Source organism: Anastrepha obliqua, chromosome 3, assembly GCF_027943255.1.
Source record: "Anastrepha obliqua isolate idAnaObli1 chromosome 3, idAnaObli1_1.0, whole genome shotgun sequence".
Lineage (NCBI taxonomy): Eukaryota > Metazoa > Arthropoda > Insecta > Diptera > Tephritidae > Anastrepha > Anastrepha obliqua.
In genome coordinates, this window is record NC_072894.1 from 69,875,874 (window position 1) to 69,946,797 (window position 70,924).

Consider the following 70,924-nt stretch of genomic DNA (forward strand, 5'->3'; position numbering starts at 1 on the left):
AATAATGTTCCCAAGAAAATAATAAATACGATACGAGAAAATAAAAAATAAATAAATTAAATGAATTAAAAATGGACAGTGGCTTACCAACTTAATAAAACTCGTTCAAAATTTGTACACGCAATTCTCAAAACCGACATACCCTATGATCTGAAAGTACCGGGAATATTTAAATAAAACAAAACAGAGTTATATTTCAGGCAAATTTATTTAATCTTCTTCAAAATATGACCCGTCTGAAGCAACACACATGTGCCAAGGTTTAACCCAGTCCCCATGTACCCCTGGTAGGTCGCCGAAGGAATGGTCTTCAGCTCCTTCGTCGCATTCTCTTTGATCTCCTCTATTGAATAAAATCTCCTTCCACGAAGTGGTAACTTCAATTTGGGAAACAAAAAGTAGCAGCACGGGGCCATATCAGGTGAATACGGTGCTTGCACGATGGTATTTACTTGGTGTTTGATCAAATAATCCAGCCCGATTTGGGCTCGGTGCGATGGCGCGTTATCATCATGCAAAATCCTGGAATAGTTTGCCCACGTTTCCGGCCGGCCAGGCAGACACTAATGACCCGATGGCGCTAAAAAGTGACATATGTGTGTCTTACAGTCCTACCAACATAAGAAAAAAAATATGGACCGGTTCTGAGTAGTTCGTTTAAATTAAACATTCCCGGTACTTTCTGATTATAGGACAATAATGTTAAGATAGGAAAAAACCAAGTCCACTTTTTATACCTATGCTCCGTCCGTCCGTCTGATATTAGAAGCTTTAACTTTCATTATCGAAGAGTTTGTGGGATTTAAAAATTAGCAACCAGACCCAAATTAAATTTTACTTAAAGAATGTGGATATAAATAGCTCGGTCCGAACCACATTTAGCACTTCATTACTTGATTGTCATAAAATTAAAATTTTTGCCATAGCAAACAATTTGATAATTCTGTTGTTTGCAAATTTAAGTTTTTACTTCTGTCGGCAGTTCTCATTTTTTGTGCACATACCAGCATAAGTGCAGTGCTTATTTCACCAATCAACGAGACAGACAATGGCAAGAATGGAACAAAAGAGAAACGACACTGCAAGGGCAATCATAATAAAGAAAAAGCACGCACTTATTCCAAGCCTGACATGTTCATCTACAAAAGTTCGAGTTCAACTTTAACCAAAAGCGAGAAAGGTACATGAAGCAACTGTTGAAAGCACACACAAATACTCACCCACATATTTACCTGAATATGTATGTATGTATGTACGAACGTATATGTGTCGTATTAATCTGTCGCATCAAATCCCGCTCAACCATATCTTCTTTAACTATCTGCGCAATCTAAAGCTGAACGCGCGCCACCCGCCTACTGGCTGCCGAATGTTGTTGCATATCTACTTATTTCTCCAGGTAGGATTCTTGAACGAGTGTCCGATTGAATGGCCATATCGTGTTCGTTGGACGTGCCCTTCAGACTTGTTTAGCACGCGCTACATATACTACATACTTATATACATACGTACATATATGTATGTATGCATTGCTTATTCCAATTTAGCTGTACTCAAAAAGTCACCAGCTGCTCTGCTTGCGGACGAGATTTAAATGTTTGGCCAATCCTCTTGTATATGCTTTTATATAATATATTTTGCTCTTATTATAAGTTATTTTTTTAGTATATTAAATTTTTATTTTTAGACATTTTATTCATCGTCGATCCTTTGAATGTATACCTTTTCAATGAGTTTCGAATTTATTTTATTGTTTTCTTTCGGCATTGTTCTTATTCCAGTTTTATATGGACATGCGTATGTACATATATCCTACGAATGTCTGACTAGCTGCTCCACATACTACACTATAGTCCACAACAAAAATACTTGAATATTTATTGAAGCACTAACTGTGAGGGCAAGCGACATCATGAACCCACTCACGTGTTGTTGGACTTTCCGCAATGTCAATCATACCGACTTCCACAGCCACGCGTCAGCCGTCGAAATATCTACTATACAAGTGATCTTATGGGAGTTTCAGTGCTGCCAGAGTGTATTTTTTGCACAGGTACTATATGTACATATAACTGGTGTTTTTAAGAGCTTGAGAATTTAAAATGATAATAAAAAAAGAAATATAATTTTTTTCATATTCTTGTAGTTAATTTCATGGCATTTTTTTAAATTTGATATCCGGCATTTGTCCGCCAGGGGTATGAGTTACGTTATCTTCTCCATCAGTCCAATTTTTACTGCTTTTTCCAATAAATTTGAATAATAACTCAATCAGGAAAAATTCGACGCATTTGACTTCAATTCTTGCTCGAGCTGTAGTTTATAGGCACGTAAGCCCAGAATCTTACGTAAAAAGTTCCACAAAGGCCAACAAATTGAAAACTGTTGTAACGTCACTAATTTATCGATTATCACACAACCAATTTTTCCGCCGTATCTCATCTCTAATATTAATACCAATCTCTCTTCCCTTTTTATATTTGTACGCTTAACAAACCACATTGAAATTCGGCAACCTAATTTGAAATAAAGAAATATCACTACATCGCGATATTTACCGAATAAAAAGTATATATGTAAGTGTTTTCTTTATATTATTGGCAGAGGTCACTTGATCCAACAAAAACTATTCCGAATCCACATTGCAGCGATTCTGCAACACTTCGCGTTACAGCAGCAGTACTCACTTCGGTACGCACATTTCTTTATCTTGTTGATGGTTTTGAATCGAGAAGAGTAAAATTAGTGTGAAAACGATCAATAACTGCACGAATTGCCGATTATGTTGACCGTAAAGTGAACGGAGTTCTCTATGAACTTTGCGCTTAAATTTATTTTTATCAAAGTAATTTCTACAATTTGGAAGCGTTGTTCTGGCGTGAAGCGATTCATGATGGCTTGTCAAACCTTTTTTTTTTTTTTGTCGGGACAACTAGCAGGTGTAGCACTCAGACATTAATGTCCACTTGGATTCCCTTTTCATTTTCTTTAAATCTACCCGATCTCCGAAGAAATCTGAGTAGATCTTGTGGTGCCAAGGAGCCAAGGTGGTCGCTTCTCAACACATCAGTGCCAAAGACCTCAAACCTGATTCGAGCAAATTCGGATGCCGTCTCATCCTCCTGTCCACAAGCTGGGCAGGGTACACTGTCTGAGATGCCAACCCTTTCCATGTGCTTCGCCCACAGAAAGTGGCCCGCCATCAGTCCAACCAGCTGTCTGCACTCCCCTCTGCGTAATGACACAGCAAGGTTTGCGACAGTCGATCGAACATGACAGGTAACATCAGTTTAGTCCATCTGCAGCCTCTCTCAGTCTGCCAAGCTCGCTTGTGGGTTATAGTAACCGATTTGCTAACCGTGACTTTGATGGCCCCAGAAGGCCTCCCTTCTAAAGAGTTAAAGAGTCAGAGGCCTCGTTTCCCGCGATACCCACGTGCCCCGGGACCCATGTTAGAATCAGGCTGTTATGCCTACCGACATAGTTCAGCCTAGATTTACAGGACTCAACTACTCCTGATGTGGTTGGTCATGAGCGGAGCATGGCTATCGCTGCAGACACATATAGATCTGTCTCTCCACCGGTTCTCCACAACAAAGTTCATCGCTTCGTGAACCGCATACACCTCCGTTTGAAACACAGATGTATGCATTCCAAGAGCAAAGTGCAGTTTTGTCCTGCTATATTCCACGTACACCCCAGAGCCGGAGCCGTGCTCGGTCCTGGAGCCATCCGTAAAAATGCGAAAACAGTGTTTGCCGGGCTCATTTTCAGAGTTTGACCACCACTGAGCCTCTGGCAGCACTACACTGTATCTCTTTTCAAGTACGACTCTTAATGGCACGGAGTCAAGAGGCATGGAGAGAATCGTTGGATCGAAGTCCATGCCTTCTATGTTTTCCAATGCCGGACAGGGGCCGTACCAGTTCCCATTGTGTTTCAGCCTGCAGATGGCGTTCAAGGCCTCTTCTTGGATGAAAGCATCAAGTGGTGGCAAACCAATCAGAGCATCTAATGCCGGGCCTGAAAGAGTCGGAAAAGCTCCGGAGCAACAGATGGCCACAGTGCGTTGTAGTCTCGATAAGGTCCTCCTGTCAAACCTTACTGAAAAGAAATGTCAAAACAGTTTGCCATTTTCAGCACTCAAACCATAGTTATCAATATCGATAGGTCCCATGCAGCTACAAAAGCACCCTATATATGAGTACATTTACTTACTCCAAGCCTAAAAGAAACAGTTAATTCAAAAACACCAGACAATGGAGTTGTGTTTGTTTTTGTTACAACTCAATTTGTTTAAAAGTTTGAATTATTCTATTCCAAAACAGTAAACTTTTATAGGTCTGGGTTCATATAAAATGATCTCGAGAACACACCGTCTCCTTCCAAGCAATTAGACTCATCATGTTATAATACTCTCGATATAATTACAATAAAAACCCCAACTAAAATTGTACATTGATCTCTAATCCTCCTCAACCTTCGCTATAACTATGGTCCTGGTATTTTCGCTCATTTAACATTTGTGTAGAATAAGTGCTTAAAGCACGGATTTAAGAACGAAATTTGCAGAAGTAAAAATGATAACCCTAAGAGTCGAAAATCTTGGAGCCTGCCAGGTGAACCAGGTCCATCGACAGCGAAAAAAAAGTTCATGCTTTAAGTGTTATGTTGTGCATCTGGTGAGATCAGAAGGGTGTCATCTAATATGAACTCCTTAAACCATCTGAAACCATCACTGGCGCTAATGCGTTTGAATCGAGCTCTCAAAGAAAAGCGGTCGGAATGGGACGGTAGACATGACAAACTGATTTTGCTGCACAACAACGCCAGGCCACATGTTGCTAAATCGGTTCACACTAGAATATTGCGGAGGGACTGAATTGAGGTTAATAGTTAACGGCTACGTCTGAGACAAACGATAACATTTGCAATGGCGATAGCTACAATATTACGATCGCAAACAGCACCGGAAACGTCTTGTCACAATTTCAATCGCTGACACTTGAAGTGTTAACGGTGATTGTGTGTATAATGATTATTACGATAGTATTAAATGCAAGTAACGAGAACCGATAAATACAAAACCTGAATCATGTTGACGGCAGTGCTGGAGAAACCTTTGTACGCGATAAGCCAATTCGAAGTAAACATTTTTTATGATATAATTTTTAACACAAATATTTATAAATAAAAATATATATTGTATATGTCTATACGTGGTGTGTTCAAAAAGTATCGCGAATTTTGAATTTCCGCAAGTTACGTACATATATTCGAATTTCGATTTTTTTGTGGCGATATGTTGGTGCTCATGTCTCTCACTCAAGCCAACGACTTCGACCATTTTGAATGCTCAGTAAATTCAAAACGAAGGATCAAAGAACCTGTATCAAATTTTATGTGAAAAACGAAATTAACTGCGCGGATGCATTCAGAATATTGACAGTGTTATACGGAGAAGCTACTTTGGACCAAAGACACGTTTATCGGTGGTACAAAATGTTCTCTGAAGGCCGAGAAGATGTGAATGACGAAAAGCGTGCCGGACGCCCGAGCACTTCAACAGCAGACGAAAAAATTGATGAAGTGAAGAAAATGGTATTGCTCAATCGTCGAATCACCGTTGGAGAAGTTGCTGAGGGCCTAGACATATCGATTGGCTCGTGCCATTCGATCTTTTCAATGATTTGGGCATGAGACAGGTCGCCGCAAAATTCGTACCAAGACTGCTCAATGTCGACCAAAAGCAGCATCGCATGAACATTGCTAATGAGATGCGGGACTCTCTCCACGACGGCCCAAATTTGCTCCAGAGGGTCATAACTGTGACTTTGTTCCCGAAACTGAAGAGGCCCATGAAAGGACGACACTACGCTACGATTGACGAGATAAAGACGGCATCGAAGGAGGAGCTGAACAAGATAAAAAAATGAGTTTTGGAAGTGCTTCGAAGATTAAAAAGAAAACGTTGGCACAAGTGCATAATGTCTTATGGGGATTACTTTGAAGGGGACAAAATAGATATTAATGAATAAATAAATAATTAAAAAAAAAAAACACAAAATTCGCGATACTTTTTGAACGCACCTCGTATATATATATATATATATATAAATACATATATATATAAATAATAATTCGCGCTTACACCCTTTTTGTGACGTGCGTCTTGATGCTGTTCCACAAATGAAGAGACCTACAGTTTTAAGCCGACTCCGAACGTTAAAATTTTTATATTAGGAGGTTTTTCATTCATTTCATTTTGGTTTTTCACGGAGATTCGAACCTATGTTCTCCTCTGTCTCTGTAGTCAGGCCCCAACCCATTCGGCTATGGCGCTCGCCGTGAATAAAAAAAGTATTTAGTACACACCCACATACTTATCTAATATATTTTTATATAAAAATAAAATTATTTGTTTACTTACTAATGTATAGGTAAATAAAACAGCAACGTCTAAAGCGAGTGCCAATTATAATATAATTTTTTTATACTGCCCACACATTTAAAGAGTGCTTCAGCAGCTTCAGCACAATGCAATTTGCAAAGCCCATATCTAAAATATTAGCACATTTTACAGTTTGTCAAAGCTTTTGATATAACGGTGGGCTACCAAACACCTGCGGTTTATTGTTGATGATCAGAACTCTTGATTCAGAGTCGCTAGAAGAAGATGCATTATTATATCGTAAATGCCTGAAATACTAGAAAACAAGTATATTATTAAAACGGTCCCCGTTGTCAAACTTAATCTAGGAACAACGAGTCACAACCGGTTTAACCATTTCAATATTTCACGAATCGATTTCATGGAAATTTTGCCTTAAGAATTCCGATTACTAGGAGAAAAGTATCAGAGAAAGAGATAGGAAAGAAAAGAGACTCTGTCTCTAAATTTTCCAGATTCTTTAGCAAATCTAAAAATATCCTCCAGTTTGAGAAAACGAATATTACTCATTCTCATGTCATCGGAACCCACAATTTTTAGACTCGTTCTAGCAAACGCATGACACTCACGGATGCTCAGAGTTATCCGATTTTTCTAAGCAAGACAGGCAAATCAGGTTCTCAATGGTTTCAATGGTGGTCATATGCTCCATGAGATGTGTCCTGTAATAATATCAACCATCAACCAACGTCTTTCCTTCCAAGTTATAGAAGAAAGTCCGACAGTTTTCTGTTCGGACTTGTCACGAAATACTTTGCAGTTCTGTAGTGTTCTTGACCTCTTCCAAAACTCGCCATCGGTTTTCTCTCGTCATTCAATCACCTCTTGTCTTCTTTTGATCACAAAAGTTTGTTTATTACCCGTGTTTTGGGAGACCACATCAGATGAGACCTCTGGGGTTGCATTTGCTGCTTCTCCTTACAATGTTCTGTGAACTTGCATCACATCCCACTATTAGCCCCAGGTTATTGGATTCTACATATTTGACTACTTCTAAGCTCCCTTGAAAGAGGTGGCTGTAAAGAGTAGTAGGGTAGGTAGGCCGTAACTATGATACCTTCGACACTGTTCCCACTCTTCCAGTATTTTATTTTTGCAACAACGATATCTCTGGAGCAAAGCTGTTTTAACATCGTATGTTCGATCAAAATTCAATAACTAAAATAATTTAAGCATGAAATAAAATCATTTAAAATTTAAAATAAACTGATTTTAGAAATCACGTACGAGGTCTGTTCAAAAAATAAGGCGAATTTTCAAATTTCGCGGGCTACGTACATTTGGGCAAAATTCAGCAATTTTGGAACGAGCTTCGCTGCCACACGCTTCATGCCCAAAATTTCCGGAAAAATTGCATGGCATTAGCCAACCGATAGCCGACATCCTCAGCAACTTCTCTAATTGTGATTCGACGATTCTCCATAACAATTTTCTTCACTTTCTCAACATTTTCATCGCATGTTGATGGGCTGGAGCGTCCAGAGCGAGCGTCGTCATTCACATCTTGTCGATCTTCTGTGAAAAGCTTGTACCACTTTTAAACTTAGAGTACTCTCACCGTATGCTACTGTCAACACTTCAAGTGTTACTGGGCCTATAATTCCATCTTTTACACAAAATTTGATGCAACTTCTTTGGTCCATTTTTTTTCAATAGCAGAAAATCGCCGAATACGCAAATCACTTGTCTTATTTATGCCACTCGCAAACAAACTAAGTATGCTAAATTGCTAAAACCGTGAACGCATCGTCGATACGAGTGTACCAACATAAAGAAAAATAATAATCGAAAGTCGAATGTGCGTAGTCCGCGAAATTTAAATATTCATCTAATTTTTTGAACCGACCACGTATGTATTTATGCTTTTCTGTTTGAAAAAATCAATTATGTATGTGTATTTTTAAATTTAAAATACAACCTCTTTATACCTTTTATTACCATTTATTACTGTTTAGTACGATTTTTCCGGGTTTCTGATACATTACTAAATGTAAGCCATTTAAGTAAATTAAAATAAGTTCCTTGGAAATTTAAAAGTGTTATTGTAATAAAATTTTATAAAACACAAATTTTTACATCTTTCAATTCGATATTTCAAATTTTTCGGTATCCCGGGATTGGCAACCCTAGTGTTTACATGTACGCTGAAATTCACTACAAAAAAGGGCTTAATAAATAGTCTCCAGTAGCTTCATAAGCCTTTTGTCCGTCATGTTGTAAGCCACTCTTTTGCTAGATGTACACATGTATGGCCGCCGTGGTCGAATGAGTTGGTGCGTGACTACCATTCGGAATTCAGAGGGAACGTAGGTTCGAATCTCGGTGAAACATCAAAATGAAGAAAAAGTTGTTTCTAAAAGCGGCCACACCTCAGCAAGCAATATCAAGCCTCCGAGTGTATTTCTGCCATAAAAAAATTCAGCATAAAAACTGTCTGCCGTTCAGAGTAGGCTTGAAATTATAGGTCCCTCCATTTGAACAACAACATATATATATATAACTAGCAAACCCGGCCCCCTTCGCTGGGCACACTAAAATAGAATAGATATGGTTTAGAACAGAAAATATATGGTTTTCATATTATTTATTTCTTTATTCTTTATTCAAGCGCTTTGGCATAAACAATATTTTTTGTTTTTCTATTTGTTTTTGAGTAAAAATATAAATTGAAAATCAGGAAAAAAGAAGAGTGTTTTTAAATTTCAAATCAACGCATATGAATAAACAATCGTCTTTTTTCCTGATCATCCATGAATTTTTCGTTTCAATTTATATGTTTTATTAAGCATTGGAGCTTTTTTAACCATTATCCTTTTATATTTTTCAATAAAAAAAACGAAAAAAAATTGTTTTTTCCACGAACACATAATTTCATTCGGATTTCACATTAAATTCTCAAATTTCGTAAGAAATTATTCACTGTTCCAAAATCCACTCCAAAAAAATTCACAAACAATTTTTACATGTTGCACTTACGTTTTTTCCTTATGGCATCCAAATCAGAAAGAAATATTGACAGATTGTAACTCACACTGTCAATTTGACAGTTCAGTTCCGCCCCAAGCGTTAAAAAAGTAAGCGACATTATGGCTGGTTCAAAAGAACGCTGTACCCGTTGCCACTGCTCCGAATTACAACCAAACTTTACGAAACCCATTTTCAATACTTACTTAACAATGTGCATAAGTTTGGTTTAATTCGGTTCAAAGACACGGCGGGTCCACGTTTTGGCATATATTTCGAGACCCTAGTCATCAATAGGTATGAAAATTACCCCGTATTAAAGCACTTATCAACAGCTTTCATTTGATACCCATATTGTACATACACAACCAAAGGTTACCCGGGTCCACGTTTTGACCTATATCTCGAGACCCCAGTCACGTAGCGGCATGAAAAATACTCTGTACTAAAGCATTCACCAACAGCTTCAATTTGATATCCATATTGTACAAACACATTCTAGGCTCCACGTTTTGGTCTCTATCTCGAGACCCTAGTCACGGAGCGGATGGAAATACTCTGAACTAAAGCATTCACCAACAGCTTCCATTTGATACCCATATTGCACATTCACATCCGAAGGTTACCCGGGTCCACGTTTTGACCTATATCTCGAGACCCTATCTACCAATAGGTATCCAAACTATACGGAAACCATCTTCAATACCTCCTTAACAATGTGTGTAAGTTTGGTTTAATTCGGTGCAGACACGGCCGGTTAGCGAACACACACAAAAAGTTGACTTTATTTTATATATAAGATTTTTTCAGTTTGTGTCCGAAAAATCCAAATATCTTACGGAACCCTATTTTTTTCCAAAATAAATTGTAATCCATGTTACTCTTGGATAATGTAGTTTTCGAATGTTGAAAGAATTTTTAAAATCGGTCCAGTAGTTTTTGAGCCTATTCGTTACAAACAAAATTTTCCTCTTTATAATATTAGTATAGATATATATAATTGGCGCGTACACTCGTTTTGGGTGTTTGACCGAGCTCCTCCTCCTATTTGTGTCGTGCGTCTTAATGTTGTTGTTCAAAAAATATACATATATAAACAATATGTATATTAGGCCGAGTCGATTTGTGGGGAGGCAAAAAAATCGCCCATTGCTCTGTGAAAATCATATTCTATTGATCAAAATAAGAAACTTTGCCGAAGGAACCTTACCTCTACAACGAATTCTGAGGTCCCCCAATTTGGGTCGAACTTTTTAGTTTCTTTTCTCATGTAAAGGCCAAAAATGGTGATATTTTGAAATGATTGTATGGGGAACCCCCCAGGGGAGTTCCAGGGGGTGTGCCACTGGCGTGGGTGGATCAGCCGTCCAAAGTTAGTGGGGGTCGGTCATGCATTTGGACTCGATTGGAGCACTCTAAATGGGTCAAAGTGGGATTTTTCATTCGACCCATCAGAATTCGTTTTAGAGGTACGGTTCCTTCGGCAAAGTTTCTTATTTTGAATAGAATACGATTTTCACAGAGCAATGAGCGATTTTTAAATCGACCCGCCCTAATGTATATATATATTATATATATGTTGGGATATAGGTATGTAGCTTTATGCACTTATGATATGTTCAAATATATATAAATATAGGCAAGAAATGTATGTATGCATGTGTATGTACTTATTCTCTTTTTCTTACTCAAAGTGTCGTTCCTGTTTTTGTTATTATTGCAGATGCCATTGCTGTCATTGAAGTGCCAGCGAGTCGGTGGTTGCCGCGCCACCGCATGCGTGTTGCAAGAGCTTTCATCGTCGTCGCACAAATCCAATTGTACACGTTTCATTTCCGCTTCAAGTGGTCGTCTTCCTTAAAGAGGCTGAAAAACAGCCCAGCTCAAACTGCAATGCGCACAGTTATTCCATTGATATTATGAGTTCGTATATTTTGTTGTTGTTACGGCTGCCAATGGTTACAATTGTGAATTTGCTTTCCTTACAGCGTTGGTTAGTAGATTTTTCGGATTCTGACATTGAATGGGTAAGTTTGTTCTAAACCGGTTTCAGTTAAATTATTACGTACTATACAAGCTCAGCAAGCATACGAATGCATATGAATGCATATGTAGTTACTTACATATTTATCATTGTGTATTTAGCTGTAAATAACGTGACTCTAGACTAGCCTTTAACTAGTCCGTTTGAGGACAGTAGCAGTCGTTTCTACAAGAGTCGATTCTACGTTGCCGGAATTTATATCTGGCCAGGGAATGTCACTTCCGCGTAGCACCGGTGATACCATACGCAACTTATTTTTGTAAATATAAGTTTTTATATATAAAAAAGCGTATTAAAGCCGTAATTGGAAAATACAAATTTTGCAGGTAAATGCAGTCTTGGCTAGACTATATGGAGTATGAATATGGGGTGCACACATATTTTGTACAAAAATCAAACAAATTTTTTTTTCTAGATTCCTTCAAAAAATATAACGTATGTTCAATAGTACTAAAAAGATCTTGGTGCTCTCTCAAGACTAAACTCAAGATGAATTTTTGAAACAATTATTTACTCACTTTTTCACCAAATAAACACGCACATTATTTAAATGTATTTTTAACTCACACAAACAATATCATTATTTTGAAAAGGCTGTAATCAATTGATGCTTCAAATATGTACGCGTTTCATTAAACTCGATCATATACGCCAAATTTGTTTCCTCGCCTGCATCCAAGCGATGGTCGTACAACTCCTCGCCAAATATAGCATTCCAGTCTACAATAAAACCATGGAAAGCAAGACTTTTGTAACATAAAGAAGACATATACATATACTATACAGTATTTCCCGGTAATAAGCACTAGAAAAACTGTAAGAAAATTTCACCTCTTTATAAAATATATACACAAAAAATCACGATATAAGCATCCCATTATAGCACCAAAAAACTAGTCACTTTCTTCCTAAAGCACTAAAAATTAATTTTCCACTTATCTCCACAAATAAATGTGGGCAGCACTATTTCGACCTTGCTAATATTGAGCTTTCAGTCGAATATTACAGGCTTTTTTTTTAACTACTAACTAACGAATTCGTATATACAATAGTTTAAATATGTAGAACCCCATAAATGAACCAAAATTCAGTGTAAATTGGTAGCACATACATATGTACATATTTATTTTATATATGAAATCTCGATGTGTTCTTTATTTGAACGAAAATGTATGTATGTAATAGAAGTGGTTGTTGTTGTTGTATCAGCAAAAACATTTCCCATACATGTACGGGGAGTGTTGCCGAAGCGACAGTCCTTGGCCGAATATATAGTAAATCCGAGTCGTTCCGGTAACGTAGAACTGCAGTCGGTGGAACGACAGTAAAAGTAGTCGTTCATTACATCGGTAATGCTTATAGCGAGAATTTGAATATATCCACAGTCATTACATAAGCATCGACTCTCGTGAATTTTATTCGGTGCTTATATCCCGGAAATACTGCACATACATGCATATATATTTATATGTTTGTCAGATTTTAGTGTAATTTATAAATATGGATACTAGCGATACGAAATATACAGGTACATACTGCATTAGTATAAATCAATATGCTAAGTTGATTTAAGTTATTTTATCAAAAGTCCAAAATATAACCTAAACTCACCTCTACTAAAATTTTGTGAGTGAAAGCGCACCCAAAGCGTATATCGATAAGATGTTGTCCGCATTGAGTAGCCCATCACTTTGATGTTCAAAAGTTTTGGTTTGTCGCTATTGGGATGCTTCGATGGTTCAATACCTGGACGCGGATATTGACTTAACGCCACATACTCGTCACCTAAGCCGATGCCTCGCAGCAGTGGATATAAACTTTTGCCTTCACCACATGTCAATTGCTCACTGGACGGCGTATTACAACGTGGTAGTGATGGTAAATGAGCTAGATCCACCAATGTTGGAAAAATATCCAATAGTTCCACAATCGTATGCATTCGCTGAAATGTCTGCAGTGGGAATTCCGGACTCTGTATGATGAGTGGTACACGCAGCGCCACTTCAAAATTACTGTACTTAGCCCATTCGGCATGTTCGCCTAGTGACCAGCCATGATCACTGGTCACTAGCATGATAGTGTTACGTCTATCCACATGAGCGACAAATTTTCCAAACAGGTCATCTACGTACGCAACAGATGCATAGTAAGCTTGACGTATCTGCGAGCGCTGCACTGCTGAAATCGGGCCATAAGGAAATGAAATATTTTGGTATTTAAAGTCATCACGCGAACGCACATCAATGTACGGATTCCAAGCGACATTTGGCATATCCACTGGCTTATGAGTGTCTGTGGTATAGTTATTGAAATCCTCGACTCGAAATCGCTCAATAAACTGTTGTGGAAAGCGGAAATTTATGTGCGGTTTGTGAAAACCAAGAGCTAGAAAAAAAGGCCTTCGACGCTTGTAAGTATTAATGAAGCGTATGGCCTCAGCGGTGGATTCAATATCGGGCAACGTCTTCAGTGGTTGGGTTTGCAGATGAACGGGACATATAAGATTTTTGCGCAACACACCACTATTATCCGGGCATACTGGCGAATTCATATATTTCTCACTCGGTGGCCGAAAAGTCGGCTGCGACCAGCTGTAGGGATAATCGTCAGTATTATTCGAGGAGATTCCAGAATGGAACACTTTTCCAATGCCATAAGTATAGTAGTTGTGAGCTTTGAAATACTGCGGTAATGTGGTAAAGTTGCCAGCAAATTCACGCCAATAGTTGTAAAAGTCATAAAGGTGCAAAGTATCCGGACGACGGCCAGTGAGCATCGAATTGCGACTAGGAGCACATAGAGATTGCTGAAAAACAATTTCAAGAACATACGCATTTTGCACGTGTATTGAAATATTTACTTTTTTTATATTTTATATTAAACACACATAAATATGTACATATTTACATACCTGGCTATAGGCTCGTGTAAAATGGTAACTCTCATTCATAAAAGCATTCAAATGAGGTGTTTTTGCCAAATAATCACCGTAACCACCCAACACTGGCCGCAGGTCATCAAAGATCACAAGCACAACATTGCGACGCGATACGTTTCGTGCCGCATGCACTGTGAGTAAGAAGAATAAGTGCAGCAGCAATAGCAAAATAGGGGTCATCTTGAAAATGTAACATAGATTTCTCGACGCAAATAAAACGATTCACATAACAATTGGCTATGGCATTTATTCACATCGGACTTTACTCGTTGAGTCTCTCTCGAAAATAAACAACAAAATTGCAAAACTGTAGATCCGCCATTCGACGTTTTACTAAAAATGAGTTCCAAACAAATAATTATATGTACATATGTACATACGTATATATATTATAAAAATGAATCGAAATAACAAATATGTGTGCGTAACTACATTAGTGGACTTTAGTTGAATGCTGTGAGAATACAATAGCTCTTCAACTCATACATATATTTTCTTTACATTTACTCATAAGAAATTGAAAGTTTTGTCAATTGTTCCTTAATTTAGGCGGAAGTATGATTTTTAAGTAGCTATATTAATGCATGTAGGCATATGGGCTTATGTATGCACCAGCAGACATTAGTGTACGTATGTTATATACATTGTTATATGCGTAAAAATAAGTAAATCAATCTTTTTATAAATTGTTTATTGTCATTTTCCCCCACACCAATGTGCATGCATTATGTGTTAATGCATTTTCACAAAGTAACTGTCATATTTTAAGCATTTTGCGTACAAGTTTGGCAGCACTGACTTGACATTCAATGCTTTTCCGGCGCTTTGCTCTCATACTGTTCGTTTTGCGTACCATGTCTCTGCATTCTTTGTTTTTATCCGCACTTTCTATATGTTTATTCACACACATTTCTTTATTCTACTTTTATTCAGCATGTCGGCACAAATGCTAAAACCTGGAGTTTTTAAACACATTACTTGTCGAAATAATATTTACCCAAAAAGTACAGTGAAACGCTTTAGCGTGCCAAGTGAATTCGTCGATTGGTCAACAGAATATAGCAAATATATACCTCCGAATTATACTGCGCCACATATCAACGGGCAACCTTGGGCTGATCCGGACATCGGTTGTGAAAATTTTCAGCCGAAGTGGAATGAACTAGATGGCGCTGTAAATCGAGTGTCGCTTAACGGAATTTATAAAATTGAAAATGAATATCCGATAAATTCCTTTGGACGTACTGGCTTGCGGGGCCGCGGATTACTGGGGCGCTGGGGGCCAAATCATGCCGCCGATCCAGTGGTGACACGTTGGCAGCGGGATGCTGATGGAAATAAAATCTGGAATAGTGAAACAAAAAAGTACTTTTTCTTGGAGTATACTTATACAATTATAAGTCTTTTCAAAAAATATTTTTTACAGAAGCATTTTACAAATGGTGGCCATACAACGTCATGATAATAATATGTGGGCTATACCAGGTGGCATGGTTGATCCTGGCGAAAAGGTTAGTGCAACACTTAAGCGAGAATTCATGGAAGAGGCTTTGGATAGTTTTGGTGACTTTGACAAAATTCTTCGTTAGTAAACTTGTGCTTATTATATTTATGCTATTTTTGATTGCAGATAATCAGAAAATGATTGAAGAGTTTTTCGCAAAAGGCGTAGAAATCTATACAGGATATGTAGACGATTACCGAAATACAGATAACGCCTGGATTGAGACAGTGGCGTATAATTTCCATGACGATAACGGAACTGCGGTGGGACAATTAAAGCTCTCTGCTGGCGATGATGCTGCCAACGTAAAGTGGCTAAGCATAGATAGTAGCATTAAACTGCATGCAAATCATAATGATATAATTGAAGCAGTTGTAACTAAGTTGAACGCTCATTGGTAGCTCGGTACATACCTTGCATAGTGCCTGCGGTCATCTCAGGCCACGAATAGATTCGCTGCCGAAAATTCAAGGCGAATTCATAGGAGGTAACTTCGATAGAGCTACAAAAACACTTGCATGTATTTTATTTTAGCGATTTGATAGTTGAATTGCCCAAATTTCAATGTAATTGAACAATTAATTAAGCAAAGAAACAGGGCTCTTTGACATTCAAGTCCGCAAATCACAAGAAATTAGCTGCTTTAGTTTATATTATTAAATATATAATTAATTTATTGTTATTTCACCTGCCAATGAAACTTGGGACCCACTTACAGAGTAAGAAGTCACAAAAATTCCTCAATTTTGCGCAATTTCACAGTCAAGTTTTCGGGCTATTGATCACAGTTGCCAACCTCATGATTTAAACACTAGATTAAGGGTGTGTTTTTTTTTTTTTTTGGAAATTAAAACGGCAAACAATTAATAACCGTGTGTCTGTAGACCCATTACTCAAAATAAAAAACTGACCAAAAAGAGAAAATTGCCGGTTTTACTATTATAATAAACCAGATGATGTAAATTATACCATCGCTAACAAACGCTTCTATCGAAATCCGAAATAATATTCAAAATAAATTTCATGACCGCAAGTTGAAAATTATGATTAAGTAGGTTTTGGAATTAATGTATACACTTTAATGTATAGAAGCTAATTTTTTTACAGTTATGAATGAATAAACAGTGTGTTACTGAATTATATGATTTATATTTACTTTTTTTAACTAAACTAAATGTCAGGTTGGTGTAGGGTGCGCATACTGCAGATTAAATCATCGAGCAATTGCTTTTGCAGGGTCGCACTCATATTAACTATATAAATAAATATTTAATTCATATATGACATTCCTTGGCATATTGATGTCGAACGATTTGGAACATATTTGGAAAATTTCGCGTCTGAAAGTCGATCGACAAAATATTTCCCAGAAGTTTTATTGCAATTACTTAAAAAAAGAAGAAGAGTTACAAATATATTAAGAAATTATTGGCAATATAAAGCGATACATTAGTATCGGTATTGTTGGGTTTTCCAAAAAAATTTCTCCGATTTTATGGAATCTGCTTTGGTGAAAGAGGTTTTCTTATCCACGGAGGATAGCTAAAATAAATTTTATTTTTAGGCCATCAGAAAATTATTTCTTTGTCGAGGTCAAATCTTAAATAAGATATGTATATATCTGAGAAAATATTAAAATAATAACCGAGAATCAACGCAAAATTTGCCATCTTTTGCAAAATTGAAAAGAAGACATATCAGCTGGAAATGTTTACACATTTTTTTGTTGTCTACAAAATTACCAAAAACATATTTTATAACTTCTCGTTTTTTTGTTATTATAAATATTACATTTTATCGTACCTGACTATAATCAACAAATTTCCATCTGGCACACGAGACAAAAGTGCACAAAAGACCAGGTTACACAATAATTAATTTGTTTTCAAAAGGTGCAGTCATATGCTCTCAGATCATTTGTTTTCCCGATGGATAACATTTGCCAGCACAAAACGAAGGTCTCTCTTAGATCGAACTGTTACTTTACTCTCTCAATTTTTGAGTAATGGAATTTTTTCACGTTAACGAACGCCTGCTAGCAAAAATTAGGAATAATTACTACAAATTTTTGTATTGTCGAACACGAGTAATGAAATAATCGCTTGCAACCAACGACATAGCCACAATTTTATGATATTTTTGACAAGTCGTACGTGTGAACGATTTGTATATATGTACATACATGGTAACAGGTTTGTTCCAATTTAATACAAATCAGCTGTTCGTAAAATACAAGTCTTTTTTATTTTACATTGTTTTTACATGCGAGTCCAATTGCTGCAAAATATTTTTACAACATTTCGCCACGCACGTTATCCCATGGCAGTATTTACTCAAGTTATAAATCCATTGACAGGCTGTAATGAATGGGCTGTACATGACAATGACTATGATTACCAAATGGAGTTAACATGTACCGGCTTTGGTGATATGTTGCACGATCGTGAACGCAATCAAAAATACTATGGAGCTCTGCGAAAAGCCATAGCGCGGATGCATGCAGACGGACACGAAGTGCACGTTTTGGATATTGGCACTGGGACAGGCATATTATCAATGATGGCTTTAACTGCCGGTGCTGACACGGTTACCGCGTGTGAAGCATTTATGCCCATGGCGAATTGTGCGCAGCGCATATTTGCGGCAAACGGATTTAGTGACAAGGTACGACTTGTGAAGAAACGCTCAACTGAGATGCGTATTGGAAAGGACATGCCGCAAAGGGCAAACCTATTAGTCGCCGAATTGTTGGATACGGAGTTAATAGGCGAGGGAGCAATTGGTATATACAACCACGCGCATGATGAACTGCTAACGGATGACGTAGTTTGTATACCTGCAAAGGCAACATGCTATGCACAAGTAGTCCAATCGACACTTGCCTCTCAATGGAATACTATGAAAATTGTTGCTGATTTAGATGGCAACATACTGCTAAAACCACCCAAAGACGTACTAGATTGTAAGGGAGAAGCGGCGGTGCATGATGTACAACTTTCTCAACTAAGCTTAGACCACTTCCGTCCACTCACAAAACCATTAGAAATATTTGAATTTAATTTCAATCAAAAGATAAGGAGACATACACAAAGGCAGCAGTTGTTAGAAGTGAATGCATTGCAACCAGGGTCAACCGATATCGTGTTCTATTGGTGGAATATACAAATGTGTTCTAAATATGAGGACACATTAAGTTGTGCTCCATATTGGGCACATCCCGATTACAAGGAAGAAACAGATGTTATTCCTTGGCGAGATCATTGGATGCAGGCGATATACTACATCCCAAAACCATTACATATATCTAGAAGTGATGACAAATTTGTGCTTAATTGTAACCATGACGAATACTCCCTTTGGTTTGATGTGCATACCACACTGACGTCAGGGAAGAAAGAGGTACCACGCCACGCGTGTACGTGCAATTTTCACCTTGCCTATTCCCATTCACGTATTGGTCAACTAAATCAGTCTGTACGCAACAAAAGGTATCTAAACTATTTAGAACAGAACTTAACCAAAAACTCGAAAGTTCTTTGCATTGGGGATAGTTGTATTTTGGGGTTGGCTATAGCAAAAATGGGAGTCTCTTCCGTAGTACTATGCGAAAAGAACTCTTTTTCTAGACGATTCATGAATTCCGTTGCACAAAGCAACAACTTAGAAAACGTGGAGTTTGTCGAAAATTTAAATAATCTCGAGGAAATCAAATTGCCACATCTAACCCATATATTTGCCGAACCATACTTTCTATCCGCTATCTTGCCATGGGACAATTTTCTGTTTGGTCAACTTTTGCAAAAAATCATGGACAAACTGTCGCCAACAGTGCAAATATCCCCACATTCCGCTAAAATATTTGCAGTTCCTGTGCAATTCACCGACCTGCATAAAATACGTACACCAGTGAATCAATGTGAAGGATTCGACTTGAGCATATTCGACGAAATGATTAAGGTTCGTATAAACTTTTATTACAAATATTTTAAAAACGAAAATTATTTACAGAAAGCGAGATCAACATTACCTGATAGCAAAGTTGAAGCGCACCCGCTTTGGGAATATCCTTGCAAAGCATTAGCTACACCTCAAGAAGTTTTACATATTAACTTTCGAGATTTTAACAATGAATACTCCACAAACGGACTCATCACAATAGAAAGGTAGATTTCATATTAACAATCATACACCTTGGAAGTTCATATTTATACACAATATTGTTTATTTAGTGACGCCTCTTGCAATGGCATCGCGCTTTGGGTTGATTGGGATATCGATGGTGTTGGTAGTCCAAAGTCGTTTGTAAGCACTGGACCTGTAGAATCAATTGTACCAGGGAACTTTATTAAATGGGATATGTTTGTTCGACAAGGTGTGCACTTATTTGACGAGAGTTATCCAGTGTTTAATCGAAAGAGCAGCGTACGGTGGACATTACTTTATAAACCGAAATCAAGTAAATTTGAATTGGATTTTAATGTGAATAACCTCCCAACGAGTTAATCGAGCAACAGTTTCACCTCATCAAACCAACCGTGCAGGATAGAGTAAGTTTAGTTGTAAATTTAAATGCTCTTATTCAAATTGTATAAGTATTTTTATTTCATTTGCACAATTAAATTTACATACATATGTATATAACATATACATATGTACAATAAAAATTATATGTATGGTACTTATGTATTCAAACCAATAATCAGATAAAACTGTGAAAACACAAAGAACAATTAATTTTTTGGTATTTCCTGTTCCATTTGCGTCAGCACAATGTTACGGTCAGTCTGAGCACTCGGTGATGCCTGCTTTTGACCAAATTCGCCACCTTTCAAACGTTGGCGTAAATCTAAAGCGCGAATATCGGTCATTAAAGAATGCTGTTTGTTCTCCAGATCAACATCGATTTTCTGTGCATGTTCTTCCAATAGGTTATAATTTGCTTTAGCCTCATCGATTTTATCCATTAAGCGACGTCGTATAGTTTGAAGCTTTTGCACCTCCAAGCAAAGTTGCTCATGAGCCTCATCTAGACACAGTTCCATACCAGAACGTTGTGCACGGTTCTCCAAACGCGTTTCGGCTAGTTTCAGTCCATCAGTTTTATCTCTTAACGCTTGCTCCAAAGTTTTGATATCACACACAGCTCTCTCCATTTCTTCTTTCATCTGAAGAGGGTATTGAAAAGAGTAAAAAGAGTATTGAAATTGTATTGACTTACTTTCATTTGCTGCCATTGAAGCTCGTTACGGGCACGTTGCGTCTCGAATATACGCTTGCGTATGGTGTGTTCTGCTCGTTCCTGTTGTGTAATCAACATGTTGCGTGCCTTCTCACGGCAAACGAACAAGGACTCTCTTATAGCGTATGTGTCAGCCAATTCGTTTTCGGCCATTTGCTTTATATTTTTTGTATGCTCTAGCCACCCTTGGTAAGTGCAACAACTAGAAAATATTCCAAAAAAAAATTGACTTATTCACTTCCTCTGTTTAAGGTCATAGTGAATTATATGAACATATTGCGTTTTTAAGGATTTGAAAAGCAAAACGAAAAATCCGTTATTGCAAATGCATTAAGTTTGGAGAAACTAATTATCACAAATTATTATAAACATAAGGTATGTAATAATGAACTGTGTTCTACCTATAGATAGAAATTTCCCCTTACTTTTTTGGATTGCGCAAAGGATCAGGTTTATAGGTGATATTTGAGGCAAATTTATTCAAATCCAGCTGTGCTACGTCCAATTCTTCGGCTTCAGCTTTATTTCCAACCTCTAAGCCGAGTTTGAATTTTACCTCATCTAATCTTCTCAGCTTTTCCCAAGCTTTCTGACATTGATCGGCAAGAAGATGTTGATTGTTCTCGATCACAGCCAACTCATTCTTGATTTCGGTATCAGCATCGTCATAGGTCAATTCAGAGCCTAATCGACAGTCCCGCATTGTTAGACATTCAGCAACAACACTAATAGGAGTTTGCATTGCCTCTAGCTCGCGTTCCGTGGATGCCTTCTCTTCCTCCAGCATTTTTATTTCGCGCACAATGCGTTCCAATGTTCTAGCAATTGTTTCACGCCAACGCGCCAGCTCTGCGATACTGAAATAATATGATACATACATACATATGATAAAAAATAAAAATTTTCAGGTATCCCTACGCTTATATACAAATGTACGTACCGATCGGCCAACGCCTCGTTAGTTTCGTAATTGGTCCAGTCGCCCGCGATGCGTGTCTCATTTCGCAGAGTGCGTGAACTATGTCGAATGTTGAAAGCATCACTCCGTCTTGCGTCAGCCACATTTCGAAGCTGATTAACACGAGCATTCCAATCAGACAATGCCAAATGCTGTAGCGGTTTCTCCAATGTTATGACGGTATGATGAGCCATATTTAAATGTATTGTACAATATTAAAATATTTTTTTATTGATATAAAAAAATTATTTTGGTACTATTTATTTATATGAAATAACTCGTTATTTGTTAAAACTTCAATTTAGATATCTGAAAAACTCGAAAAAATCGTTCTAAAACTGCTTATGATATATTCGAGATGTGTCGAAACATTAATGTGAAGAATTACTTCGATTCAATTGTGTTGTATAGAAAGCAAATGGGTTGCTACAGGAATGCGGAAAAGAAAACAACAAAAACAGTATAAGTATGTATAGAATTCTCTCAGAGCAATTTTCCACCTAAAGCGCTTGTTTGTTTAGCAAACTTTGTTTTTTTTTATTGGTATCCTGTGGAAACCTATGAATAGGGGGTAGTTCCAAAGCGGTTGTCGGTTGTCGTAGCAGCACTAATTTGTTGTCCAGAACAAATTTTGTGTTCTACTTTAAACAATTTAAACAAATCCAACACAGACCACCCACATGTATGTACATGAAAGAAAGTGCCTTTCTTCTAGCCGTACCAAGCCCAAATATCTGTCCTCCCGACAGTGCGTCCTACGTTACCGGAACGACCCGGATTTACTATATATCGGGCCAAGGACTGTCACTCCGGCAGCACCTCCGCACATGTATGGGGAATGTTTTGCTGCTACAACAACAACAACATCATCTGTTCTTTTTCGATTTGGCTTGGCATTCGAGAAGCAGGTGTGGAAGATTCGAAATGACAAGAGTCAGTGGATTATATGTCGAGCGTAGCTATCTACAGTGATCTATAGAGATAGATAGATAGATACTTTATGAGGTTTGCACTTCGACCTCATTAGGAAGAGCTGCGTCTGGAGGATTTTTACGTGGCGCGTCCTAAACTCAGCACACCACCAGATATCCTGGGTTGTTTCGCCTTCTCACAAACGAATGTTAGGAACCTAGCCAGAACCGTCGTTCTGTGCAGAAGAGTCGTTCTGGCAACGGTGAATGGTGATCAGAGGCTTTCCTCACTTGGGTGGACTTCTACACATGGAACCATCCTCCAAGGGCAAGGGCCTATCCGAGCCGTTTGATACAAAACGAGGTTTCCGAGAGGGTGACTCGCTGCTGTGTGACTTATTTAACTTGATGCTGGAAAAGATCATGCATATGAGCCGCAGAACTTAATCGGTCAGGAAAAATATTTTATAAGAGCGTACAATTGTTGGCGTATGCCGATATAATTGGCAACATCGACCTTAACAATCGCGCTGATAGTTCTGCTTTTTCCAAAGTGGGTAAAACAGCAAAGCGAATGGGTCTGGTGGTGAACGAGGACAAAACGAAGTACCTCCTGTCATCAAACAAACAGTCGACGCACTCTCGTATCGGTACTTACGTCACTGTTGACAGTTGTGATTTTGAAGTTGTGAGGGACGTCATTTATCTAGGAACCAACATTAACACCGATAATAATGCCAGCATTGAAATCCAACGAAGGATCTCACCTGCCAACAAGTGCTACTTTGGGCTAAGTAGGCAATTGAGTAGTAAAGTTCTTCCTCTACAAACAAAACTACCGCTAGAGGGTTTTCGTGCCAATCAAGCATAAGAAGGGCCTTATAAGATGATTAAATCTCTTTTGGTTATATCCTTCCAATAACATAGGATTCTCCTTCTAAACGCTTGCACTCTAAGAGGGTCTTAATTGCTTTAAGAAGGGTTCCATCAGACTTCTTTTTCCAATTAATTTAGTCGTCCAGGATAAGGACAAAGTACATGGGACATGGGATTAGAGTTAATAGGCAGAAAATAAGGCTCCGATTTTTGATTCTATGCCCAACTTCCATATTCTGAGATTCTTTGTCTGCATATGGTGATTTTCACACCGATAAACTTATGTACAGGGTGCGCCATCTCGAGCTTCGGTATGGAAATATTGAATAACTTTGCTATCCATTGTCAGAAGGACTTGAGAAAAAATAATTTGGAAACGTCAATTCAGTACAATTTTAACGATGAATAACTTTACACCTAAAGAACGCGCGGAAATTGTGACCATGTATTTGGAAAATGGTCGTTCAATTGTGCTTGCTCAACGTGCATACCGTCGAAAATACCGCGGTCGTAAAGTGCCTTCTGATAACACCATACGCAATCTGACTAAAAATTTTGAAGAATCGGGGTCTGTAGCAAATCATCAACGTGTTTCAGTTCGTAAAAGACGCTCCAATGAAATTGTTGAAACTGTCAAGCAGAGTGTTTTGAAAAGCTTTTTGAAGCTAAAGTTCCCTGGCCGGTTGATGTCGAAAGGTGGCGATGTTGAGTGTTCTCCAAGATCGCCGGATTTGACGCAGCCGGATTTTTTTTTTGTGGGGCTATTTAAAAAGTAGAGTATACGCCAACAAGCCCTCTACATTGGAAGCGCTCAGGACCAACATTAGATCTGAAATAGAGGCAATATCACCCGAAATACTAGCAAAAGTAATGGAAAATTCGAAAAAAAGTGCACAATATTGTGTGGCTCGTAAAGGTGGTCATTTGTTGGATGTTGTGTTCTAAGTGCAGTTGAAACAGATTGTAAAGGACGAAATCAAATAAAAAAACACCAACAAACATTCAATTTTGCTAGTTGCTAAAGTTATTCAATGTTTCCATACCGAAGCTCGAGATGGCGCACACTGTACATATCGTCCCCTTAGTATAACAATAGCCTATGTGCTCATACGCTATTATTTTTTTTATTGAATTTTTGGATTCTCCATCGTCGATTTTATATGTGGTCAAAATTTTGTCAAATTCTAGTTCCACAAAGTGGGTCAAAACGTCAGTCAAAAAATAATAACTATTTACAGACATAACGAGATTTGAGTGACAGCTACTTTCGACAAAAAGTTTGAAATTCATTTTCTCAAAACATCAAAAAATTTATAGGCTATTTTAATACTAAGGGGACGATATGTATGTTTTCAAGCGAAAGCGTCCCTTTGCTTTTCATTCTAGTTAAAATAAAATTTAAACTAGTAAATCAGATAATTTTGTATTTACAGAAGGAATTTATTTGTTTGTTTGTTAACAGTAATAGTAGCGCCGCCAGTGTCGGGTATATCACCTGTCATCTTCGTCTAGTTCATCTAGGGGTAGGCCCAGGAAACATGCTGTTTCCACGGGATGGGTCCAGAGGGAGAGGGGTGTTAGATGAGTCGGTTTTAGGGGGCATGTGAAAAGGTTGTTAGTGTCGCGCGGGGTGCCTTCACATGCCGGACATATGTTTGGTATGTCGGGGTCGATTCTGGATAGGTAGGAGTTTAACCTGCTACAATATCCTGAACGTAATTGTGCTTTTACAGAAGGAATAAATTCCTTATTCCTTTACAGAAGGAATAAATATGTCTCGTTGTTTTATTAATATAAATTGAAGAAAAAGTATGCCACTACAAATTGAGAAGTCTAATAACAGGTTCACATATAACTAGATCATCTACTTTTTTGTGCTTAACTCCCAATCCGTAATTAAAAAGCGAGATTACCCATACAAAATTTCTGTCTCGAAATCCGATCCTTTTTTCCATACAACCCTTGCTATCGACAATTATTATTACGAATGTAAGGAGAAAGGTCAAAGTAAAAACTAAATAACATGAACGTCGCCAAAGGTGAGAGGTTTGTAGACATAATTCTAATAACATTTTTATTAGATATTAATTATGCATTCATATATGTTATGTTATTGTTATTTATAAAATGTATTACGTCGTTTGCGGTTTCCTCATATTGCTTCTCTTTGAATTTTCTTCATACCTTTAATAAGAATTATGCAAATCAGCAATACTAAGATATTCCATTAATTTCTATGAAGAAAAGGCTTTCACAATAGTGTTAACAGCTGACTGTCTAATCTGCAATATGTGAACAGTAATGTAATTTTTGGGGATTTATTGGTAATCACTGCATATATGAACGTACTTTAAAATACTTGAATTTCCCGATAGGAGTAACTACGAGTAAATACTCGATACCTTATTAAAGTACTGAGTACTTTTCGTACTCGTGACCTTCATGCAAGTACTCAGGTGGATATCAAAAATTTAATATGCGGCACTTCGTTTTCATTGATTTGTTTAATTTAAATCTCACAAACAACAATATTACCAAGCCATTCTCTGAATTTTCCCAAACATGTGATCTCGCCTCCTTTTGTTTATTTTGTCGATTGTTTCGTATTGGAAAGGTACCTGACATCAGAGTTGTCAAAATCACTTAAAATAAAGTAACTGTATTGGGAAGACACTACTTCCCGTACTCAATTTGTCTTGGGTTCAAGTTATAATCCGTTCTGATCATTTTGTTTTTCGCTACTAGTTTGGCAGCATAGCCTTTTGTAATTTGTAGCACTTACCAGTGAATATGAAATCATATGAAGTAAATTAGAAAAGCTCCTATTTCAAATATATTTTTGAAACTTTTTGCAAAAAAATGTATAACTTTGATAATTGATTAGTTCTTGAAAGCGTGTATTATTTACAGTTTTTTCATCTGTATCAATAATCGTCTGAATCTTGTTTTGAGCATGTATGTGTGTGCCATCCATGTTCCCTTTATTTCAGCCAGATATTATGTGCGGCACCCACGTACATAGAAATGGCACCACTTTTTGACTGTCAACCAATTGATTACATAAACATTGGGAACTGGGCAACTCTTATTGTTGAGAAGTGCAGCAAAATTTTGAACAAAATGTAGAGAAAATATCCGGCACGCCATAAATTTTTCTAATATATTGAACTTTTTCGAAACTAGCAATGTTACGTTAATTGATATGTCGAATGAAACAGCGCCGGTTGCACCTTGGCAACTTTGTTCAGTCATTGCTCATGCAATTGTTATTGTCGTGCATCTATGCAAGACGCCTGTAAGTGTGAAAGAAACAACTAATTAGAAAAACTACACACCCGGAATTATTGCCGCAGGTGAAGCACAAGAGAAAACGAATAAGCCAAATCGGTGAGTGGTGCCACTTAACGCGACATTGCTGGAAACATTCGACGACGACAAGAAGAAAAAAGTTAACGGCGAGCAAAAAGGCAAAGAGCGAAGAAGGTGGAACAAAAATATCAAAAGTCCACAATGGCGAGCACCGGTGTTGGTAAGAAAATTTCTCGTGAAAAATTAGAAAAAATCGCGTATTATTGTGCATTAAAAGTATTTTAAAGTGGCTTGTGTAAATTTTGATTTCATTTTACTGTGCGAGAGGAAGGTTTTGTTGGAACCTTTGTAAAACATGTGACGTACCATAGCGAGCTGCGGATGCTTTGCTAGTTTTTTTTTTTGGCTGGATTTTTGATTTTTCACATTTCCACTCGCTGACAGCAATGAGAAATATAAAATGTGAAGCTTTTAAAATCCGTAGCATACTGCTGATTGCGGAATATAAATTGGTTTTGGTCTTGTAATAAATGAAAGTGCTCACATATTTTGTGGGTATATATTTGCGATGACCATACCAGCGTGTACAGACAAAAAATTCTAAGGGTTGGGGAGGGGGTTAAAAATCAAGAAACCAATAATTATTATGCTTTAAGTTGGTCGATAAATGGACCGATGTCAATTGGCAGGGCGCAATTTTAAGGCAAGAAATTTAACAAATCAGGCATGAAACTTGAATAGGTACTTTCATCAATTCCATAATCTCAATGACTTGACATTTTCACTACACTTTTTGTGGTTTTTATTCTTTGCTTAGTTCATCCAGCCTTTGGTTCCGGTTGATGTGCCAATTTTTCTTATGTTGCTTTTATTATTCCACCACTATACTCGTGCCGCACACTTAAGGTCTTATTTAATTAGATTAGAAATTGAAGTGTTTCCATAAAAAAATGCAGTTTTATAGCGCGCAACGTTAAACATAGGTCCATGCTTCGGTTCATCCGTCCGCGAACAGGGAGTTATAGCAGCCGCGATTCAAACACCACTGGCTATGAATTTTTGTAAATACATTTTGTTATTTATGCCTCCACCAAAATGTATAATATGCGTAAATGAACCAAACCTTCCGGTAATCTGGTTCTTATTAGTTGTAACTAATATTCAAATGTTTTGAAACATTCTTTAAACTATTTAAATCTTTTTTTATTATGTGTGCATATATGTGCATCAAAGTAAGTCTCACGTTCAGCCTGATGCTCCCATTACTCCCCCCAACCAATGTTTTCTAGTACTAATGACTCATTGACAGTTGCGTGAATATAACACCTTGTTAATGCATTTATCAAATTCCCAGATTAGAAGAAGATAATCTAAAGAGAATAAAGATGAATACTTTCGTAGAATTGGGAAGGACGTTTTTTTATATTATTTGTTTATATTAAAATATTTTTTTTTTCTTATTTGAATTCCCGTTAAGAAGTTTCGACATCAGAAATTTTATGGTGTACAAGAGATAAAGGATCTAAAGTGGATGTTACAATACAAAATACTCCGAAAGAAACTTTAGCTTTGCCGTAACGTTTGACTAGAAGAAGGACATTTTCTTAGGAACGAAAATGATCAATAATAAAAAAGTTAGATCCCTAATATGTATAATATATGTAAAAAAATAAATAATTGGCGCGTACATTTCTGTTAGGTGTTTCGCCTAGCTCTTCCTATTTGTTGTGTGCGTCCTGATGTTGTTCCACAAATGCAGTGACCTACAGTTTTAAGCCGACTCAGAATGGCAAATGGTGGTTTTTCGTGGCAGAAATACTGTCGGAGGCTAGCCATTGCCTGCCGAGGGGCGACCGCTTTTAGAAAAAACTTATTCTTTTAGTTGTTCATGCACAGATATTCGAACCTACGTACTCCTGAATGGTAGTCACTCACCAACCGACTCACCTACGGCAGCCCCATGATTGAAGACATGTACCTGTCTGTTTAATATATTAGTACACACATCGTTTTAAAGAATACTCTGCATGCTAATTTCCCTATAAACGGTGAGTTTAAAAATAGGTGAAGTAAAATTTCTTATACATTTGCAGTGGTTCCGCGAAATTTTCGCTTGCTGGAAGAGTTGGATCAAGGTCAAAAAGGTGTTGGTGATGGGACGATTTCCTGGGGTCTCGAAAACGACGATGACATGACTCTAACACACTGGATCGGCATGATAATAGGCCCTCCCAGAGTAAGTATACATATAAGCATTCCACACATTGCGAATACGATTGACCCTTTTGCATCTTTCCAACAGACCCCCTATGAAAATAGAATGTATTCACTGAAAATTGAATGCGGCGATAGATATCCTGATGAACCGCCCGCAATACGGTTTCTGACAAGGATTAATATAAACTGCATTAATCAGAGCAACGGTGTGGTAAGTGTGTGTGTGCTCATGGCTATATTCAAAATCTATGTGCGGAGTTAAGCTTTCTAATTTAATGTCTTGCTTGGTAAATATACTAGGTTGATCACAGATTAGTGCCCATGCTATCCAGATGGAATCGGGAATACACTATAAAGTCAATGCTTCAAGAAATACGTAGAATCATGACATGCAAAGAGAATCTTAAATTGGCGCAACCACCAGAAGGCAGCGTTTTTTAGTTGATCACCTCAATTGTCGTTACTGGCAATTCAGCAACAGTTGCCGTTGCTGCTGCTGTTGTCCTGCAGTTGCTGTCATCAAAGTTGCCGAAAAACGAAGTCATAAATCTTCAACGTAAACGTCGTCGTCGTTGTATAAGTCGCCACCACTTGAACGTCTTCTCCTATGAGAACGTGTTATTATTATTATCATGCTTTTAAATTTAATTAATCAAGTTAAATCGCAAAAAGGAAACATCAAAGAAATAAAGTAACAAAAATAGTAATAATAAGTGGAAGAAATTTAAACAAATAATAAGTAACTAAGAAGGGAATATATGATAAACTTAATCACACAATCAAGTGAAATTTAGGCGAACACTTGAAGATTAAGAAGAGAACTACAGTAGTGACGAAATATGTGAAACAAACAAACATAGTATCTTACGAATTCATTAACACCATATACACTAGTATCACACGCCTATAATACACACACGGCCGAAGGAAGGAAAAATTGCATAACGATTAGAATTATAAATGCATAAAATATTTATTAATTAATGAAATATTAACTTCAACAATAGATACAAAAGAAAAGCGAAATATGTTCTATGTGCTGCTAAGTAATTATGCAACGCCAATGAAACGAAATAAAGTAGTAAACGATGTTAACATTCAGCCGATTGAAAGCGTGCATTTATATGAAGCTTCAAATATTGAACACAAAAGATATAAGCACCAAACAGCAAAACAACATCTATAGTGCAACACACACAGCAGGCAATTTTCCGATGGAGCGGCACAGCTGCTGCATTTAAAATTGTTTATTTTTTTGTTCTGTTCTTAAAAGCAAAATTTGTTGCTCGTTATAGATATTAATGTTCAAAAAATATCTTAATTCGCTCACTCAAGTTAAATCGATCGTGTTTTTCGCTTTTATTTGTAATTCTTTGGCATTCGAATTTTTTCGAAAAACATCAAACTCAGTAGAAATCCGAACTTGAATGAAGTATAAAGTGACTGTACAGAATGGTGCATTCACATTTGGCTTCTAATAAGGAAATTCCCATTTTCTTTAAGATTCTTTTCCTTAATTACTATAAAAAAATAAACTTAAAACATAAATAAATGCATTAAAAACCAAAATCTAAAAATAATTTCTACAATTGTGTGTTAATGTTTACATACGATTAATTGGCTGGCGGAGCTTTTGATATTCAACACTTTGGTGTTTACTAGAAGTAGGTAAACTTAACACCACTCAATGAATGTTTGACGTAATAAGGTTTTAGTATTGTGCATGACGTTCATGAACTATGCGCTACTTTGCAATAAAATACGTACATAACTGTTATTTTGCATGTACATACTAAACAGATTTAGAAAGCCTTTCACGAAGTATTGAAAAGAATTAGTGATGTATGGATCTACAAGATTATTAGCACACACAGCTAAAATTGCTTTGCCGATGCCTTAGCTGTAGCTTTTATATCTGTGGAAGCAAGAAAATGGGCCTACGCGACCTTTTATAATTGCATAGCTCTGGCGCACAATCCCTTGACTTAAATTCTAGAGGTTCATCGACGCGATAATATTAAATGGTGGGTGAAATAAGGAAACGACAGATAACGTGTTATAATGTCGTCGGAATGATTCGGGCAAGGAATGTCTGCGGAGCAGCACTCATCAAAAGTGGGAACTATGAATCGTAAGAGTCTTCGCTTTCCTTATTCGAGTCATACATTGCCGCGAAGAAGTGGATTGAAATCCGGTCGAGCAGTCATTTCAGCAGTATTCCCCAAAGATGTTTGGGTAATGTTTTACACTGTTACATTAAAAATTAGCGTTTTAATTCCGCCCACGGATAAAGTTACACCTAAGTTCTACACCGGAACTATAGGAATTTATGATGTTGATAAGCAATAATAAGCCTTTAATTAAATTGTCATCAATCGGAGCGATAATATCTAGAAAATTGGAAAGTTTTTCGAGCCGATACAGAACAATTATTAGGAAGAAACACCGAATATTTTGTCGTATCTTTAGCATTTTATTTGTAGATTTATTTGTTTATTTTAATCATTACGTTAAATGTAATCTTTAGTTTAAATTGTAACAATTTTTCTTAGATCTTTGGGAGTTTTGATTGCTGCCAATAATTTCTCCCCGCAGTGAAGTTTGCGCTTTTTTTTAGCCGACGGCGATGGTTGTGTGGTTATGTATAATTTGTATACATAATCTTGCTGTTTTAATGCTTTATATTGTTTTTTTTTGGGATCGCGTTTACTTTTCCTTTGGTGTAAAAACGATCTTTCTAGATTTCAAAGTAGACCACTTGTGTCTCTTGATGTAATATGTAATTATACCCAAAAAGGCAAGGATACCAAAGGCCTTAATTGTAAGCATCTTGCGGTCATCATGTTCTGGCTCTGAAGTCCATTTAAGGAAGGTAGCTACGTCCTTAGCTAATTGACTCGTTGTTGGTGGGGTACCATCAGAGTATTCAATAACCTTTATAATGAAAACAATTCGATAAAAGCAATGAACCAGTTCATGTTTAAACTATTTATCCTTATACCTCATTGTACAAGACTTGAGCCATGGAAATAGCACCGCCAGGGAAGTACGGGTTAAAGTACTGTCCTTCGCGCAGCACCACACCGGCTGGTGCATCATAGTAACCAGTAAGCAACGAAAATACATAATCTTCACCGCCTTTACGTGCTGATACAATGTAGCTCAAATCTGGTGGATAAGCACCGTTATTAGCAGCCCGAGCAGCCTCTTCGTTCGGATATGGTGAGGGGAAATAATCAGAAAGTTTGCCCGGGCGTTCATAGTAGTTTCCGGTATCGTCGGGACCATCTTTTACCTATATTTATTAGAAAAAATAAAGTTCTAAAATATATTTATTACTAGAAAATAAACCAAAATATTTTACCATTATTTGTTCAGCTTCTGCCTTAGCTTCTGCTTCGGTATGGGAAACACCAACCAAATTACGATAAGCTATGTAATGCATCGAGTGGCAGGCAGAGCAAACCTGCTTGTACACTTCGTAGCCGCGGCGGATACTGAAATATGTTTTGAGCATCAGTTTTTATGTTTAGGTATATACATACATACATTGGAATCTGTCTTACCTTTGATGGTCCAGTGAAGAGAGAATACCCTTATGGCTCCATGGCATAGCTGGTGGATGCACTTCTGTACCAGATGCTTCAACCGAGCTCTCCAAGGCAAATAGCAGAGCTCCCAAGCCGCCGGTGATAGCACCAACCGATGCTATGAGCTATATTATCAATAAAATACAATAATGGATTAGACAGAAGCTTACGTAATTCACAATTTAACATTATAGATTGTTCATTCGAATTTATGTTTTTGCAAAACTAGTGCACCACCACCCACTTCACCCTACAGAACATTGAGGTTATGTAGACTTTGGCATTATGACATACAGCAGGAATAAACATTTGATTAGTACAATATTACACACAAAGTGTAGGGAGACAAGATTCTCATGTAAAACATCATTCATACAGTAAAATGACGGAGCCATTAAAAAATCAGTTAACCAAACCTTCTTCTGTCCATTCGTCCATGCCTTGGTAGTCGACAGCTGTTTGGCCTGAAAATAAACAAAAAGTGTGATTAAAATCTCGAAAATTAGAATATTATGTTTTATAAAGCTTTAATAAACACATTCTATCGAAGAAACATGTGAAATAATACACTTTATAAAGCACTTTAATATTGCCACAGAATTGCCTGGTTATGTAAGCAACGCAAGAAAAACTTTCCAGCCATGAACTTAGTGATTTAAACTCCCGATAACAATCACAACAAACACAATTTTCCTACATTGAACAGAGAGTCAACGTTGCCTAATAAATTTTAAGTTATATTTTAAAATTTCTACAAAAGAAATAATTTTTTTTCACGCATTGCAAAACTTGACATCTCAGAAAACCAATGTTTTTTATACGGCATTTCTTACGAAATTTTGTGATTGTTTAAATCAGACTGTTAAATGGATTATGTACCTGTTGAAGACCAACTGAAGCTGAAGTTCCCAATAATTTAGAGCCACAAATTCTTCTTAAATTCGCCGCCATCGTGGCTAGTGGAGGTACAATAAGACTTTTTGAAGGATGAAAGAAAATTCGAAACTGGCCAATTGACAGAGACGCATACATACACACACAACTCATATGTGCACATCAATTTTATTCTTCGTTTGACAATTCAGCTTTCTAGTTATCACTTTTGACATTTCCACTCGTACTAATTCCATTTGAATATGTCCGCCATTAGAGGTACCTAAATCTAAATTAAGGTTAGACTAACGATACAGAATATACAGGCGTACCTGCCGAAAACTGCGACTTCATTTGTAGAGGATTTAACAATTTAGTGACGCCAAAACAGTAAATAAACAAATAATACAAATAAAGGTATGCAAGGGCAGTTTCCACTCACTTTCGCTTAGTCTGCCAATTCTTTTTGTTTATTTATTTTCTGTACTGACAGCACTAGGGAATCCATGATTTTGTTTTCTACTATTCTTGGTTTAGGTGCAATAAAATATTTTTCACAAATAAAATCAAGATATGAGCATATTTTTTATTACCCGATTCCAAATACTCATATGTTATTTTGACATATCTCAGAGGAATGAAATGAAAACGTTGGGAAATGTTGCAAATTTATTGTTGAAGTTTTTGTTGTGTAGCTCAAACGTTTATTGAAAACAAATCAAAAACGTCTTTTCTGACGAAACACATTTTCACTCTCACTCCTTTGACTCAATTATCCATCCATCCATATTAAACTCCACTTCCTCCTGGATGGCTGCTTCATTAATAAAAATATAACGATAATATATACAATTACATCGACATCAGATAACGATATACATTTTCACATTTCTCCAACACAACTGCAACGTCACGCCTCTCTGGTAAGCCCAATCTTGTTGTAATTGTTTTAGCAGTTCAGGCGCAGTGTAGTCAGCGATTGTCATCGTCTATAATATAATGGTAGGCCCAGGAAACGTGCTGTTTTGACAGATTGAGTCCATAGAGAGAGAGGTGTTAGGTGAGTGGGCTTGAGAGGGCCTGTGAATAGGTGGTTAGTATAGTCCGATATATCTTCACAAGTCGGACATATATTGCGAATGTCGAGGCCGATTCTGGGTAGGTACGAGTTTAAGTTGCTACAATATCCAGACCGTAATTGAGCGAAAGTTACGCGACAGCTGAAGCTCTTCGTCTGCAATGGGTGATGGTTGGACTCTGATCATGCACCGAACGTCGGGAGCTCAGGAAGGTGGTGAGAGTCACCCGATTAATGTTGTTTAATGTCTGTACTGATCTATCCAGTAATTGCAGATGTGTTTCGTTCTGGATCTTGTCGGCGTAGTTGAAGAGCCTCATCTCTTCTTACTCACTTAGGAGGTGGCTCAAACTCTGGCAAATGTCTACAGGGGTGATTCCTGTGGTAACACCCAATCAGAAATTGCTTGTTGAGCATTTTGCTGTAGCCTTTGACTGGGAGATCGGAAGCCTCGTTGTGGAGGTGTTGTACAGAAGACATCAGGAGCCTTCTCATGGTTGTTCTGCTAACAGTGGAGGAATGCTAGAGATTATTTGCAAGAAAAAAGTGAGAAAGGCTGGGAAGATAGAGTTCACTTTAGAACACAAGTCACACATATTATTACCAGATCTTGCTAATACCAGAGAAGAAGTTGCAAATCTTCAGGTGCTCCACCACCCAACATAGGCGGACCAAATGTTGGGTAACCAGTTGCCAAATCTCCAAATTGACATCGCTTATTCGGGGATCAACGGAATTGGCCTGGCGTAGGTAGTCACGCTCCTTTACTAGAACGGCTGCTTCGCAGAATGCGAAACGCGCACATCGGTAGGGTGAGGAAGACGGCTAAGGCGTCGATAATGAGTTAATGGTCTGATGCCAAGGATAGCATAATCGCCCTGTTAGTTCAGGCGAGCTGCTGCAATTACTCACTATCCTGGTGGGGGCGTTGTCTTTAAAGTGCTGATTGTCGAAGCGTCTATCTACTCCGCCAAAGGCTGTCCCCTACGGTCGTTTGGCAGGCTGGAATACTAGCGCTCGTGGTGTATGTTGAAGTTATTTCATTTTATTCTGACCTCGTACGGTACAGGCCGAAAAAAAACAGCTGGTCTACTGATATGACATTTAATAGATTCGCTGACTTAAAACCTAAATATTATCATCATTTTTAAATTAAAATTTTGTAAAAATATATTTGACTTCTAAGTTATTTAAATGAAAACACAAAACCAAATCAAACGAACTCACTGGTTTGCAAACGTCAGAAATGTGAGAAGTATCTTTCAATGTCTATCTAGCGACGTCGAATTTAAATTTTCCTCCCAAAAAGTAAAAGTGAGATTATACAATAAAAATTTCCCGACGAATAATTAGAAAATGGAACACCAAGCTAGTACGGATGTCACAAGAAACTTTTTACTGAAATTTAAATTAAAATTACCAAATTAAAATTTCATTACAAACAATGATTAGGGAGATAGCCACTTCGATTTTATTGATCTTCACTGAAAATACATTGCCGACACAAGCACAATTGCTATGGATAATTGCTTGTAGAGGCATAGGATAAAGAAACTTTGAAAGCACTGTCATTAAAATGTGAGCTTGAGTTGACTAATAAACATACATATTTACATATTTTGTTTTTAAAGCAGATTTCTATTGAAAGCTTGTTAATACGTGAAAAACTGTTCATGAGGAACGGTAATATCTATCTTTATATTTAAACAAAACTACTGGTATAATATGAGAATATTAATAATAAGCTCATCCTATCCGCAGTCATTATTGTAAAACACTGCACTATCGAAATATAAAATTTGGAGCGAGACCCATTCACCCATTACGTAGATACTTGTGAAATTTGTTTTTATGCTGTTTGCATTTATGTGTGTACGCACTTATCTTATTTCGTAAGTATAGTATATACAAGAAAAGTGGCTGATTCATTTTGTGGTAATGTTTATTTTATATGACAGGTTAAACCAGAGAACATTGATTATTACATACAATCAACGTTCTCTGGTTAAACTACAACTCTCTTTGGAATGCTCATTGTAGGGATGTATTTTACAAACTGTCACTAATTATATACAGGGCGCTTACATGCATTAATTTCTTGTTTAAGTGATTAGATAATGGATATGAAATATTTCCTGCTTTTTTACATGTATAAGTATTTGCGTATGAATTGAAACGCGTGAAAATTAGAAACTTGGTAGCACTAATTTTGTACGCAATTATTTCATAAAGGCACATAAAACTGTGCGCTTATTCATTCATACATTTTTTAATGAATTTATTCATGTCAATTTTGTCCCTTTGTTATGAATATTAACTTTGTCCTTTTGTTATGAATTATCCTAGGAAAAGAGATTAAAATATTACGAAAAGGTTTTATTCCTTCATTACATCTATCAAATTTCTAATCTTATTAATAGTTCGTTAGCCGAATTACAATTCGTGCTTTTCCAATTAAGGTGAAATTGCCAGATGAGTAAAATACAAAGCACTTTAAACAGTAGATAGCAGCTGTAAGGTTGCAATTTTGATATTGCTCCATTTACTTGGTAAATTTAAAATTTTTATTGAAGTTACACTGAACTATCAATTTATAGATTTAGCTTTATAAGGATGAAAAGTAAAAACAAAGTATATTACTATTGTTTTTTTTGCTCTACTGTTGCTAACTGCGTAATGTGCCGTGGAATAATGCAGTTAACCAATAAAACTTAACGTTTCGGGTATTCCCCCTAACGCACATGGATATCACGAACTATAATTTAAAATACAGGGTCCGGCGCTCAAAGTGCAACCAATTAAAAATGCCATAAATTTTGTATGGAAAATTACTAATATTCCATTCAAAGTAAAAAATGCGAAATTAAGAATCAATTTACTTTTGCTCGATATGACCACCTTTTGCCTTGACTGTGGCCTTTAGACGGTACAGACACGAATCGCAAGCTGCCCGAATGTGGCGCTTCAAGACTGGTGACTCTTTTAATTCGGACCTTGCTCTCCAAAATGGGCCAAAGAGAATAATCCACCGGACGTTATGAAGTTCGGAACGTTGTTTTTTAGCTATTCATGGTCCACTCGAGCTGTGTGAGATGGAGCCGAGTCCTGTTGAAACGTCCATGGTCTGCCACCGAAATATTTGTCCGTCCATGGCTTTAAAGCAACCTCCAGAATACTTTCCCGCTAATATTTCGCTTTTACCTTGACACCAGGCTCGTTGAAACGGATTGGGTACCACCCATTTGCGGTTACAGTAGTCCAAACCATTATCTATGGCGGGCGCTGCCTGCTGGTGGACAATCGATGACTCAAATTCTCGTAGTAATGGTCGGTCAAATAAACTCGGTCGTTTTGGGAGTTTATGAATTCCTCAATTTGAAAACTTGTTTCGTCAGAAAATACAGTTTTCGGAAATTGACCGCTTTCGGCTAAGCGAAGCAACTCCCTCGCTCTCTCAAGTCTGACTCGTTGCTGCTTTGGTGTGAGATCATGCGCCTTTTGGACCTTGTAAGGCTTGACTTTGAGATAAATTTTCAGTATACGGTCAGATATTTTCAGTTCTTTCGCCATTTGATTGCCACTTCGTCGAGGATTTCGATCAAGTCGCTTCTTCACTTTTTGAACCATTTCACGTGACGTTGCAGACTTTTGATGACCCCCTCCACGACGTTTGCTACCAGAATCATTGTAACGAGTAATGGTGTGATAAACAAATAATTTATTTATTTTAAGATGCTCAAGCTCACGAACAATTGCTGGTTGTGATTTTCCAGCCAAATAAAATGCAATCACACTATTACGTTTGAAATAGATTACTGATTTTCTTTTTTCGCATTTATTCTCGGCAAAATGCTTCCGCGCGCTTGTAAAAAATACGTTGGACTTTTATTTAGTCAACTAACTGACAGCTGATGCCTGTGCACCAGCTGCGCGAGCGGTCTGAAGTTAGTTACACTTAGAGTGCCGAGCCCTGTAAGTTAGCTGTTCTAGCAGTGGATTGGAGAACTTTTAACAGGGTGTACAGGGTAACAGGATATCAAAAATTAATGTTCTACCATGGATTGTAAATTTGTATTAAAAAAGTTAAAATTTATCTAGAATAAAAGAATCTGTAGTTTTGCAATCTGTATAGCAACCCTCAATCGTTGTCTACTACTAATTTGCTGGAAGAACATTATAACTAAGAAATTAAAAATTCAAGAAAAATGGTTTAAAGTTTTCGATTTCCTATGTCTCGCTAAGTAAAAGTAAATACACATTTTCACGAGCGGCAGCTGGCCTGATCTGACAACTGCTAATGCTGGTTTGATTAATGGACCATTTGCCCATTATTTTTTCGATTGAAACACCTGTCGATTTAATTTACGCGAATCATCGCTCCTATGTACATTAATTTTAATAAATCTGATTGCGTTGTCGCGAAATTCTCTGAAGACATCTTCGCCGCTCTTCCCGTTCTAACTGATGTACGCATAGGCGAACGCGGAAGGAAGGCTCCGGGGTATACGTGCAAATTTTCCAGCTGAAGTAGCTCTTCTAGCAAACGAGCATGACTATTAGGCCGATCCCGGAGACCAACCTGAAGATTCGGCAACTGGTTATCCAACATAAGCGGACTAAAGGGGTTGAGCATTTGAGGATACTCAACTTCACCTCTGGTGTGAGCGGACTTCGACCCACCGTAAGGCTGTTGTCGAAACCGACGAAGCACCATGATAGGGTGGCAATATTTGGTCGTCGTCCTACTAAACGGTTGCATAAACTGCCAAACAACCGTGCACCGTTTACTTTTTCCAGCGATGAAGTACACGTATTTATCGGGAAAGGGAAAGCTTCCAAAGCCATGGGCCCCGGCGGAACTAACATGCTGATGCTGAAAAATTTTCTCACAAATACATCACAAGGGTCTTCAGTTTGTCCTTTACCATTCTCATAATTCCTGTCAAGTGGAAAGCAGGTACAGTGATCACACTATCGGAACCTGGGAAGCCCGCCACGGGGAGTCCTATCGCCCGATAACTCTCAGTTCCTCAATAGTGCAGACACTTGAGACCTTCCTACTTCCGCACTTCACATCAGCATGGCTTCATCATCGCCATAAACTCGAAGGTTAATCATGGGCTTAACCAAAACCTTCAGTGCGAGAGCACCGTCATAGTAGTGTTGGACCTATTGAAAGCTTTCGTTACAGTCAGCTATTCTACGCTACAAGGTTATATTGAACAGAAGAGGTGGTCCGCGAACTAACTGTGTGGTCGGCAATCATCTGTTATTTTTCGAGATCACAACTCAAAATATAGGAAGATTGAACAAGGAGTGCTGCAGGATGCTGTCCTTTCATCTTTGCTTTTCATCTTCCATATTTCGAAGCTTCTTCAACCATCAGAGCGAGTTTCATTGTTCTCCTAAGTTGACGATTGCGCGATGATAGCGCCCGGCATTGACATAGATGGCTTGTGTCCCATACTGAACTATTGATTATCTCTCCAGCCTTACTCGTTTTTCACTGCGAGGAATATTCATCTTTCTCCCACTTATTCCACGGCGACCACGCTCTAGCCGATCGTAAGCAGCACCCAAATTTTGGGGATCGACGTTCCTAACTTTGTACAAAATACACAAAAATTTAACAACTTTCAAAAAACAACTAATTTTTAAATCAGAATCCCAGAAAGTAATGTAGTTTTATAGCCCAATCAATTTTAGTACAATAAAATGTATGTTTGAAGCGTCTGAAATGTAGCGTTGAATTTTGACAATTTTTTTTTGCATACGATGTTGACAATCTTCTTTCATATAAAATACTTCCAAATATGCGCATTATAGCCTTTTGTTATACAACGAACTAAATTTTAATAAAAAATTCTTGAAAAATATACCCAAATAGTGCGAATATTGTAAAAAGATAAAGTGACTTAATTATGTGAGCACAAGTGTATATTAATGCTTTTTAGCTTTACTTTAGAAAATATGTGAATGCTTGCATGGAATTTAACAAAATTAAACGTAATTTACCATATCGTTGTAGAATTCAAATGGATTTTTTCTCATGTATAATTTCAGACTCAACCGATATGGAAAAGAACGACACAGAAGATTCGTTTGAACTAATGCTAGAGAGCCTGAATGAAATTTCTCAGTTACTCGATAAAAAGCCACTCTCTCAGGCGCATCTTCTGTATCTGGCCGTGCATGTCATTGCACTACACACTGGATTCATACCGGAGAATTTATTTATGAATAACTTGAAAAGTTTATTTCCTGTGGATTCATGGTCAACATTTCACAAGAAGAATGTAAAGATATGTTGCTGTCAACAGCCCACTTATAAATACGATTCACCACATGAAACATATTTCACTGAAAATTTCATCACAAGTGTTAAATTAGACCAAGATGATATGAGTAATTTGAAGACTGTGCTATCTGCAATAGTAACGGGTGACTTTATGTTGATCACACTAACACCACATCCTTCGACACAATTGTTGGGTCGCAGCAGCTGTCTATCCATTGGGCGTTACGTAATATCACATTCAGAAAATCGGCATTCAATAGAAAAATGCTATCAGAAGTTAGATCAACTGCGTTTGCAATTGCGCAATGAAGTACTCATGCCGATGCGTAATAGTCAGCTGACTTTGATAGATGCTTTTCCGCAGCCGAGCTTTTTGGGAATTCCACGAGAGCTTCGATTTCGGATATACAAGTATTTACTCCCAGTTGAACGCGTCAAGCTTGGGCAAGTAAATAAATCCATATCCGAGGAAATATTTATATTTACATCGACAATTATATCGAAGCTTTCTTAATGCTTATACTGTACATACATTCATATGTAATAACAAAAGCTATTGAAAATAAAAACAATACAAATTAATATCTTTGACTTTGAAAATTTACAATAACAAAAATTTTTACTAGTTTTATAATCAGGTGATCTCAGTTGCGGAAATTTTTTTACGACCAGCTAGAGGGTTTTTATTTATGACTCTGTACAATGACCACCACTAAACTTTGCCTAGGTTTTCGCGTTCTATTTGCTGTAAAAAGTTATCTGCTCTTTGAACATATTGACTATCCGCTATGTTATGTGTCAGTAGAAACTATTAAGATTAATTTCCCGTTTTATTTTTGTACACTTTTTCATACTGAGAGCTGTGATGGAACTCTTTAGTACTTCTCAACCAAGTCCATAAAAATCAGGTGCGTCAGCATTGACCGTAATCATATTGTTCACCATTTTGCCCCACACGTCTGACCTTTTCGCTTTCTCGACTTCCATGTCGAGACGGCATCTTACGACCAGCTTTAGGAAATCTTTGTTCAATTTGTCGCTGAAAAATTCAAAGGAAACAATGCAATATGCGTTAGTACCTGTATGTAGGTAGGTGAAAGAAAGGGTTTTCCAATAAGAGGTGTTATTTTGATATTCAAAGAAAAATCGTCGCCTTTCTGTGTTAACCTCGTAACTTCATTTTTTTCGAAATTGAGATTTTTAGTGAAAAACACTCTTCAATTCAAAAGCCTCGTATCTACTATAAGTATCGTTTCAAATAAGTTATAACTTTTCACAGAAGTTAAGTAACTCTAAAAATTATTCGATTTACTGAAAATTATGATTTTGTAGATACTGTTTTAACACAGAAAGGGGACGAAATATAATACTATTTTTAAATATAAATAATTGGATGTTTATTTCATTATAAAGAGGAAGGTATGCCGTTAATAGTGGAAAATAACATCAGGCAAATGACCACCACGAACACGCTTACAGGACAATATCCTTTTCATGAAATATTCAATAACCGAATTGCAAAGTGGCTGCCCCATGTCCTCGATAGCCTCACGAATTGAGGTCTTGAATTGACCCTGGGCTGTTGGCGTAGACCTTCTCTTTCACGTGTCCCCAAAGAAAAAAGTCCCAAGGTGTTAAATCACAAGATCTCGGTGGCCAATTGTGATCACCTCTTCGAGAGATAACACGGTCCGGAAACATTTCTCGTAAAAAATCAATGGTTTCGTTGCTGGTGTGGCACGTAGCACCGTCTTGTTGAAAATAAACGTTGTCCAGATCAATACCATCCAATTCCGGCCATACAAAATCGTTAATCATCTCTCGATGGCGATAGATAACACCTGTTATTGGAAAACCCTTTATTATGTGACCTCCAATAGGTAGACATCTACAGTCACCCAGTGCTGAATGTAATAGAGAATATTGATGGGATTTAGGTTGGCGCACTGGCCCAGGCTGTCGAAGAAAGGAGAACCCAGTGACCTTAATCGTCTAGCTGTTAGTACCTGTATTTGAGTACAATAAATTATAATCGTTTAAAAATAAAATAAAATAAATTTAAATATACAAATTTTGTTCATGCCGGTTTTTCACAGTCTTGCGCGCTCGAAACATCAAAAGCCGAGTGGCTGAAGCGCTTGACATTTGCACAAATTGCCACATTTTTACATGGAATATACCATTCACAACATTTCCGCATTGATTGAGGTTTTAACAAGTCTAAATATTGGTTCAATTGCGAAGTTTCTCGGCAATTGTATATTTCATTCTTGTCGAGATGTTTTTTTTGCCAAAATCCGGATCTCCCTTTTTACAACTTTGCTGGAATTTGGTTAATATTTGTTAATAATTTGGATACGTTCGGCAAGTGTATGGCACCCTACGGAATATTTTGAAATCTGGATATCGTTAATAACTTTGCCAGCAGCGGGAACATAACAAAAAAAGAAAAATAAAAACCTGATCACCGTTTTGTTATGGATTTTGTAGTCTCCTTCTTCTAGTATTCAGATGTCGAGTCAGCGATTTGTTTTTTTTTTTTTTGTACAGAGGAGCTAGAAAAATAGATTTCCTTAGCTGCAATAAGCAGGGATTTCGATGCTTATTCTAAAGCAGACCAAAAGAGTAAAGGGTTTGCGTTCCCACGACAGTCGGTTTTACGTAACCGGAACGAACCGGATTTATATCCGGCCAAGGACTGTCACTTCAGCAGCATTCCTTGTATATGCACGGGAATGTTTAAGCTGCTACAACAACAAAAACATTAGAGGGTTTGGTAAGACAGAAGCTATCAATATTTCAAGGAGTAGTGAGTCCAAAGAGGATATTGCGATGACTTATGATTTTTGAAAGCATCACCGAGGGCTCGTTCTTGGGCAAGAAAAGCCGAAAGAGGATCTTAAACTAGCAAAGGAATTTTTTAGAATGAATCTGTGGGAATTTTAGAATGAATCCGATATACGAGGGCGGTTTAATAAGTACCCGTGTTTGATGATAGTCGGTGTTAGCATCTTGCCAGTGCTGCCATATATTATATCAAAATGACGGATTGATAAGTTAGTTTGGATTTGGCAGCTATTCGAGTAAGACATGTTTCGTGATTTTCCCTAAGATGGAAAAAGGGCAGCATCGTTCGGTAATTGGCTTTTTAATGAATTTGAATGAACCGAGGGAATCATTCAAAAAGTGCTCGAAAGTGCGCGAAGTAACAGAGGCCTTAGGTGTGTTGACCGGAACGGCAATTAATATTTTACATGATAAGTTGGCGATGAAAAAATTGTCGGTTCGATGGATGCCGCGATTGCTCACAAGCTACAACAAGCGAATGAGGCTATTAACTTCGAAGCAGTGTTTGGCGCAATTTAAGCGAGATCCGACAGAATTTTTGCGTCAACTTGTCATCGTTGATGAAACCTAGATTCATCATTACAGACCAGAGACTAAGCAACATTCAAAACAATGGATTTCACCCGATGAATCTGCTCCAAAGAAAGCGAAGACAGTCCCATCGGCTGGAAAAGTATGGCGACTATTTTTTGGGATGGGAACCACGTCATCCCTATTGATCTTTTAGAAAAAGGAAGAACAATCTGGACAATGCTATATTAAGTTATTGGACCGCTTTCATAAAGAATTTAAGGAGACACGGTCGCATTCGGCGTAAAAGAAGGGTTTTTAAAGGCGTAGTTTCTACTTCACAAATATCAAAAAATTACAGCTTTAAAAATGACATCTACCGAAATGGCGGAATATTCAAATTAACACCTCTTATTATAAAAACCCTTTATAACGCTGACAAATTGCCAAATTGCATAAATTGCTGCCGCACCCTCCGTATTCACCCAATATGGCTCCCTGCCACATTTTCTTGTTCCTTAACATGAAGAAATGGCTCGCGGGAAAAAATTTAATTCAAACGAGGATGCCATCGCCAAGACAGAGGCGTATTTCGGAGAGTTCGACAAGTCCTATTTTGTGGAGGGGTTAAAAAATGGCCGGAGCGTTGGGAGAAGTGTATCTTTCTAAATAAAAAATTAAAAAAAAAAAATGGTTTTCTAACACGGGTACTTATTGAACCTCCCTCGGAAGTGCTTATGCAGCATCGCTACATTTTTTCAATACTTTCAACGAGTACAGGTATCGAGTACATAACATACATGGCGGTATCGGTACGTCTTCCTATAAGTACACTTGCTTTATTTCCAATTGGACTTTGGGAACTTCCGTGTGCCAAAAAACGGAATGTTGCTGCCAGTTAAAGTACCGGAGGAATGTTCCATAGGCACATTCGGTGGACAGTTAGGACGGAAGCTTCTTTATTAAGGTGAGCTACGAATTAGGTGAAAACAAGGATTAAAAAATATATATACGTTGAGTCCGGCACCTCCGGGATTGCATTGGTACCTTAATATTTTTCGTTTTATCTTTTTGGAAATTACCTCCTCCATTGATTTGCATATGATTTAGCAGAACCGCATTATTTTCGTTATGACAAACTGTTATGTAATAGCATTGCTTTTCAAAGGATTTCATTCGAAAGTATTCAAATGGTTTGATACCGTCATGGAATGGCCAAAAGACAAGCGTTCTGCTCTTCAGCACATGTCGCTCAATTCTTTGCGCCTAAAGTATGCAAATTATTGTAACAAATTACGAAAGTTCGCAAACCGACTAGCAACAAAAACAGATCGAATGAGATACATATATATATATATATATATATATATATATATATATATAATTGGTGCGTACACCCTTTCTGGGTGTTTGGCCAAGCTCTTCCTCCTATTTGTGGTGTGCGTCTTGTTGTTGTACCACAAATGGAGGGACCTACAGTTTCATACCGACTCCGAAAGGCAGGTATGTTTTTATGAGGAACTTTTTCATGGCAAAACTACAATCTGAGGTTGTTTGCCATTGCCTGGCGAGGGACGACCGCTATTAGAGAAAATGCTTTTCTTAATTTTGGCGTTTCACCGAGATTCGAGCCTACGTTCTCTCTGTGAATTCCGAATGGTAGCCACGCGCCAACCCATTCGGCTACGGCGGCCGATAGAATGAGATACTAAAACAAAAGCATGACACGCCAGTTGGCAAGACAGAAGTTGCCACATCGCAATTATGATAGTTGTTAAGCACATGTGTAAAGTAATCAGTCTTAAGTTGAGCATGTGAACGTGTAAACGTGAAGTTAAGTGATTAAGAATTTACATTCAATGAAGTAAGTAAGTTGTATTCCCTCAGTTTATGACTTTTTTTTAGCAGTCCAGGGATCGAACTCTGAGGAACTATTGAGAGATGAAGCGATGAATGAATTATTAAAAAAAAAAGAAAGTATATGTTCTATAAGCATATCGCTTGATCCTCAATAAATTGTTGCCTTCACAAACAAATTTTTCTCTTGGCGAGCAGCAGAATTCTCAAACGGGCAGAGAACTGGCGCGTGGAAAGTGGCAAGCAATTACCAGCACAATACAACTTTTATTAAACTTCACAATGTGAAGTCCGAAATTCTAATGCACACTTTCGAACAGAAGCCTTCTCATGCTTGTGAGCATTGAACTAAGTGCATATACGTATTTACATATGTAAGAATTTATGAGCTTCATTCAACCTTGATTTACAAAATTCTACACAATAACAAAAGTACTGTCTTATCACCAGTATCTCGCTTAGTTGTTAGAAAGCTTTTGGCAACTTGCATTTGTGTCACAATTTTCGGCCCAAATCATCCGAGCGTCAAAAACAATAGTGTGAGTGAGCTTTTGCTGAGGAGGTACTCTGCCAGAAGAGAGACAACGAGCACGAAGAACAAATCGAATTGATATTGGTGTGTTAGAAAGTTCATTCACCCAAGTAGTAGTGCCATTTGTCATGTTTTGTTTGTCCCCATGGTGCATCGCTGTGCTCTATATGTACTTTGAATGTCAGCCTAGAAAAAAGGTCCTTACGGTGTTTTTCACACATTCTGTGCAGCACTAGAAACCATATGTAGGTGACTATGCGCATTTATTTGGTAATTTTGTGTACATATTTATTTACAAAAATGTGTACATTCTTTTGTGCGTAGGAGTATACTCGTAAAGTATATTAGGGTGACCAAATCAATGATAAAGTTCACTTTTGCTTATTTAGAGCGACACTAATGCACAGCTTATATAGTACATCAATGCATCAATACTCCCATGAACCACGGAAAATTAATTACTTGGCAGAAAGCATAATCGGATCATACAACAATAAAACAATAGTTAAATACACGTGTTGAGTGAGTGAGTTGCAGGTACAGACTAGCAAATTAATTTAGCTCCAAAGAGTGTCTATAATTAAGCGTTAAATTCATTGATCTCGATGCCCAACAAAAAAGGTGTCTGTCTTCGAATCTGACCCATTCTTACTTGTACTGTATAGTATAGCATAAAGCGCATTTTCATTGTGAACAAATGCTCCAATTGAGAGAACAAAAAACTGATAGTTTTTGGTCTGAATTTCATTTTGGTGGTGTACATCAAAACTTGTTTTTCAAAAATTTCTATTTTCATAATGAATTTTGTTAAAAAAACCCCGATTGTTGAAGCTTCTGAGAACATCCAAGAAGTAGTGATACATTTATTTTGATACCTGAATGATCGGTTCTTTCGCAAAGACCGTTGGCATTACATAACACCGAACTCGAACTTTTCGAAAGTGGCGTACATTGAATTGATTGTACTTTCCGTCCACTAGTGTAAGTCAAAGCTTTCGATACTTAAGGTATTTCAACAAGAAATCAGAAAAAATCAGTAATACCGGAATTATAGAGCTTTCTTCTATTGAAAAGTAGCAGGCAATGAATTATTGTCCTTGTCAGCTCTCGGCAGGCAATAGCAAACTTTCGAGAGTATTTCTGCTATGAAAAAGCACCTCACAAAAATCATTTACCGTTCGGATAAAACTGTAGGTTCCTTAATTTGTGGAAAAATATTAAAACGCACACCGCAAATAGGGGCCGAGCTCTCTGGCCAAACATTCAACACCCTTAAGCGTCAATACCTATACAACATTTGCATATAGGCATATAGTATAAGTAACTTCCAAAAACGTCCGCACTATAGAAACGGTTTGATCGCCATAACTCAAAAGATATGCCTCTTATATTCACCAATATACTCGTAGTTAACTGGAGTCTGGCGTTGTCACACCAGTTTTGAAGTATTTATAATGTAACCAGATACCTCTATTAGACGGACACTTCACCTAGGCAGCCAAATTTGCTATATAAAATCTGAGGTATCGGAACGAATTACCTTCTGGTTGAGCAGATACCTCTTTTGGGCGCCAAACATTTACTGACGGAGAGTTTCCGCTCAACGGAGGTTTCACTGTATATGGCTGTTAAATGCCTTAAGCCTTAAGGATTGTTTATACCTTTAGTTCCAGCACGGAAACAAATGTAAAACAAAAATGAAGCTAATTCTTATTGTCTTCATAGCGGCCAGACCCAGAGTCGCTTTTGCCACCTGCTTGGTTTTGAGATTAAACCAAATAGTAGTCTCAGGAACTCGTCATTTTAGCATCTATTCAGCAACGGCAATGGTAATGGTGGTGCTGTTCCTTAAATCTACGCCACAAGCAGTTTAAATCAATAAGTGGAAACTGTGCATCAAAAGTAGCTATTCTTCTTTGAAATTTGGCAAGCAGATTTCCAAAGTCATTGATAGCGAGTATATCCCATCACACTTATCTGATGTAAAGGGTGGTTAAGTTTCAAGGGCCGGTGTTGATTTTGAATAAAATACAATTTTTTTAAGAAATTATTGTCATTTCTCTTTATTATGATAATATTCGTATGGCTCAATTACGTATGGAACAAAATATAGGCCAAATGGCCGCCGCGGCCTCGGTGGCACACCTCCATCCGTTGGTCCAAATTTTCGATGACGCTGAGGCATAATTGAGGTTCTATGCCGTTAATGTGCCGAATTATCTCATCCTTTAACTCTTGAATTGTTGGCTTATCGACGTACGCATTTTCTTTCAAATAACCTCGAAGAAAGAAGTCCAACGGTGTCAAATCACATGATCTTGGCGGCCAATCGACATCGTCGCGACGTGGGATTATTCGGCTATCAAATTTTTCGCGGAAAAGAGCCATTGTTTCGTTAGCTGTGTGACAAGTGGCACCGTCTTGTTGAAAGCACATATCGTCCACATCCATATCTTCCGATTCGGGCAATAAAAAGTTCGTTATCATCTCACAATACCGAACACTATTCACAGTAACTGCCTGACGGGCCTCATTTTGGTAAAAATACGGCCCAATGAGGCGCCGGCCCATAAACCGCTCCAACCAGTCACTCTTTGTGGGTGCATTGGTTTTTCGGCAATCACTCTTGGATTATCACTCGCCCAAATGCGGCAATTCTGCTTATTGACGAATCCACTGAGGTGAAAATGTGCCTTATCACTGAAGATGATTTTCTTCACGAAGTGCGCGATATGCATTTTGATTTGAACGCCTGTTACCATAATAAGCCTGAATAACTTTAACGCGTTGCTCGATTGTGTATCTTTCCAATTGAATTAGTCTAAAATTGAAAAATGCCAAATGAAGTGCAGAAAAAAGCTTGACGTTTACGTGTGGTTCACATTTAATATCGACCTTTGAAATTTAACCACCCTTTATAATACATACTTATTTAAGTTGCTTGGCCATTAGGTGTCTTAGGAAACGTAACTTTAAACTCATTTTTGTGTGAGGGCGAAGGGATCTCTTTAACCTTCTATGTCCAGGTAAGAGAATAACATTCGATTTGGTCGAATTCGCGGATAGCTCATAAAGTGTCAATAATATTTGTGTTATTTGCGCTTTCCTACAAACTACTCGGAAAAAGATAGAAAGAAAAAGAAAGACCAGTTCACCTGCAACAAACATTGAAGTCGACAAGAAAATAATTAGTCAATAATTAGTCAATTATTTAGAGTAGAATGTAACGCTAAATATTTTATAAAGTTTGAAACGATCTGTGAAAACCCAATGCGCTTATCTGCCTGACGGGAGATAGGAACGTTTTAAGATTTCCTGCATACATATATGAAGTGGGTGTAAATATAAGTAGTTTTGCATCGAGCTTGCAAATGAATTTATAATACCAATCATTTCTGTCAGACATGATTTACCAGGCATGTGATCAGACAGATGAATATAATAGTATATGAAAATTTAAATCCTCTTCCTTCAATTTCGATAATACTGCGGTTTATACGGGATACTCGTACACCTCCTTTCGGCGTGTTACAGTAGCTCCGCGGATAGAGTAATAAAATTATACTATACATAAAATATAAAAATAAACGAAATAACTGGCAGGCATAAAGCGCCAGATTTTGAGCATCGATTGCATATATCAATGGGGATATTACTGTACAACACATTGTTACATACACATAATCAGAGTGGGTCCTCTGAGACAACTACAATAGGCAGCAAATGAACGAAATGCCACCGTTAATGCTCCAACTATTCTCGAAAGCTTTGAGGCGCAATCGTTATTATTCGCTCACTCTCAAATTTTCCTTAACGTTACCGGATGTGAATGGTGGCAAGCTTTTTGCCGAATGTTACCGATGAAACTGGAGCAGCGTCAGCAAAAAACGAAGGATTGGTTTTATGAGTATTTGAGCCAGCTGCTTACAACTCTCGCTTCTTACTAATATATGTATACACACGTGAGTGTATCTAAATACGGAGTTATGTATGTATGTATATATATGGATACAGCATCCTGAAGATTATGTGAATGATATTAATTCATTCAAATCAGTTTTGTTTCGTTGGTGCCAGCGCATAGTTTGGTAAACGGACGGGCAAACGGCTAAACGGTTAAAACGATTGAGCTGTTCTTGTGGGCCGTCACTTTTGGTATATAGTTATTAAAAATGTGTGTGCGCGCGCTTGTTTACTTTGAAAGCGAAGAAGAAAGTGAAATTAGTGAAAGAGTGTAATATTAGTACCTTATCCATATAAAATAATAAAAAGAGTAGAATAAGTGATTTATATTCATATGGCTGAGCATTTATAAGTATTTTAAAATATTATTACCATATATTGATGGAGTATCAGCTGTTCATAGGTGTATAACGGTGCAAAGTATATGCAGCAATATGAAATGTATACCTACGTCTGATATGCCTGAGTTTTGCAGGCACCTTTTGAATTGAGTTTGTTGTGACTTTATCAATATACACACATTCATTTGTACATACGGTCGCAGACAAAATAATAGTACCAGTATACTCGACAAAAATAGTAAACATATGTGATAGGATTTAGAAATTTTATTTTTTTAAATATTATATTGCATTACAATTAAATCGATAACTTTCAGTTTATCAGTTTAGTATACAAAATTTTCTTACAATCTAAAAATAAACTTAAAGGGCGATATCTAACATTAAAATTCCTTAATTTCATTGAAATAAAAAAAAGCAGTTCTTATATTCTTCTTATATTTATTTATTTTATTTAATTTGTACACTTTTTCATCATTAGTTTAAAAAGTTTGTGTAAAGTCAGAGAGATGGCACCACTGGCACGTATCGAGGTTATATTTAGTTAGTAGCACCTCTTGGTTCGGCCAGATCGGTCTATTTCTTTGTGTTTGGGATTCCTTTCAATCGAGGAAGTCGCGCTATTTTCCTTTTCCATCACGACAACGCACCAGCCCATGCTTCAGCAGTTGTGGTCGCAAAATTAATGGAGATATGGTTTCAATTCGTTTCAAATCTTCCCTATTCTCTGGACTTGGCTCCCTCGGACAGTTATTTGTTGTCCAAATTGAAAAAATGGTTGGCGGGACGAACATTGTATTTAAACGGGGAAGTGATTGGCTATTTTTCAGACCCGGACGAATTCTATTATTCGGAAGGGATCTACTAGAACAGTGTTGGATTAAGTGTATAAGTCTAAAATGAGACTACATCGAAAAACAAAAAAAAGTTTTTACGAAATAGTTAAGTAGTTTTTATTTTTGCACGGACTTTTCAAAGGACTCCCGTACATTCATGAGCATTATTAGAAATTCATACAGCATAGTGCCTTTTTCCGATAATATATATATAATTTCTGATATATGTATAAATGTATAATTGGCGCGTACACTCTTTTTGGGTGTTTGGAAGATCTTCTCTTCCTATTTGTGGTGTGCGTCTTGATGTTGTTCCACAAATGCAGAGACCTACAGTTTCAAATCTACTCCGAACGGCAGATATTTTTTATGAGGAGCTTTTTCATGGCAGAAATACCCTCGGAGGTTTGCCATTGCCTGCCGAGGGCCAACGCTATTAGAAAAAACTTTTTTTTAATTTTGGCGTTTCACCGAGATTCGAACCTACGTTCTCTCTGATTTCCGAATGATAGTCACGCACCAACTTTGAAATAAGTCTTTAAAAATCGAATCAGACGAAGAAAGCTGATGCTATAGGTAATATCGGTGGTCATATTATTGATGATATTAGATCACTTTGTAGCAATAGGGAGTGGATGTGTAAGCTATGACTATTAGATGAAAGAGATCGTTTTTTGTCGCAACTTTCATGTTTACTTTTCCTTCAGAAGTGACAGAGAGTCTGATATGGTTTTAAGCGGTTTTCACAAAGATTAACAGCGGAACAGTATTTTCCTCTCAAATCTCACTGAAAAAAACTTACAGACTTTCAAACTGATGTTATCCGATGTGTGCGAGAAAGTCGACAATTCCTACTCAGTATCTCCTCCACAGCTTGGTGTCAATGTGTACTAGGCCTCTGGGTATTGTGAAAGCAGACGAGTGAGTAAGGAAATAGACTTCGAGAATCGAATTCATGCTTGGTGTTCTGTTTTCACAAGTTAAGCAGAGCATTACAGTAGCTACTAAAAGATTATCGAGTTCACCTTGAATAGTAGGCAACTTAGAGAGATTCTCAAAAAGTAAAATACGGCTTTCCCCGATAATATGTACTAACAAGGCATTGGACTATTTGTCAGGGTTTGAAGTTCCTCTTAACGATTTCCGTGGGAGTTGTAGAGATGAGGAAGATTAGAGAACATTCAGCGCTTCCTATCTGGAGACTCTACACTTCGAGGGATGCGCTTAAGGTTTCTGGAGATCATTGCTTCGAGCATTTGAAAAGTTTAGGATGGAACTGGAGGTCACTCTCCTCGGTCCTATACAATGAATTGTATATCAAGTTTTTTATCGTGCTCTTCCGTCCAACCAAACGTAACCTAGAGCAGTTTTAAGTTTTTAGATAATTTCCAAAATGATGGCTTTTTAAGAAAAACAGAAAAAAAACATGACAGAAAACTTTCTTAGCCCTGGAGCAGAATTTTCAACTCTTTTTTCGTTAAATTTTTATTTATAAATAATTTTCTTTGTTTTTGCGAAAAATAAATGGAAATACGTACATATGGGATATAAGGAAATGTAAGTATGTGTGTACGAGTTCATATGTATTTACTATATGAAAACGAGTGCCGCATCAATTTTTCGTTTCTATAGCTTTTTTGCATCTTGTGCCGATTTTGATAACATTAAAGAAATAACTGGAAAACTGATTTAAGGGAGTTGGTTAATCAAACAATGTCACAATGTAAAAGTTTGTAAGTCTGTCGAAATTTGAGTTCTGCAACCACCACCGAAAGCCGCCAACGAAAATTGATGACTGTTCGCCGTTCCTAGAATGAATATCGAATCGGGCTTCAATAAGTAAAAAATGTGTAGTGATTTTTCTATGTAAGTAAAGGAATTTCTTGTTCTATGGCTGAAGGCGTTGCTAATGATAATTTGAGTATCTATGATGCTTGCAACGCTTGCAACACGTGTGCTGCAGTGAAGTGTTTTCTTGCGCGTGTAAAAAGTTTGGCGCGTAATTTGGCTTTCGTTCGGTATTTAGCTATTAATTGAGTGATCGCAATTGGAAAAGTTTAGTCGGAAACGTGTGGGAAAACGTGCGACTAGTATAAAAAGTTTCTAAATGCTGACGTGAAAGAAAAAATTCAACTAAAATCGATTTAAAAGTAAGAAACCCGTAAAAGTAAAAATAAAATTAAATAAATATACGTACATAAGATTCAAAAAGCGTCTTGATGTTCTTGCGTACATATATGAAGCTGCTCGTGAATTATTTAAATATCGATAAAAGTTAGATTCAAAATATCAATTAACAAACAAAAACAATACTAAAATATATTTGCGCATATGTACAGAGTGAGCAGGTTACCTTCAACGCAGGTCGCTTAACGTTTTTGCACTTAACGATCAACGAATTACTTAACAAGCTGGATTATAATACAGAGAACAACGGGCCATGGGAAAAGAATCCTTCCGTAGCCGTGAGTGCTGCTGGCAACACCGGCGGCATTGTTGGGGGCGCTGGGGGTGGCAGCGGCGGCGGTGGTCTTGTTACTGGCATTGCGACATCGATGGCGTGTGGCGCGAATATTATTGGCGCTACAACAACAACAACAATAGCAACATCAACACCAACAACTACAATAACTGGTATTAAGCCACTGCAACAACAGTTGCAGCAACAATTGTTGCATCAACTGCAACAACGACAGCTCCAGCAACATCAACAACAACATTTACAGAGTGCAGTCGGCGTTAGCGCTGGCAGTGGCAGTGTGTCAGTTGGTGGCCTCAGTTCTACCGCTGGCGGTCATTCCCATTTGCATGCCACCCACTCGCACCCACATCAGCATACGCACACCCATGCACATGCACATGCATATCAACATGTGCACCATCAAAATGCTAGCGCCACACTATTACAGCAACAACAAAAACAACTGCAGCACCAGCACTCGCATCCGCCATTGGCGCCGCATTCTCATCCACCGTTACAACATCATGTTTCACTTGGCGGTGCAAGTAGTCATCGGTATCAGTCGATGGTTGCGGGTGTTGCCCAACCGCAACTACAACCACAACAACAGCAACAGCATCAGCAGCAGCCACAACAACAACAGCAGCACCATCATCACCGTCAACATTCTACGCCGCAACATCATCGTTCAACGTCGCAGCATTCTGCCTCTACGATAAGGCGTCGCACGCTCTCACATGCTTCACGCTCCTATTCAGCATCAGCGGCCGCAGCAGCAGTGGCTGCAGTAGCTGCATCATCCAATGTAAATGCAAGCGGAAAGCATGGCGGTGGCGGCGGCGGTAATGGCAGCACCAGTATACATGTCAACACCAGCGTGGAACGCTCACGTTGTCGTTCACCGATGATGTTGTGCCACAGTCACAGCGATGGCGAGTTTCCGATGTACAAAGGTGAGTACGAGAATTGATAAAAAACAAAAACCATGTACAAATAAAAAGGAATGAAAAACATTAAAAGAGGTGTAGTATCAAAGGAAGCAAAATAACTCAACAAATATGGGTCCGGACACAAACGGTTTATTTTTTTCTGAAAAACTGCTTATTATGCACACATCAATTTTTAACAATTAAAAGCAAAAACAGAACACAAAGTTACATAAGATGTCCAAGTGCCCTCCTTTCATTTCCAAGCAAGCACAACATATTTGTCTGAATAATATTCGAACTCTTTCTAAATCCCCGGATTTGTTGGCATTTTTTATTAATTCGTGGCTGCAACTCTTCAAAGAGTAATGCATTCAAATATTTGCAAAAAGATCAACCATTACGTTTTGCAGAAAGTTTATGTAAGTAAACTGTCGGTTTGGTAAAACAGCAGTTACTATTGGTTGGAAACTAAATAATTGCGGAAAATCAAAGACAATTTTTTCATGGAACTAAATAACCTTATTCTGGCCATTTTGATCAATGACTTTTTGCCATCTTTCAGGCAGCATCATAATCCCACGTTCATAAAACTTCTGGTTTTTATTAGCAAAAAACTGAATCAGGTACGATTTGACATCATCATCATTATTGAACCTTTTACGATTCAAGGAGTTTTGTAAAGATCGAAAAAAAGTAATCAGATGGTGGAAGGTCAGGACTATATGGTGGATGTGGCAAAACATCCCAACCAAGCTCCAATAATTTTTTCCGAGTGGCCAATACAATTACTTTTCGATTTGTCAATTCGGGCCGCTTTTCTTCAACTGCATTGTTTAATTTCATTAGTTGCTCAATGTAGACATCAGAATTGTTCGTTCGGTTGGGTGGTAAGAGTTCAAAGTAGACAATTCTTTTGTAATCTCACCAAACTGAAGTAAATCGCAGCTGTTAATGCGTTGCGTTAAATGCGTTTCTTTCTGTTCGTGAGGAACGGATGAAAACGTCGAAAAAATCAAGGAAATGGTGCTGGAAAACCATCATTTAAGTTTGAGGGAGGTGGATTGCCAATTAACCGTGTCTCACGAATCAATTCGCAACATTTTACACGTTCAATTGGGCGTGAGACGCGTTTCAGCTCGACTCGCTCCAACGTTTATCCAGCGCATCATAACAGGTGATGAGACGTGGGTATGTCAGTTTGACATGCAAACTAGTCAACAGGCGGCTGAATTGCGCTATCCACATGAGCCTAAACCAAAGAAACCACGTCAAAGTCGGCTAAAACTGAAAGTCATGCTACTCGTTCATGCTACTCGTCCTAAATGGTTCTACGGTAAATAAAGAATATTATTTGGAAGCTATGAGACGTTTGAGAGAAAATGTGCGTAAGAAACAGCCCAATTTGTAGAAAGAAAACTCATGGATTTTACACCTTGATAACGCACCGTCTCACAAGGCTCATATTGTGAACACTTTTTTGACCAAAAACTCGACAAATATCATCGAACAACTATCAAATTCAGCCCCCTGTGCTTTTTGCTTTACCCAAAACTTAAATTGCCCTCCGCGGACGCCGCTTTTAGTCGATAGAGGCCATTAAGGAGAATTCGCGGAAGAAGATCTCTTCAAACGCGTTTAAAAGGTGCTTTGATGACTGGACTAATCCTTGGCATATGTATATTGCTTCGAATGGGGCCTATTTTGAAGGCGACAAAATAAATTTTGATGATTAAACAATTATTTTGCGTTTTATTGAACAATTCTCGGTACTTTTTTGACAAAATGTTTATGGTACGGCTCGTAGAAGATTTCCCTGCCTAGGATGATATGCTTCGCGTACTCGGCCCCGGATTATGCTCTATTATGCTCTGGCGACTTTTGTTTGCCACATCAAAAAGGCGTCGCGGTGCAATGGACAGCCCTGCCAAGCGAAAATTTGTAACATTGTTGAATTTAAAATAATAAGTCCGATGTTGAATAAAAGAATTGAAGAACATTTAAAATTCTTACTGGAACATCCATTACTACCGATGATGTAGTGATAATCTCTCTGTACAATGTTGACAAAGGAAAGCTTTATTCTTCAGCTACGATATGAATATCCAAGCAAAAAAGCAGTATTAAAAATATGCAAGTAACATACATATATATGTACATATATATATATATTAGGCCGGGTCGATTTGTGGGGAGGCAAAAAAATGGCCCATTGCTCTGTGAAAATCATATTCTAGGGAGCAAAATAAGAAACTTTGCCGAAGGAACCATACCTCTAAAACGAATTCTGATGTCCCCCAATTTGGGTCGAACTTTTTAGTTTCTTTTCTCATGTAAAGGCCAAAAATGGTGATATTTTGAAATGATTGTATGGGGAACCCCCCAGGGGAGTTCCAGGGGGTGTGCCACTGGCATGGGTGGATCAGCCGTCCAAAGTTAGTGGGGGTCGGTCATACATTTGGACTCTATTGAAGCACTCCAAATGGGTCAAAGTGGGATTTTTCGTTCGACCCAAATTGGGGGACATCAGAATTCGTTTTAGAGGTATGGTTCCTTCGGCAAAGTTTCTTATTTTGATCCCTAAAATACGATTTTTGCAGAGCAATGAGCGATTTTTAAATCGACCCGCCCTAATATATATATATATATTATATATATATAATTGGCGCGTACACCTTTTTGGGCGTTTGGCCGAGCTCCTCCTCCCATTTGTGGCGTGCGTTTTGATGTTGTTCCACAAATGGAGGGACCTACAGTTTTAAGGCGACTCCGAACGGCAGATATTTTTTATGAGGAGCGTTTTCATGGCAGAAATAAATTCGAACCAACGTTCTCTCCGTTTTCCGAATGGTAGTTATGCACCAGCCCATTCGGCTACGGCGACCGCAGAAAGTTAATAATAAATTGTAAATTTCTTTTCCTTTCTTTCTTAAAAAAAAAAAAAAAACCGGGAGCCACGTGGAAAATCACAAAACCCATTGGCATTTGTACATACAAATACCGTCAAACCGGCAAATGGCAAACTATTCCATACAAATAGTTATTATATTAAAATCGACATAATTGAAGAGCTAGTAGCAAGGTGGGAAGAAAGATAGAGAGAGAGAGAGGGGCGCATAATTGAGTAACTTACACTGAGCCAAGTATGATAAATGAATGCGATGCAAGTGCACAAGCCCTAATAGCCAACCATTGCAATAAACTCACACACACAAACGTACAGTGAATACATACATATGTGCATGCCAAATACAAAACCATAGTCATAAATATTCTACAATAATTCAATTGGAAACTTTGCAATGCTTTAGAGGTAACAGTAACTCACACCGTGCAAATGGCAATGACTTTCTGTATCCTGCCACAATGATTTATACGTACATATATGCATGCTTTGTATGTAATTATGGTTTTGGATGTAACAAGCTCTTGCCGCAACTAGCCTCGAAATGTCACCATTTGATTTCACCATTAAACACGCAATAATTCGTACCTACGAACAGACCACCACCTCCACTTATTTACTGCGCTTGTACTAACAGAGAAGAGCGTCCTTTGCACAAACTTAAACTAAGGGGTATGTTTTTGAAAGAGAATGCATGTATGCATGCACATTAAGGTGGACATTTTTCTAATGGCGGAGTTAAAAAAAAAACACAAAATATTATCTTCTTAGAGTAACGTTTTGAGGTGACCTCAACCTAATAAAATTTGAAAAAATAAACGAAACTTTATACAGCTGTAAATAAACGTCATGCCACAGATTTTCAGATTTTTTTTTTTGTCGGGACAGACTAGCAAGTACAGCACTCGGGCACAACGAAGTTTATTGTACTGCACTCGGATTCCCTTTTTAATTTTCTTTAAATCTACTAGACTTCCGAAGAAATTTGAGTAGATCTTGGGGTTCCAAGGAGCCAAGGTAGTCGCTTCTTAACACATCAGTGCCAAAGATCTCAAGCCTTATTCGAGCGAAGACTGGGCAGACGCACAGAAAGTGGTCCACGGTCTCATCCTCCTCTCTACATGATGGGGAGAGTGCACTGTCTGAGATGCCTACCTTTTCCATGAGATTTTCCATAGAAAGTAGCCCGTCATCAGTCTAACCAGCCTCCTACAGTCCCCTCTGCTTAGTGACAGGCGGAATTGCGACAGTCGTTCGGACATGACAGGTAACATTAGTTTTGTCCATCTGAAGCTTCTCTCAGTCTGCCAAGCTCGCTTGTGGGTTAGAATTACCCGTTTGCTAATCGTGGCTTTGTTGGGCGTGTTAGCATCAGGCTATTATGCCTATCGACATAGTTCAGCCTAGATTTACAGGACTCGACTACCCTTGAAGTGGCTGGGAGGCTGTTTAAGACCATGAGCGTAGCTTAGCTGTTGCTGCAGACTCATATAGATCTGCGTCTCCATCTGTTTTCCCCAACTAAGTTCATCGCTTCTTGAACAGCATACACCTGTATACATTCCAAGAGCAAAGTGCAGTTTTGTCCCGCTGAATTCCAGGTATACCTCAGAGCTGGAGCCGTGCTCGGTCCTGGAGACATCCGCGAAAATGCGAAAACAGTGATTACCGGGCTAATTTTCTGCGTTTGACCACAGTTGTGTCTCTGGCAGCACCACTCTATATCTCTTGTCAAGAACGCTCATGGAGTCAAGGGGAATGGCGAGGATCGTTGCATCGAAGCCCACGCCTACTCTGTTGTCCAATGCCAATGCATCTAATGCCGGGCCTGAAGTAGTCGGAAAAGCTTCGGTGCAACAGATGGCACAGTGCGTTGTAGTCTCGAAAAAGTCCTCCTGACTCCAACGAGAGCGAGTCTACTCATCCACGTCACTGATGCATAGGTGATAATAGGTCTTTTCATAGCCGTGTGGATCCATAGGATCTTGCTAGGAGAAAGACCCCACGTTTTCCCAAATACATCCCTGCACTGCCAGAAAGCTGTCAGTGCTTTGGATGTCTTTGTTTCAACGTGTGACTTCCAAAGAAATTTACTATCGAGGATTACTCTAAGATATTTGAATTCTTCGGACAGCTGGATTGTGACTCCTTTTAGCTCAGGTACAACGAGTCCTTCTGGTGAAGAGGACAATACTAGTCTTGGTAGGGTTTGCCGATAGCCCATTCTCACAGCACCAAGTGTCAATAATACTCAGAGTTTTCTGCACTTTCCTACAGATGTTCATAAGCGAAGGGACAAAGGGCCAAACAGGCAACGTCGTCCGCATATCCTTGTGCGTAGACTTCCGAGTCGTTTAAGGTGGTGAGCAGAGGATCGATCACCAAGCACCAGAGCAATGGAGACAGCACACCGCCTTGGCAGCAGCCTCTATTAACCCCGGATGTCACTAGCAGATCTTCCTCTGCTCGCACCGAGACGATTCTTTGGGCCAGCATCGAACGAATCCAATTCACCAGCACTCGGTCTACGCCGTGCCTACTAGCAGAGCTGCTCATACTATTAAAAGTGGCATTATCAAACGCCCTCCCCATGTCTAGAAAGCTGCTCATAGCGTAGTCCCTCCCGTCGATGGCCAGCTCTACCTTAGCAACAAGGCTTTGCAGTGCCGACTCGCAGGATTTTCCACTTTGATAGGCATGCTAAAATAGAGACAGAGGGTGAGCCTTCAGCGACTTCTGACGTATGCGCAATGCCACCAGCCGTTGGAGACTTTTCGGCATGAAAAAAAGAAGAAAGAAGATTTTAAGTTTAATGTTTTGTAACTTGTATTTAACTGCAGTACTATAGCAAAATAGTAGTAATAATAATTAATAAAAATCGACACAAATTATCACCCACAATGCAAGCTCGTTACTGAAAGTCATTTGATGTCACAAAATACATGAATAATACGCGTACTAAATAAAGTTACCTTACAAGGCTATAAAAACACTTTGAAATCAATCTAAACACTAACAACAACCAAAATCTGAATATAAGTTTAGGTACAAATGTATACACGCATTTTGGCACATAATTTTGGAAAGTGAAAATTAAAAGCTTGAATTTCACAGTCCCTTTCAATTAATGGTGTGGTGTCTAGGGTACCTCTTAACATACCTATGATCAGAAAGTACCGGGAATGTTTAAATATAACAAAACAGAGTTAAACTTCAGGCAAATTTATTTCATCTCCTTCAAATTTATTTCATCTCTCCCGTCTGAAGCAACACACATGTGCCAAGGTTTAACCCAGTCCTCCATGCACCCCTGGTAGGCCGACGAAGGGATGGCCTTCAGCTCCTTCGTCGCATTCTCTTTGATCTCCTCTATCAACTGAAATCTCCTTCCACGAAGTGGTAACTTCAATTTGGGAAATAAAAAGAAGTCGCACGGGGCCATATCAGGTGAATACGGTGCTTGCACGATGGTATTTACTTGGTGTTTGGTCAAATAATCCAGCACAAGCATCTCTCAAACGTTTCAAAACGGATAAATAATATTCTTTATTGACTATCTTATCCGATGGAAGGTACTCACGGTACACTACGCTTTGACAGTCGAAGAAAGCAGTCAGCATCACCTTCCCGATACTTTTTGATCATAGGGTATATATTATATTTTGTTTTCTGGAATAGAAAGTCAAGTTTCTGCAGATCTACTAAAAGTGGTAAAAAAAAAGATCACTGCACCCTAATGCACAAGTAAGCGTGTATGGGACTAGGTGCCTTTAACGGGCTTCTTATCACAGGTTCAAAAAGTAGATATATAAAACATTCTTTATATTATTAAGACAATTCTAATACTTTTGCAATTAAAAAATAAGGGGCAACGCCATTTAATATATATTTTTTAATTAAAACGTTCTCCTTCGTACTTTTCGCGATATTGCATTAACACTATTTAACATTTTTGATTTAAGTCTTAACACAAATAATTTTAATTAAAGCTTGGTAATTTTTTTAAGACGACCTTGCCCTTTTTATTTCCAACTTACAACTATTTTTTCACGTCAAAGATTACATATTTACCATAATGAAATTGATTGGTTTTTTGAAGCGCGAAAAATAATTATGTTTGATTCTAAAGGCAAAAGGCGAAGACCATTTTGACGTGGTCCTAGCATTTGAGTGTTAAGCAAAGTGCGATGATTGGTTATCAAAGAGAGTGTGTGTATGTATGAAAAAATGAGCGAATTACCATTCTAAGTAGCAGTTAGATTCTACTCAAATCCTTGCCATCTTTTGAGGCTGAGTCCTCATTAGAGCGTCGAGAAATAAAATTTGCTGGGAACGCTCAATCGCATTCTGCCCATATAGGTACCAGGGCTCAGAGGCATACATAGGAACGAAGTAGCGGATGCCTTGGCTAAAGAGGTTGTGGTTAATAAGAGCCAATAATTAATATTTTAGAAACGAATAGCTAATTCTATGAGACCTTGGGGCTACGCCGAGCGGGAGGGATGAAATATAATAAAATTTAAATGCTGCTGTTCTTTTCGAAATACGTATTTTGAATTTTGTTAGTTTTATCAGAAGTTCAGAAAGCGTACGTTGTTTTTACAAAATGATTTCCGTATGCAAAATGATTTGAGGCAGTGTTCCTATGTACACACCCTAAAGGTCGAAAATGTCACGTGAAGACGTTTGGGACTGCTTCTCCGAAAAAGGATTTGGCAGAGTATTTGTTCTAACCGGCAACTGGAATGCTGAGTTGATAAATAAACATTTACCAAAGAATAATATTAAGTCAGTGGCGAAGATGTGTGGAAGAACTAGCCACCGAACGATCGCAAACATTGAAACCGTGGATGTGTAAAGTGGGAACAGCGAAATGATTTTGAAATGTCGGGTTGGCATCAGGCTACTGTGAAGGCTAATTGAAAAAATGAAAATGCTACGAGTGTATATTTATATATATAAGTTCTCGCTGTTTTTTTTTTTGATGAAAATACAACTGTATTCTGAGAAAATGGTTACAAGCGAATCATTGATTCATTTTCCCATCTCTCTGGTAGATCTCGTATACCGTCGCAGTAAAACTGTTCACTTTTTAAGGTAGGTAGGTTTTAACGCGCTTGGCAACGTGAGGCCGAGCGTTGTCATGCTGTATAATCACTTTTTCATACCTCTCCGCGTATTGCGGCCGCTTCTCGCGCAGTGCTCGGCTCAATCGCATCCATTGAAGTCGATACCAATCCCCAGTGATGGTTTCGCTTAGTTTTAACAGTTCATAATAAATAACACCAACTTGGTCCTACCAAATACATATCTTAACCTTCGCAGCGTGAATATTCGACCGAGGCAACGACGTATAAGCATGACCGGGCATGACCCCATGACTTTCTTTTCTTTGGGTTACTGTAATGAATCCATTTTTCATTTTTCATCACCCGTCATGATGCGATGAAGAAAACCCTTCCGTTTTTGCCACCGCAGCATTTGTTCACAGGCGAAAACACGACGTTCAACATCCCTTGATTTTAACTCATAAGGAACCCAAGTCCCCTGTTTCTGAATCATTCCCAAAGCATGCAATCGCTTGGAAATGGATTGGCGGGTAGCTCCTAATACTGAAGCCAGCTCCTCTTGCGTTTGACACGGATATTCATTGAGCTATGCCTCCAATTCAGCGTCTTCGAAGGTTTTTGGCCTTCCTTGACGCGGACGGTCGCCAACATTAAAATCACCGTCTTTGAAGCAACGGAACCAATCTCGGCACGTTGTTTCACTTAAAGCAGCATCTCCAGAAACTTTTTTTAGCTCTCGATGCGCTTTAGCCGCCGTTTTTTTGGAATGAAAGAGGAAAATCAACACTTCCCGCAAATGACGATTATTCGGCACAAAATAAGACATTTTTACAAAACCAAAACTCGTATGATACCAAAACAAAATCACTAATGTGTCGAAGCAGTTTGATTACCATATATCTAAGCTTGGTTTATGACGTTTAGGTTATGCTAGAATCGACTAGCACACACTGCTGGCGGCATCTATTGACAAACAGCGGGAACTTAGTTGCGCACCAATATATATAAAAAATTGGCGGTTATACCTCTTAAAGCCGACTCCGAACGGCAAATGGAGAAATAAACTGGAGGTTTGCCATTGCCGGCCGAGGGTCTAAACAGTCAAGGGTCAAACAGTTATCAATGCAAATTCGGTTGATTTGGAGCCGATTACCTCCACAACATATGCAGAAATTAACACAGGGTATTACTCGAAGATATGGAGCCGTTATAGCTAAAGGTGTTGACTCTACATTTTATTGTAAATACATAAAATAGGTAAATATTTTTTACTTAGTAAATATTTATATTATTTTATTTATAAAAAGTTAAAAAGTGTATATTTTCAAGTACATAACTACTTATTCGTATGCGCACATAAAAGGGTATAAAACCCACACTCAATGTTCTAAAAAAATTAATCATAAAACCCAAAAAAAAAAAAAAAATTCTCTGAATGAAAACCAATTAAATATAAATCACAATGGAGATATTAAATACTATTAGTCGCATGGGAATAAAGAAAACTCCGCTCGCCGCTTATTTTCAGGAAATCTTTCCAAATTTCTTTCAACCGTGGAAATTAATTCTATGTACACACATAGATTTAAAAATGGGCTGCCCCATCGAAAGTTGTTGTAGTGAAATAGCTTTGTTGCGTCATAAATTCCTTTCCTCTATACCACCACGCTTTTCGTTGCCTTCATACTTTGTTTTTAACGCATGTAGCTACATGCACACGGACGTACGGGAATCTATGCTTTATTATAAGTAGCCATTTTAGGCAATCATACAAAATAGAGAGTCTCAATTTTAAGAAAGGCGATGTCGCAAAATTTTGGTGAGCAAAAGTTTATTATTATCACTTCTTCATATTCACGAAAAGTGCGAATGCGGGGACTTTTCACTTACTTATACTGAATTGGAACTTACATACATATGGTATAATGTGAATAATATAATATGTATAGAACCCATACTTTTATTGTGCGCGTACGTACTTATATGCAGGAATATGAATGGGCATATCTGATATTATGAGTATTTGCTACTTTGCCTTCATGCATTTGTTTACTATTTTTTCACTTCTAACTAACAGCTAATTTATTATGCAATCAAATATGCTCGCATATATCTGGAGAGTGTGCATATACCATCGGTGCGTACGCCCTAAGGTATGCTAAATAAAATGATCTGTCAAGTGTCTATTGCTTTGCAATGTACAAAGATATATCATATATTATATTATGAAGCGCATAACCGTCCATGGTCTGCCACCGAAATGTTTGTCTGTCCACGTCTTCAAATCAACCTCCAGAATACTTTTCCGATAATATTTCGTATTTACCTTCACGCCAGACTGGATGAAAATGATTGGAGAGCGCACATCTGCGGTTACAGCTGGCCTAACAATTATCTGTGGCGGGTGCTGCCTCCTGGTGGCCAATCGATGCCTCAAATTCTCATATGAACGGTCAGTCAAATAAACTCTATCGGTTTGGAATTTACGAATTGCTCAGCTTGAAAAATTTTCTCGTCAGAAGACACAATGCTCGGAAATTGACCGCTTTTGGCCGAGCAAAGCAACTCCTTCGCTCTCTCAAGTCCGACTTGTTGCTGCTTTGGTGTGAGATCATCTGTCTTTTGGATCTTGTAAGGCTTGACTTTGAGATAATTTTTCAGTATGCATTGGATGCTACGGTCAGATATTTTCCGTTCTGTCGCATTTGATTGACACTTCGTCGGGGATTTCGCTCAAGTGGCTTCTTCACTTTTCGAACCATTTCACGTGATGACCACCTCCATGACGTTTCGCGATGCTACCATTATCAGTGTAACGAGCAATGGTGCGATTAACAAGAACTTTATTTATTACTATTACGTTCGAAATTCATTACTGATATTTACGCGTTTACTCTCGGAAAAATGTTTCCGCCCGCTTGTAAGCAATAATCTGTACTGTCTTTTAGCCAACTAACAGTCAGCTGATGCCCGTGCATCAGCTGCGCGAGCGGTCTGAAGTTGGTTATACTTCGAGTGACGGACCCTGTAGTTTTGTTCACATAACGAATGTACAGGTACAGCATAAAAAATCGAGTTAGGTATAGAGACATATAAATAATAAAATTATAAGAGGACTAAATTCGGCCATGTCTGTCCATCGATCCTCGGTCATCGGTTAATAACCGCGCACACCTCCCACATTTTCAAATCAAAAAAATGATACCTTTTTCATAAATAAAGCAAAATTACTCAAATTGAGTAAGAGTAATGAACCCAAATCCGACCCAGAAATCTAAAATTTTGGTAAATGCGCGCATCTCGATAGCGACTTATAAAAACTCTCTAAAATTTGGTACACGTATCGCTGCCATCTCATTTAGACTCGACATATATAATATATTATGGGATCGGTTAAAAACCCCGCCCACTTTTTTTAAATTTCCGTTCATCACTTTCCTTTTACAAGCTATAATACTCATTGCATATGAGTCTCTTTGATTCTAAAAATAACAGCTTCACTAAAATGTGTGCGGGTATGTAAAGTTCGATACGGACAGAATTTAGCCTTTCTTACTTGTTTATCTCTATTTTTATGCTTTATAATTATCTTTAACACTATCTTTATTGTTATTTTTTTCCTTAAGTGAATATATAACTTTTACCCTTGTCCTCATATTAAGTATTTGAATTTTCCTTAATCTTTGTCTTTAACTTTAGCTATCTTAAGTTTTGTTTTTCCCTTTGCTTTTATTTTTTTCTTCATCTACATATTCACTTTTACCTTCGGCCTTCAGCTTTCAGATTCCTGTTCATAAACCGCTTCCTAACACGTTTCCTCTCTTTAGTATCAGAAGTAAGCATATATTTAGGAGGCATATATAATTACACGTTTTATTTTGGATTTTTGCTTTATTTGAAATTTCCCTTTAGCACCAAAATCCCTTTGGAATGAAACCGTAGATTTAGTTTACCCTTAGGGAGGTGTAAAGAAAACCTGTTGGCCTATTTATATATAAAATCTAACGGTCTTTTGATATTGCGGTAGATATAGATATGAACGAATTGTGGGTTGTAGGCGGATTTACTTATACTTTCAGCAATAAGTCGAGTAGTTATGAGAATACAATTATTAAGCGACTGCATTTTATTTTGTGACCTATATTTGATGTGTAGTTTCGGACATATATCGATTTTCTCTTGTGTGACAAAAAAAAAATCAAACGCTGATACTTGTAGGGAAGATCCTCATCCCCTGTATATCCTGGGGTAATGAAGGTAGAGAGATACTACTTGGGTTGGTGATAGTGCATATAAAAATTCAGAAAATATATATTTGTAAAGGATTTGAATTAGCATCCTGTAGGACACTCAGAGAGAAAAACTTTAGAGGGTAAATTCAGACATTTTGTGAATGTAAAAATGCAAAAATTAAATTTATTACATTTGAGCTGTAGTTTTGCGCATATATTAATTTCCTCATAAGTGATTCTTTTAAGGCTATTATTTTCTAGAATATTCAAACTCCAAAATTTTCTTATTTGGCTTTCATTGAAATAAATTCATTAATTCTGTCTAAAATACAATAGTATTAATGGACATCTTCTGGCTGCCCAAGCTCTTACGTAGGTGGTCATCTCCCGCAAGAGTTCATTCATTGATGCGAAGACAACCGCATCAAATACAACAATAATTTGAAATTTCAAGGTTCAACACCTTAAAACCATAATCCATGAAATTAAAAGAGGCAGAGTTCACTTTAATTCTGTGTACTAAAAGTACATATATTTTTAAAGTATATCTTGTATACATAAATTACACAGCCCTCTGCATTTCAACTGTGTCTCAGTGGAATGAATGCGGCCAAGTGTTTCCAAAGAGAATTTTTGTGCTGAAGAGGAGTACAGAGCATTTTTTTAAGCTTTTGAAAGATAATCACGCTAAAATTAAATTTTTTATCAATAAATTAAATTATCTCTTCTCTCATTGGGGTTCTATTTTATTTCCTCTGATTTGAAAATCAAAAAAAGGCAAAATACAAGCAACATTTAATCGAATAAATCGTATTGCTTATGGCATTTTCTCGTGTTGTAACTATTACACTGCTCTGTACTCGAAATGTAATGAAAATAGTTATACGGTCAGGTGTTCAAACTGTAAGAGGGAAGAAGTACGAACACCTCATTTTCTCTCAACACTTGCTAACATTTAGAGTCGACTGAATGTCGATCACCTGCTAAACTGAAGCAAAGCTAATATCGGCAATCGCACTACAATGTTAATGCTCCAATTAATAGAGCCTTGTCTGAGTTCAATTCTTTTTCGAATTTGTTAGATCTATGGCATACTTGATTCAAAATCAGCACTCTATAATAGATTGAAATACTATTTACCCTTAAACGCATTACCATAAAAAAACAATCGTATGCTTTGTAATTTTTCCTTAAGATTTTTAAGATTATTTCACAGCGATTCTCACATAAAATAAATGGCTTTTAGTGGACCTCGAACCCATCAGCCTGAAGCGTCTCATGTACCTTGAATACGTTCATATAGTGGACGCAAGAATATGTTTATATCATTCTGTTTATATCCTATTATTGCTTCTATTACAGAGCGCGTGACGTTACGTGACTTTGGTGCAGTTGTGCAGTATTGCCAATCTTTTGCTCCCCGCAATAAATACGAAAATTTTGAGTTTGGTGTTTGTTTCTCTTTTTTATTTAAAAATTACAAAAACTGTAGTTAAAGAAAATGTATGTAAGAAGATTTCAGGGCTATTGAAAATTTGATGATTCGTATAAAATATGATGTTATGAAAGTGCAAATCTCATTTTTGCTCCATTTGAGGTTAGGCAAGAATATGGGATCTTCTTCTCTCAACTCTTCGTAACATTTAAAATCTTTTCGTAAATGTTAAAAAGCCTTTGAATTCACTGTCTACGACTTAGAGCCATAGAAGTATATTCATAGTAAAAACACAAGCACCAGATAATACTGAGTAAATCATATCAACCTTTTTGAAAAAGGAGTACCTTATATTAACCTCAATATAGCAAAAAAGAAATAAAGAAAAGAAAAGAAATTCTCTTAACATAAGTTTTAAATACAAGAATGGATTTTTAAAACTCTTTCTATTGTACATAACCATAACACATTTATTAAAAAAACCCTCACAGTAAAGAAAAATTTGTTAGGCATACAATGCTTTTTAAGTAATTCAATACAAATTTGGTATTTTCTTTTCTTTAAATGGGCATTTTAGTGGTTTTTTATAGAGAAATTTGCCTGCTCGAAGGAGAAAAAGAAGAACAAACTTGGAAAAAATGTAAATAAAGCGAAGAAATGTCACACACAAATAACCCGCGAACAATCACCAATACCAACAATAATCGGCATCGCCGTCAAAGTGACCTGTTGATAAAAAACGTAAAGCTAAATAGAACTGAGTGAATTCTTGAAGTAATTTAAAAAAATGTATATTTTACAGAACTAAATCTCCGAACCCAGAGAATAAAAAAAAGAAGCTTATTCAAGTGAATAAAATAGTCATTTACTGAGAGCAAAGTCGCTGTACCACGATCGGCGTCACGTTATTATTTTCTTCATCATGTAGTGGACGCTTACTCATAATTTGGTGAATAATTTAATGCCCTGAAATTTAAACCAACCATGCGGAATCGTATTCTCTATCAAACCACATATTACGGGTACTATAGCGTATGCTTTTTAATGTCTAAGAAATCGGAAATTTATTAAATAAGAATGCATTCACCAAAACCCTTTTTGTATGAGAATAAACAAATGCAACTTAGCTGCTGTGGGTTATTAAATAAGGCATTTATTTTTATTTTAATTTCTATTCATACATTTATAATTCAATAGTTTCCTTTATTATTTTGGAATTTCTTCATTCGTGAGACCCAAAATTTGCTGTATGCATGTCTGTGGTCTCTTTCTCTAAATGCAACTTTAGTGAAATTTTAAATTAAATTGAATATACATAAATACTTTCAACTATAAGTTAAATCGAAATACCAAAAACATACTTACGAAACCATTCAAAACGAAAAGGGAAGGCAAAAATTAACGTTTTGTCGGACACTAGACGCCCATTCGTTTTCACACAGCTAAATAAACAAGGGACAACAACAGAATATGAAGTGAGCATTACTTTAGAAAAACATATCGAATATTGCAACAAAACAATTTCGAGGTCAGACACATCGGCGCTCAGTCTCTGAAGCGTAGTGTAGAGACCACAGTTCGCGCCATTGATTACTTTTCTTCTTAATTCTGTTTTTGAATGTGCTTTATGCACCCACAACCTCAGACCAACACAAAAGTCTCACTAAATGTGAGTCGATTTATTCACTTTTATACAATGGCACTTTGCACTAGTAAAAATGAAATAAAAATTAATTTTTACTGATAACTGAAAATTTCTC

At 37.6% G+C, this 70,924-nt stretch overlaps 7 protein-coding genes across 13 annotated transcripts; 4 read left to right on the forward strand and 3 right to left on the reverse strand.

Moving 5' to 3' along the window:
• Positions 1-11,949: 11,949 nt before the first annotated feature.
• Positions 11,950-15,561, reverse strand: LOC129241080 (iduronate 2-sulfatase). Of its 4 annotated transcripts, none has more exons than XM_054877236.1 (4): positions 15,471-15,561; positions 14,371-14,528; positions 13,071-14,265; positions 11,950-12,179 (listed from the first exon to the last, which is right to left on the reverse strand). In XM_054877236.1, the coding sequence occupies exons 2-4, from the start codon at positions 14,407-14,409 to the stop codon at positions 12,040-12,042; spliced, it is 1,374 nt and encodes a 457-aa protein (XP_054733211.1). In that variant the 5' UTR covers positions 14,410-14,528; positions 15,471-15,561; the 3' UTR covers positions 11,950-12,039. The 4 variants fall into 4 exon arrangements, with proteins under 4 accessions (XP_054733211.1, XP_054733210.1, XP_054733209.1 ...); XM_054877235.1 differs by having other exon boundaries at positions 14,371-14,730; positions 15,471-15,553; XM_054877234.1 differs by having other exon boundaries at positions 14,371-14,730; positions 15,395-15,489.
• On the forward strand, positions 15,260-17,041 carry LOC129241084 (ADP-ribose pyrophosphatase, mitochondrial). The gene is made up of 3 exons (XM_054877240.1): positions 15,260-15,762; positions 15,824-15,960; positions 16,028-17,041. Exons 1-3 carry the CDS (start codon positions 15,290-15,292, stop codon positions 16,300-16,302), a joined length of 885 nt encoding a protein of 294 aa, XP_054733215.1. The 5' UTR covers positions 15,260-15,289; the 3' UTR covers positions 16,303-17,041.
• A 935-nt stretch (positions 17,042-17,976) lies between these two features.
• On the forward strand, positions 17,977-20,531 carry LOC129241079 (protein arginine N-methyltransferase 7). The gene is made up of 3 exons (XM_054877232.1): positions 17,977-19,858; positions 19,910-20,064; positions 20,131-20,531. Exons 1-3 carry the CDS (start codon positions 18,164-18,166, stop codon positions 20,402-20,404), a joined length of 2,124 nt encoding a protein of 707 aa, XP_054733207.1. The 5' UTR covers positions 17,977-18,163; the 3' UTR covers positions 20,405-20,531.
• Positions 20,532-20,551: 20 nt separating this feature from the next.
• On the reverse strand, positions 20,552-22,467 carry LOC129241082 (tektin-B1). The gene is made up of 4 exons (XM_054877237.1): positions 22,081-22,467; positions 21,566-21,997; positions 21,120-21,342; positions 20,552-21,066 (listed from the first exon to the last, which is right to left on the reverse strand). The coding sequence occupies exons 1-4, from the start codon at positions 22,290-22,292 to the stop codon at positions 20,632-20,634; spliced, it is 1,302 nt and encodes a 433-aa protein (XP_054733212.1). The 5' UTR covers positions 22,293-22,467; the 3' UTR covers positions 20,552-20,631.
• Positions 22,468-26,994: 4,527 nt separating this feature from the next.
• On the forward strand, positions 26,995-30,991 carry LOC129241086 (ubiquitin-conjugating enzyme E2 variant 2). 3 transcript variants are annotated; one of them, XM_054877244.1, is made up of 5 exons: positions 26,995-27,180; positions 27,239-27,414; positions 29,288-29,430; positions 29,497-29,622; positions 29,712-30,991. In XM_054877244.1, exons 2-5 carry the CDS (start codon positions 27,396-27,398, stop codon positions 29,850-29,852), a joined length of 429 nt encoding a protein of 142 aa, XP_054733219.1. In that variant the 5' UTR covers positions 26,995-27,180; positions 27,239-27,395; the 3' UTR covers positions 29,853-30,991. The 3 variants fall into 3 exon arrangements, with proteins under 3 accessions (XP_054733219.1, XP_054733218.1, XP_054733220.1); XM_054877243.1 differs by having other exon boundaries at positions 26,995-27,414; XM_054877245.1 differs by lacking the exons at positions 26,995-27,180; positions 27,239-27,414 and adding an exon at positions 28,231-28,255.
• Positions 30,992-31,861: 870 nt separating this feature from the next.
• Positions 31,862-34,034, reverse strand: LOC129241083 (cytochrome c1, heme protein, mitochondrial). The gene is made up of 6 exons (XM_054877239.1): positions 33,881-34,034; positions 33,418-33,465; positions 32,978-33,126; positions 32,776-32,908; positions 32,413-32,706; positions 31,862-32,345 (listed from the first exon to the last, which is right to left on the reverse strand). The coding sequence occupies exons 1-6, from the start codon at positions 34,031-34,033 to the stop codon at positions 32,118-32,120; spliced, it is 1,005 nt and encodes a 334-aa protein (XP_054733214.1). The 5' UTR covers position 34,034; the 3' UTR covers positions 31,862-32,117.
• Positions 34,035-36,555: 2,521 nt separating this feature from the next.
• On the forward strand, positions 36,556-41,832 carry LOC129241085 (protein nutcracker). 2 transcript variants are annotated; one of them, XM_054877241.1, is made up of 2 exons: positions 36,556-36,635; positions 41,016-41,832. In XM_054877241.1, exons 1-2 carry the CDS (start codon positions 36,626-36,628, stop codon positions 41,762-41,764), a joined length of 759 nt encoding a protein of 252 aa, XP_054733216.1. In that variant the 5' UTR covers positions 36,556-36,625; the 3' UTR covers positions 41,765-41,832. The 2 variants fall into 2 exon arrangements, with proteins under 2 accessions (XP_054733216.1, XP_054733217.1); XM_054877242.1 differs by having other exon boundaries at positions 36,575-36,844.
• The last annotated feature ends 29,092 nt before the right edge of the window (positions 41,833-70,924 follow it).

Bases quoted from the DNA above. Each gene is read 5' to 3' on its own strand.
- LOC129241080 (XM_054877235.1), bottom strand. From the start codon at position 14,577: ATGACCCCTATTTTGCTATTGCTGCTGCACTTATTCTTCTTACTCACA. The intron at 14,266-14,370 runs GTATGTAAATAT...ATTGTTTTTCAG, and splicing joins TTACACGAGCCTATAGCCAG to CAATCTCTATGTGCTCCTAG. The intron at 12,180-13,070 runs GTGAGTTTAGGT...GTTTTATTGTAG, and splicing joins CTCACAAAATTTTAGTAGAG to ACTGGAATGCTATATTTGGC.
- LOC129241084 (XM_054877240.1), top strand. From the start codon at position 15,290: ATGTTTATTCACACACATTTCTTTATTCTACTTTTATTCAGCATGTCG. The intron at 15,763-15,823 runs GTACTTTTTCTT...TATTTTTTACAG, and splicing joins TGGAATAGTGAAACAAAAAA to AAGCATTTTACAAATGGTGG. The intron at 15,961-16,027 runs GTGACTTTGACA...TTTTGATTGCAG, and splicing joins AGAGGCTTTGGATAGTTTTG to ATAATCAGAAAATGATTGAA.
- LOC129241079 (XM_054877232.1), top strand. From the start codon at position 18,164: ATGCGAGTCCAATTGCTGCAAAATATTTTTACAACATTTCGCCACGCA. The intron at 19,859-19,909 runs GTTCGTATAAAC...AATTATTTACAG, and splicing joins TATTCGACGAAATGATTAAG to AAAGCGAGATCAACATTACC. The intron at 20,065-20,130 runs GTAGATTTCATA...TTGTTTATTTAG, and splicing joins GGACTCATCACAATAGAAAG to TGACGCCTCTTGCAATGGCA.
- LOC129241082 (XM_054877237.1), bottom strand. From the start codon at position 22,292: ATGGCTCATCATACCGTCATAACATTGGAGAAACCGCTACAGCATTTG. The intron at 21,998-22,080 runs GTACGTACATTT...ATATTATTTCAG, and splicing joins AACGAGGCGTTGGCCGATCG to TATCGCAGAGCTGGCGCGTT. The intron at 21,343-21,565 runs GTAAGGGGAAAT...AATATTTTCTAG, and splicing joins CCTTTGCGCAATCCAAAAAA to TTGTTGCACTTACCAAGGGT.
- LOC129241086 (XM_054877243.1), top strand. The intron at 29,431-29,496 runs GTAAGTATACAT...TCTTTCCAACAG, and splicing joins TGATAATAGGCCCTCCCAGA to ACCCCCTATGAAAATAGAAT. The intron at 29,623-29,711 runs GTAAGTGTGTGT...TAAATATACTAG, and splicing joins TTAATCAGAGCAACGGTGTG to GTTGATCACAGATTAGTGCC.
- LOC129241083 (XM_054877239.1), bottom strand. From the start codon at position 34,033: ATGTATGCGTCTCTGTCAATTGGCCAGTTTCGAATTTTCTTTCATCCT. The intron at 33,127-33,417 runs GTTTGGTTAACT...TTGATAATATAG, and splicing joins GGACGAATGGACAGAAGAAG to CTCATAGCATCGGTTGGTGC. The intron at 32,707-32,775 runs GTAAAATATTTT...TAATAAATATAG, and splicing joins CAGAAGCTGAACAAATAATG to GTAAAAGATGGTCCCGACGA.